This window comes from Mytilus californianus, unplaced genomic scaffold, assembly GCF_021869535.1.
Source record: "Mytilus californianus isolate M0D057914Y unplaced genomic scaffold, xbMytCali1.0.p SCAF_9, whole genome shotgun sequence".
Taxonomy (NCBI): domain Eukaryota; kingdom Metazoa; phylum Mollusca; class Bivalvia; order Mytilida; family Mytilidae; genus Mytilus; species Mytilus californianus.
Genome location: NW_026262745.1, coordinates 27,113,926 through 27,186,014, shown reverse-complemented (window position 1 = coordinate 27,186,014; position 72,089 = coordinate 27,113,926). Strand labels below are relative to the sequence as shown.

At 31.9% G+C, this 72,089-nt stretch overlaps 1 protein-coding gene across 1 annotated transcript; it reads right to left on the bottom strand.

The window, feature by feature from the left end:
* Window positions 1-31,181: 31,181 nt before the first annotated feature.
* LOC127715044 (putative carbonic anhydrase-like protein 1) lies at window positions 31,182-59,750 on the bottom strand. The gene is made up of 11 exons (XM_052221061.1): window positions 59,521-59,750; window positions 49,296-49,337; window positions 45,006-45,145; window positions 44,250-44,441; window positions 42,215-42,310; window positions 41,487-41,553; window positions 39,120-39,146; window positions 38,674-38,822; window positions 36,870-36,980; window positions 33,368-33,407; window positions 31,182-31,767 (listed from the first exon to the last, which is right to left on the bottom strand). Exons 1-11 carry the CDS (start codon window positions 59,564-59,566, stop codon window positions 31,745-31,747), a joined length of 933 nt encoding a protein of 310 aa, XP_052077021.1. The 5' UTR covers window positions 59,567-59,750; the 3' UTR covers window positions 31,182-31,744.
* Between the last annotated feature and the right edge of the window lie 12,339 nt (window positions 59,751-72,089).

Below are 72,089 nucleotides of genomic sequence, written 5' to 3'. Positions count from 1 at the left end.
AGATTTTGCTTTCTCACCTAAGACACTCTAGTAACTGCCATACGTGCGTGAGGTGTAAGGTTTGTACATGATAAACCTGATTCAACACATCAGTTTGACTGAAAACTGTTGGTTTAAATCATAGCAAATTGCAATTGGTGGACTGAAAATCGTTTGAATTGATTTCCCCTTAAAGAAAAACAATATAAAAAAACATGCAAGTATCATTTATATTACAGAAAGATCTTCTCGTCATAGTCATGCTTCAATGGTACGAATTTTGATGTGATTTTTTTATGATAAAAGATAAAATTGATCGTATTAGTAGTTATAAGCCACGATTTAGACAATATCAATTTTATATATTGCTATATAAAAATAAGAAGATGTGGTATGATATCCAATGATACTCTCCACAAGAGACCAAAAGACACAGAAATTAACAACTACATGTATAGGTCACCGTACGGCCTTCAACAATGAGTAAAATCCATACCGCATAGTCAGCTATAAAAGGCCCCAAAATGACAAATGTAAAATAATTCAAACAAGAAAACTAACGGCCTGATTTAATGTACAAAATAATGAAGGAAAAACAAATATGATATACAGCAACAAATGACAATCACTGAATTACAGGTTCCTGACTGTTATGTTTAGGCATGTTTGCCTTTTATGATGCTCAAAATGTTATACTTATTAATTTTAGGGTATGAGTGTTCCTTATGAAGGTGAATAAAAACAGCGCTTCGGATGCAACATATTTATAAAAGTTAGATTTTCTTTACCTTGAACACTTTGTCTTCATTATGACATGCTTCATGAATGCAAAAAATTGAAATTGATAACATACGTCTCAATTCAAGAAAAATAATCTATTCATCAATAGTACATGAAAATAGAGTTAGCTTTTATATCGTATGGGACTCTTCGGTAGGTATTTCTATTAGAGACCTCTTATTGATACTTTTTGTAGGGATAGTGATCCGGCGGCGGTGGCGGCGTTAACTAACTTCTTAAATGCTTGATATTTCAGAAGGTAGAAGACCTGGATGCTTCATACTTTGTATATAGATGCCTTATGATATGAAGTTTTCGTGTCATATGTCCATTGTCCTTGACCTCATTTTCATGGTTCAGTGACTACTTGAAAAAAAGTTAAGATTTTTTTTGTAATGTTAATTTCTGTCTTATTGTGAGTAATAGTATAACTATATTTGGTATGTGCGTACCGTGCAAGGCCATCATGTCTGTCAAACTGTTTTCACTTGACCTCGACCATATTTCATGGATAAGTGAACAAGGTTAAGTTTTCGTGGTACATATCTCAGATACTATAAGCAATATGTCTACTATATTTGGTGTATGTAATGATTGTAACATATACATGTCCAACTGGCAGGTGTCATCTGACCTTGACCTCATGTTCATGGTTCAGTGTTAATAGTTTAGTTTTTGTGTTTTGGTCTGTTTTTCTAATACTGTATGCAATAGGTCAACTACATGTATATTTGGTGTATGGAAATATTTTACGATGTACATGTCAGTCTGGTAGGTTTTATTTGACTTTGACCTTATTTTCACAGTTCATTTCTCAATGTTAAGTTTTTGTGTTTTGATCTGTTTTTTCTAATACTGTATGCAGTAGGTCAACTATATATTTGGTGTATGGAAATATTTTACGATGTACATGCCAGTCTGGCAGGTTTTACTTGACCGTGACCTCATTTTCACGGTTCATTGCTCAATGTTAAGTTTTTGTGTTTTGGTCTGTTTTTCTAATACTGTATGCAGTAGGTCAACTACATGTACATGTATATTTGGTGTATGGAAATATTTTACGATGTACATGTCAGTCTGGCAGGTTTTATTTGACTTGACCTCATTTTCACAGTTCATTTCTCAATGTTAAGTTTTTGTGTTTTGATCTGTTTTTTTCTAATATTGTATGCAAAAGGTCAACTATATTTGGTTTTGCAAATATTTTACGATGTACATGTTAGTCTGGCATGTTTTAATTCACCTTGATCTCATTTTCATGGTTCATTGCTAATGTAAAGCTTTTGTGTTTTTGGTCTGTTTTTCTTAAACTTTAAGCAATAGGGCAACTATCTTTGGTGTATGGAATGATTGTAAGGTGTATATGTCTGTCTGGCAGGTATCATCTGACCTTGACCTCATTTTCATGGTTCATTGGTCAATGTTCAGTTTTCCTGGTTAACTTTAGTTTCTTAGATACTATAAGCAATATATCAACTATATTTGATGCATGGAATGATTTTAAGGTGTACATGTCTGTCTGGCAGGGTTTATCTGACCTTGACTTCTTTTTCATGGTTCATTGGTCAATATAGAATTTCCATGGTTTGGTCTGTTTCTTTTATACTATAAGCAATAGGGCATCTATATTCTGTGTGTGGAATGATTGTATTAAAGGTGTACATGTATTTCCGGTTTGGTTTATCTAACCTTGACCTCATTTTCTTGGATCATGTGATACTTGTAGTAAACCTTTATATGTAGGACTATCAACATAAATCAATGACCAGTATAGTACGCGAGACGTGTGTACTCTTGTGTTGTTAATTCCCTATGCACCGATCTGAAAACTCAAGTTTACTTCGGATGTTTTTATTTTAAATTTGTTACAATGCTTTTCTTTAAACCGTTGTCTTATGTTCTGGAGGGTAAATCGCGTACATTTTTTTCCATATATGGTGGAATAAATAAGATCGTTGTTTTTCAAATCGGAGTAAACGGAGCAGACCTGGTTAAGAGTTTTTGCACAGAGTTGATGACTTTATGGTTTTCCTTTTCTTATGAAAAAAAAAAATGAAATGTATGTTGAACGCCAATCACACAAATAACTTCATTGGTCTTTTTGTATTTGGTTGAAAATTTGTCTTATCGTTTTTTCGGCTATATGACCCTGCTCAGTTCTTGTATCGCAACTGAGGCGTTAGCAGGAATTATGAACGACGTCACAATGTCCGAGGAGAATTTATTAGCGACGTCAAAATGTGTGAGGAGACGTTATCAATATGAAAATAAGGAGATGTGCTATGATTGCCAATGAGACAACCGCTGAGCCTTCAACAATCAGAAAAACCCATACCGTATAGTCGGCTATAAAAGGCCCCGACACGAAAAATATGAAACCATTCAATTGAGAAAATAAACGGCCTAATTTATAACAAAACAATTTACGAAAAACAAATATGACAGACATGAACCAACGACAACAATAGAAATATAGGCTCCTGACTTGGGACATGCACATAAAGAATGTGGCGGGGTTAAACCTGTTTGTGAGCGCTCAACCCTCCCTCTGAACTGCAGGGACAGTGGTGCTACAGCACAACATAAGAACAAACTATAAAAATCAGTTGCAAATGGCGTAACTCATCAGATAGATACAAAGCAGAAAAACATCGAACAAAAACACAGACCGGACGTGGCAGGGTATTTATTCATCCCTCATCCTTAACAACAAAAAAGACACTAAGTACAGATCTGAGAGTATTCGCAGTTATTGACAGCTAGTTCAAAGCCAATAACAACTAATACAAAAAAATCCTGTATCTAAGACTAAAATATCAATCAGTACACATCCAACATCCAATGGATTTAGTATAAAGACGTCATTAACAATCAGTGAAAAACATGACCTTGTGCAATGCCAAAATGAAGGTATAGACTTGCTTTCGTGAAGCGTAAAAATGTCTAAGAGATGGAAAAAGACCAGTCATAGAACGATAGATAGATTATCGGGATTTATACGTACAGATATCGTAAAATATCAGCTGCTCGGCACAATGTGAAGCTCTGTTACTCGTTCGGTTCGCTCACTAGTTTAAAAAGGTTCACTCGATAATCTATACTTATTGGCAAGTTCATCACATAAATTTAATTATATTACGAAATATGTGTAGATCAATTACAAATGTCAGTACAAAAGAAAATGTGTGGGACGCAATTTCATCATCAAACAGATTTTCAAGTATGATAAAAAAAAACACATCTTTATCCAAGAATCGGAAGTGCTGGTAGCAAATAATTTCGATTTTCTCTAGTTTATTTCTACATTTTCGTTAAAAAAAGGATGTTCCCGTTCAGTTGTCCTCACATTCTTTTTTCTTTTGTTTCTTAGCTTTTAGCATACAACAAATGTACTCGAATCAAGGATTTGTACATAATCCTTTACATTTATTAACTTCAATTTAGACATTATTCGTTTGAAATAATGTTTTTGTTATAATTTCTACTTATCTGCACTAATGGTTCTATATAAACTAATCTCGGATGACAAGATTACGTATTTTTCTCTTTTACTTCTTCATCCATGCAACAGACTTATACAAGCTATAAAAATAAATATAATGCACGCTTTAGAACATGATAACTTAAATGCATACAAATATTTAATCTTGTAAGTTGTTTCTGAAAGATGAAAGATAACATCTTAGATTAACATGAAAGCAAAGAATCATTAAATTTTCAGACCTTGCTGCTAAACATAGTTTACGATCTTCATCCCAAGAGGATTGATCGAACAATGGCAAATGTTAAAACAACAACTGCGTATGGTAAGATCTTATGAACTGCACCAGTAGATCTAATTTTAGTCTACTAAGGTTGCTGCTTACAAGGAAGCTATTTAACCATATTTTCCAAATGATGAAGTTGGAGTCATTCTATCGATCATTTTAAGGACGCCATCATGAGTTGGTTTACTGCTATATAATATCAGCGTAACAGATGACCACATTTATGTTCTATTATGTCGTAGCCAGTATACTAGACATATCCTTTTATAAGAGAAAACAACACTGTATAAATTCAGTTCGTCTGGAACACTTTTCTGGATTTAACTTCAATCAGGAACGGTAAAAACCAAACATATAAAAATATAATAAAATTGAAAGCCAAGAAGTTCAACGTCAAACAAATGTAAATGACTAAATAAGCAAAATAAGTTTGCTACATCTTATCTCCAAGTTTTAGGTTTAAATACAGTAACAAATATTCGTCAAGATGGAAAATATGAAAATAACACGTTATAAATTTCTTTCGTCCGCAGCGCTTTTCCGAATTTGCCTTCATCAGTAACTCTCAAGTCGAATATTTAAAAGCCAAGGATGTATGGGAATCGAAACAGTTGAAAAGCTATAATTTTCATTTGTACAGCATACCTTCAACTCTTGTCGCTATTACGTTTGAAATAAAATTACATTCTTAACGTGTATTGTTAATTAGCTATTAAATCAAATGTTAAAAAAATTTTCTATTGTGCATCATTCAGTAAATCATAGATCTGAAAAATGTTAGATATTGTGAAAATGTGAAGCCTGTTGTTCCTAATTGGTTTATATGTAATGAGCTGATGAACAATGAAAAGCTAGACACACTCAGACAATGAAATTGAACCATTAAAAAATAAATAATCTACAAAAAAATGTCCCTCATCATATTTTAATGAAGGGAAACTAAGGAAAAAAAAAACAACGACAACGTGTTTGCCCTTAATCCCGAAATCACTTCACATCATTATCGCCTAAAATTATGTTATTTCTAAATAAGGTGATTGCAATTTACTCCATTTCACCAGTAATGATTTGATTTCAGTTCATTATCGCAGTGCTCATCGAAGCGTTGGGTATTCTGTTCCCGTACTAAAACATCTTACCTACCAAAGATATAGAAGCAATTTTTTTTTAAATCACACAGTTGAAATCGATTGTGCCAAGTCTTTGGAAATTTAATCTGAACAGCGGTAGGAGGAGAAAACGAAGTTTAGAATATCATCTATAAAGTTATGAGATGTTCACAAGGAATCAGGCTGAATTAAATCAGAGTTAACATTCACACGAGATTGACAAATGGTCGGAATGTTCATATAAGCGTAATAACAATAGGTTGGACTGGGATCTATGGGTAAAGGAGAAATATTTTTTTTTGTAATATTGACATTCTAATATTTATGTTACGGTGTTTGCCTTAAAGGTAACCCTGTTGACCAAAATGGTTTTCACTGTATTATTAAATAGTAAATACACTGTCCTGAGGTTATTTTTGTGCTGAAAACAGAAAATCAGTATACACGTTCATGCATACAGCTCTATAAAATTATAATTCGAGAAAGATATCAAATATACCATATTCGCTAACGTTTTCTTACGTTTACGTGACAAAGGCATACAAGTAGGAGGTTAAGCTGGCTATAAAACCACTAGCAGGTTTAACCCATCATTTTCTTTGGAAAATGCCTGTACCAAGTAGGGAATATGACATTTATTTTTCACTCGTTCCGTTGGTTGAGTGAATGTTTGATTTTGTTAGTTTTAATGGACTTTCTTTCCCTTTTTGAATTTAGTTTGGTATTTTTTTATGCCCCACCTACGATAGTAGAGGGGCATTATGTTTTTTCGGTCTGTGCATCCGTTCGTTCGTCCGTCCGTCTGTCCCGCTTCAGGTTAAAGTATTTGGTCAAGGTAGTTTTTGATGAAGTTGAAGTCCAATCAACATGACACTTAGTACACATGTTCCCTATGATATGATCTTTCTGATTTTAATGCCAAATTAGAGTTTTGACCCCGAATTTCACGGTCCACTGAACATAGAAAATGATAGTGCTAGTGGGGCATCCGTGTACTATGGACACATTCTTGTTTTTAATGTTTTCCTGAACAATTAAGAATATGCATAAGGAGAGGAATGTTGTTGTCTACAAAGAAAGAAAAACAAAACAAATTATGAAAGATGATACAATGTTAGGAAACAATTTTATAAATCAGTAATATTCCATCGCGTGACAAAGTCTCATGCAAACAATTTTTTAAGATCATCCTTTCATTTTATAAGACAGAAAATTTATAAATACATTTTTTTACAAATATGAATAAGTCTTTTCCTTTACTTTTTATGACACTAGAATGTGACAGTGTCTCAACAATTTATTTTAATCAGACAAATTACAATTTTAAACAAATGCACATCTATCATTTTGGAAAACTTACAACATGCTTAATTGGAAGCAAGTTTAAAAAATTTCATAATAACTAATATTGATTGTACATGTATCATTCTATTGTATTAAGAGAAGATACCGACTTCGAAGGACACAAATCAGTTTGCCAAAAGAAAAAAGTAGAACAAATAAACTTAACACAAACAACGATTGAGCAACATACCGCCCCCCCCCCCCCCCCCCCCCCCCTTTTCCCAAAAAAAATGAACAGACAAAACAAAAACAAAAACAAAAACAAAAACCGGGGGATGAACTAAACAGAACGCAATCATAGTACAGTTCGAAAATCAAATATAACTACATGTATTACAATGCCAAGCACACAAACGTAGAAAATAAAAATCAAAATTAAAACCAAAACTAAGTAGACAATTTGGAGCAAAACAATACCATTTATTGTCCGCAAATAGTTTGACGAACAAAACAAGAAAATGAACATTTAAAGAATAAATGAATACAATCAATGATACAATTAAGTTATACCATGAATATGTTCCAATTGTTGCAGCCACTATTTCGTACCTTTTTCCTCGCTTGTCACATTGCCGAATGCGACTAATGAACAAATGTGTACTTATATATGGTATGATATGGTGACTTAAAGTTGTTAACTTCTATGTCATTGGGCTCTAGTGGAGAATTGTCTCATTGGCAATCATACCACATCTCCTAATTTTTATATTGCCAGGATCAAACGACTGATGCCACTAAAAGAGCAGGATTTGTGAGCCTTCCGAAGTACCCGAGTTTGGTCCCTTGGTTTGGTTTGATTCGTTTTGCTCAGTTCTTAGTTTCTGTTAGGCGTTATTTATTTATTTTTTTTTTTTTTTCCCTATGGGACTGTCTTTTTTTTACATATAATTTTTGATTAGCCTAATGATATTGTGTGCCTCTTTTGAAAAAAAAAATTCTAAAAACAAAGACATTACAAATTTGTACGACAAAATAAAATAATATGTGTACACCGTAATACCAAGAATTGATGATATGAAATAAACTATTTTTACATAAGATAAGCTAAATAAACGTAGTTATGGATAAATTTATCAAAGCATAGCATTAATATTTTGTAAAGTTTTATTTACAACATCAGCACTAATGAAAATGTTTGTTGAAAAAGTTGGTAAATTTACAATTGATATGCATCCTTTGCTTTTAATATTCATCTACAATGTACACTTCATCGCAAATCTTTTTACACACTTAATACAGGCTATATTGTAAGACAATGATAGCTTATTCCACATCACATAGCATGAGACATATTAATGGCATCAATGTAAACGCTTCAGCAGATGTATCAATAATAAACAATCCAATTACAAAAGCAATGGACTAAAGACACTTAGTTATCATATCAAATAAGTATAATTTGTACAGGTAAAAATCGTTTTGAATTATAACCCCGTATAACTTCATATGCCATATTATATTGCTATACAACGGTTTAAGGAGGAAAGAAATTAAATGTATACCCTATCGTTTTTTTATGTGTTCCCTAACGGGAGTTAAATATATATATATAAATATATATATAAACGCCTAAAAAGTGAATAAAACAACACCAATATTAAAATAAAAAATAAACATTAAATGTAAGTATCTATAAATATTTCGGATAACAGATATCCTTCATCAGTATGATTATGATGTAAAATGAATCATATCAACCTTTTCTGATTTAACTATAACAATCTTTAAATTTATACAATTAAAACCGAACAACGCTTGTACAATTCTAAAATTTCAAAAATGACGTAGGTTAGTTATTAACAACAGAGACTACATACATATGCTTCTATGAAAAATAGTAATGTGCGATATGAACTGGTACATTTCTAAAATTATACAGGAGACGAAAGTTGAGTTATTACAACAAAGACTGCGTAAAAATTCATTCCAAAGAATAGCACTGATCGTTTTGAGCTGGTATAATACTCAAATTTCACATTTGACGAAGGTGAAGTACTTACAACATAGGCTGCGTATTTACACATCCCAGATAAATAGCAGTTTGATAATTTAAAAAAAAAAAATTTTGACAAAGGTTCAGTAATTGACCGTGGCTGCGTATTTATACATCCCAAATGAATAGCACTCTGCGATTTAAACTGGTATAATTCTAGAATTTCAGAGTTGACAAAGGTAAAGGAATAGCAACAGAGACTGCGTAGTAATATGTTATATAACCCAGATGAAAAGCACTGCGCGAATTAGAACTACACCTTTTCATTGATCCCATTTGGTGCCAAAGTTTTTAATTTTCTTATCGAAAATCTTTCCCTAGTAAGTCTATCCTCCCTAGACAAAGCAGTGTTGTGGTCTATGATTGTAATGATCAGTCGATTGAGGTCTGCCTTAGTGTGGCCAGGGGATCTCAAATGTCGACTGAGGTGAAGGTCTGGCTTGCATTTATATATATATGTTGTTTGTGCTATATTAAGACCCCTCTACCAAGAAATTTGTTTTGCATGCACACGTATAAAAATTGCGTTTTTTATTCAACGCAATCATAGGTTTGAACGTTGTTTTCAATTTAGACTTATTTATATTTTTTCGTTTGGGCTTGTATTATATTTGCCTTCGGGTTTATATGATCCGTTCATCCTATTTCGACTCTTCAAAATTCAAGAGTCTATCCTAAATTGAGGTAAATTATATGGCCTTCCAAATACCGTTTCGATTCCTAACATCACTGAAGAGAGATTAATTGTCGAAATCCGGATATGGTGTACAAATTTTTGCACCTCATGTTTACGATATACCATCTTTTCCGCAAGTTTATTGTTTTCTGTTTGGTATTAAATTAATAATAAAGGTCCATTTTGTTACATCTTGTGATCCGTTTATTTGGCAATCACCAATGGCAGTCAGCAGGGTTTAAGAACATCCGTTGTTCGACCTGTTAGTCAAATGCGTTTTGTTTAAATATACCTTTTCACTTTTTTTGGTCTTTTGGATTATGCTGTTTGTGCTGTATTTAGACCCCTCTACCAAGAAATGTGTTTTGCATGCACACGTATAAAAATTGCGGTTTTTATCCAACGCAATCATAGGTTTGAACGTTGTTTTCAATTTAGACTTATTTATATTTTTTCGTTTTGGCTTTGATTATATTTGCCTTCGGGTTTATATGATCCGTTCATCCTATTTCGACTCTTCAAAATTCAAGAATCTATCCTAAATTGAGGTAAAATATATGGCATTCAAAATACCGTTTCCATTCCTAACATCACTGAAGAGACATTAATTGTCGAAATCCGGATATTGTGTACAAATTTTTGCACCTCATGTTTGCGGTATGCCATCTTTTCCGCAAGTTTATTGTTTTCTGTTTGGTATTAAATTAATAATAAAGATCCATTTTGTTACATCTTGTGATCTGTTTAGACGATATCATATACAACACCTAAAACTAACCGAGGCAAATTTGATATATATAATATGCAACTAGCTTCATTACAGTAGATCATTGCCACCATGACAAACAAACATAACATTGGAAGCTTGTAAACTACTAGTAATGCAAACATAATGGGTCATGTTGAAAATCAGAGGCGATAATTCATCGATGTTCAAACTCGTAAGTCCAAATGGCGTGATCGACATATATAGCAAACAATTCTACTCAAACTGGTGTTGGGGTCGGTCGTTCTAACTTTGCAATGCGGTGAGAGTTTATGCTCCATGTTGACGGCTAGGCACGAATATGTAATGTACATTATAAAATATAATAACTTTAGGGTTAAAAGTATGATAATATTCAATCTTACATTCAATAATTTTTATAGCGTTCTTAATCATTTTCTTTATTTTCAAATAACGCAAGAGACTTTAATATGACAGATTAATAGTTTGAATTGGCTCAATACCTTATTTGTCTTTCTTATGATATGAAATTTTATGATTAAAAAACATAAAAGATACCAGGATTAAACGATACAAAGAAGTATTCAGGTTAATCCCTTTTTTTATTGTTTACTTACAATATGTTTAATCCTCTCATCATCAAACATGAACTCTACCTACTAATAATTACCTTATAATCTATACCAAAAGTTAAAATATCATAATCTTAATGGAATACAATTATGTTTTCATCTTCACCAAATTATTTCAAAGGTCATAATCATATTAAAAGATAAGCTTTGGGAAAACCATTAGAATTATTAACGCATACTAATTTCTCGTTGATATCTGTTTTAACGTGCATAATAGGAAGCTCTCAAAGCGAAGTTTTGAAATGTATTTCCTGTACTATCTGGAATAACCCATACAATTCATATATTTTGAGAGATTTTCTGTATCAAGTAAGGTAGTCATAGAATTAAGGTTCTCTTTCAGTAGCATGTGTTATTAAATATAATGAAAAAGCAGCCATAATAATTAAATATTACCTTGTGCAATACCGATGACGTGTTCTTTTGATATTAATACAACTATGCGGCACATGGATTTATTTTAGAATAGTATTGGACAATAGGCTAATTTCTGGTTGGGTTTCCGTACAAAAATTGTTGTATTTTCAATTTGGTACATACGGTACTTTTTTTGGCCATATCTGGTAATTTTAAATAACATGAACAATTTAATTCATGTTCCGTATTAACTTTCAGATTAACAAAACAACACCAAAAGTCTTTCAGCGTGCCAATTTCCAGTTATTTCTTTGATTCATTAACGGGGGATCAAACTTGTCCCTCTAAAACAAGTCTATTAGTATCGTTGCAAGTATGGCAAAGTTGATCTTAGATAAAATTTGATGTTGTTAGGTTCATTTTGGTTATAATAAAATTGAGAATGGAAATCGGGAATGTGTCAAAGAGACAACAACCCGACCATAGAGCAGACAACAGCCGAAGGCCACCAATGGGTCTTCAATGCAGCGAGAAACTCCCGCACCCGGAGGAGTCCTTCAGCTGGACCCTAAAACTATTTATGTGTTTTGATATTATACATCCTAGGCTTTCAAATGTTTGGGTTTGAGCTTTCCTGATGAAGAAAAATCCAGAGAAACGCTTCGGACGCACGAAATTAACCAAGACTTCGGTGCAACAGCCTAAACTATACTTTTATTGTCATCTTGTCCATTACTAATTGTCAAATAACATATGACGATATATCCCATTGCCAATATAAGATCCCTCTAATGGATACTCTATTATTTTTGCCTTTTTTCAAAAGCTTTTATTTAGGATGGAAGCATATCAATCACATATACTGAAAATGTCCGTAATGCATTTGAATTGAAATAATGAAAACATTATGCTTTTAGATATATGCCAAACTAGTTTTGTTTTTCAACAAAACAACATTAAAAAATATCCATATTGAAAAATAACAGGAATTCCTTTCTTTTAAATCTTTGCTTTTTTAGACAATGATGAATTGGGTACATTTATATTTTCAGATTTAAGTCTTCGTAGAAAGTACTTTGTGCTAGATAGAAAGATGCAATGTGTCGTGATCTTGAAAGTTAATGTAAAACAAAGACGTAACATTTATTAACAAAAGAATGTGCAGTTATACATTATTAATAGCAGCTAAACAGTAGGGAAAATATATATTCCTGTTTTATCTTCAAATTTCGTGTGACTGTGTAATTATAATCTCTTATTTACATGATATCTGGATATTGAATTGACATGTTTTCTCATGTTATACATAAAATACGTTTTAACTTTATGAACTTGTACTAGATCGTAACTGTTTTGTACAGCACAATTAATTAATCTGCTTATGCCAAAACTTTAAAGAAAATAATCAGTTGAACCAAATATCGACCAATCAAATTTTTCACAGATAGTATGAATGCAAATTACATTAAAGTACATTAAAGTTTTTTTTATATTTATAAACAAAAAACGTTTTGATATTCAACCCAAAATGTTTATAAGGGAAAATAAACAAACAATGTCCGGAAAGTAAATCTTGTCAAGAGATCCGAATGTCTTATGTGATCTTTTAAGTTTTTTTTTTGTTATTTGGAGGAATTCGGTTTTAAAAGCAAATCATGATAGCTTCTGTTATATTCATTCACAATGTGTGTAGACTCGGGACGATTTAGTGCATACCATATCGTATAGACACCTGTCTATTGTTTAAACTGTACATATATGTTGCCCGCTAAATTTCGTTTTTGGTTATTTTTGTCGTTACGTTTGATTGGTATCTCATTGATGTTTTCCAAACGTCTTCTTTTGTCCATATCAAATATTCAAGGTTTCCAAAAGTATTCCATTTGGTTGTATCTTGTTTTGGATCATTCGTTACATTACCTTGAATCTGTGTGCTTCAATAAGAAGATGTAGCGTTATAGAAATCTGCCCGAACTAGAGATAGAGACTGTTTTGAACTTGGAATGAGTTTTGAGCTTAAGATTCCGTTTTAAAATTAAGAAGATATATACAACGTTATGTTAAAGTACGTGCAGAGTATCTGTGTCATGAATGAATATGTCATGTTTCTTTCCTTCCAATTTAAAACTTTCAAATAAAAATGAAAGATATTATATGGATTTTTTTTTCTAATTTAAGCATTTATTTAGAATATATCTTTTATAACATTTACTTTTCTGAGTATTTCACACACATGTGTTCATGTGTTCTTATCTCATTTCATAAACAGGGAAAAGATTTATACGGACAACTCAAGTCTTAATATTGTTGATGCACTTTTCAATTTTCAATTTCAATGTATTTCAACCATTTGAGAATTGTTTGTTTTCCGTTTGGGTAAGATGTTACTGTCTATAATAGGGTGAGACATAAACAATAAAAACTAAGCTATATAGGAAATTTCGATTGTTGAATTTTTCGTTATAGAAATACATATTCAAAAACGTAATAAATTTCAAAGAACGATTTTTTGACTAAAATAGTTAATTAACCAATTTACAATGATCTCTTAAGACCTGTGTTTAGAGAAAATTAATGCGATCAGTGAGTAATTCGTTTCCGTCAAATGCGAATATTGATAAGCCTTATGAAAAGAATACCTAAAGGTTCTTTCCATTAGTGCAAGCCTTATTCTCAATTGATCTATGTGTTTGTATATGGTTCTTGACATGTCTTAATGTACATGTTCTCAACCAAAAGAATATTTTACCAGTACCATCACTTAAGTAAACAAGATTAATTCTAATTACAAAATATTAGTTTTTCCTGTAAAAGGAAATGTATTAATTTTAACGATGTAATCAAGTTTGGTTCAAATCTTGTTTTTCTTCAATAAAGTAAATCCCGCAAAACAAGATGGATGTGTTTCGTCATGTTTTGAAAAAAAATATGAACAACGTAAAACAATTCTCGAAACCTTTTATACCATTGCATTTCACAATGAAAAAAATGAATTCTTTATTTATTGATGTTTAAGTCAGTTATTTATTATTTAAGAATGCAAGATTTAAAACCACTACTTTAAATATTCTATAAAGATGTTAAAGAACAGTTTAAATGGTTGGTATTTTACTTCTTACTTTGAGAGTTTGAGGGCCTTAGTGGTAATAAATATTAGGCATCGCACTGTTAAGTATAAGATCTTGAAATTTTTCAGCTTTATTACTGTTGAAGTCAAGTCACATTTTCATTTGTTTTCTTTAACTATCAATTGCGATTGTTATAATGGACAGTGTGATTGATGGTTATTATATTTGAAATCAAAACTATGCTAATAAGAAGTACCACTTCATTTCAAACTTATAAATCGCTATCTGTCTGGAAAGTTACGTAACAATTTTGATGTTCTTTAATCAGTATTCACTCGTACTTTTGTTGACTATATAATCTAATTCCTCGATTTACAAATTGCTTTTCTTGCTAATACGGGAGGTCAAGCTTATTATTGGATAGTTTTGCTTAGACGTGCCACCACAGTCATGTTAATATTGATAAATTGTAACCTTATGGCCAATGGTAAATTTGCCGTAACTTGATAACTCTCTGCTGTCAAATTAAGATGTAGTCCAATCTAAAGAAATGATGTTCCTTTTCAGTGCTTGTGATATTTATTGCAATAGCAAATATTAAATGTGTAGATTAATTTCATACTTGAGGCAAACACAGCGCCGTTACATAGCATTAGGGCTAAGGTTACGTTTTCTCATAACTCAGACGTATAAATAATATTTTCGCTTATTGATTTTAGCTTTATCTCTTTCTTTAATTCCTAACTATTTACTTTGCTTATTAGACCTTCGGATCGATTTATATCCGAATAATTCTCTATGCAATTAGATCGTTAATAAATTATTTATCGAAATCAAAATCTTTACTGTATTATTCCCTTAAGTTTCTCTAAGGTTTGTAGAGACGTATGAGAACAAGAACAAGACACTCTTTGGAACTACGATCGGCTAACAGATTATAGTCAATAAACGTGTACAAGATTTTTTGTTTTAGTTTATTTTTGTTAAATGAAATTTGGGTAGATAAAATTGTCTTCTTTCCTTATATTTATTATTTTTCCAAACAAACAGCATCTCTTGGTATTCTATTTTAAAGGGTTTGAAAGATTATCATTGTTACTGTTTGCTTGATTCTTGTTATATTTTTGTTGTCTTTGTTGTTTTATTATGTATTTTTAGATTTGATTATTTTTTTTTGCATTTTAAGATCTGATTACAATGAATATTTTGTTATATTCATTTTGAATACAGGTATCTACCCCCACCCTTTTTCCTAACCTAGGCAATGGAAGTCGTAGCCATTTTTGGAACAAATGTTTTCACCTTTTGCCTTTTAATGATTTCCAGCTTCGTTTTTGATTTGGTCTCGTAACGTTTTAGATTCGAACACCACTAAAGAATCTAATGTAGACAGAACGCATGTCTGACTTTAAAATTAAAAACATGATATCTTTGATGAGGATAACATTAACCCAATAGAATTGAGAAAAATAATTATATGGAAATGTCAAATAAATATCCGATCCAATTTATAAGGTGTAATACCACCATTGATTTCCCCCTATTAGTCTTTGTTAAATTTGCACTTTTCAAAAAATTGTGCAGAATTTATCTTTGTTTCAAATAAAGAAATACTTGGAATGAGTAAAGTTTTATCTTGTCCAGTACAATAAAAAAAAATTCACATAACATTTCATTGCATATAAGAAAATAACCATCACTGGAAGTTAACCAATCAAATTTTTACCTCTTTTTAACCTGTGTACAAGCTTTAGTAACCATGTAACCTCAAGTTTCCAAAATATTCTATAGAAACCCCAAATAAAAAAATAATGGTGCCTTGAAATACCCAAGATATATGTTTATGACCAAGAAATGTTTTACTGCAATGAAATGTAGGATTAATTACCTACAACTGTCATATTCAAGGGAATATTTTTTTTTTCGACCTATTTTCGTATGCAACCTGATGTGACGTACTATGATTTGGTGGTATTACACCTAAAGAAGACTTTTTTGTTGAATAAACTGAATGTGACTTTTTTCCATTGTAATACTGGTTATTTCAAGCATTCCTGTCAAGTTTTGTCATAATCAGTTCAATAGTTTGAGAAAAATCTACTATAATGTAAGACGACATCTACAGCGATTCGAGCACAATTTCTTCGAAAAATCCAAACCAAGCCGCATCATGATAGAATATAGTGTGAACCAATAAATGATCAAATATTTATATCATCTGCCTACAAACAGTTAAATATGATACAAAAGGTGATTTTAGGATGATAAATACCACAAATGGACCTCTTTGTCTTCCTTATAAGGTCTCTTTTGGTCCAATTATACCTCTCATTTCCTCAAAATTTCAACTTTTAAGGCCAATAAATAAACATTTTGGGTTAACTTTCACTCATTTATGATAGAAATGTTATAATAAATGAGTAATTGTAGTATTTAAGCTGAATGAACTATCCATATAAAAGTAACTGTCTCCGAGGAGGTTTCAATAAGACCTTACGCAAAACTTAAATTTACGCCGCGTTCCAAAGAGACATAAATAGCTTCTCTTTTAGTCAATAATTTGTTATTACTGCTTTAAAAATAATTTCATTTACTTATAGCTATATTTTTATTTAAGTATTACTTAGGAAAAATTTTCTATTATAGCAGACTATAAGAAATTATGAGAAAAAGCTCCCCAAAACACTAAGTATGGCTTGTTCTGTCTACTGGTATTCATGGTAGAGTCCTATTTCAAGGAAATTTTCTCATAAAATGTGTTTAAGAGACTCAGTCCACTCAGAATATTTCATTTTTTGTAATATTTCACTTAAATAACAAGAAATTTTAACAAATGAGAGTACTCACAAGGTCAAAGGTGCATGTACAACTTCCCATATTAGGTATAATACCACCATTGATTTTCCCCTATTAGTCTTTGTTAAATTTGCACTTTTCAAAAAATTGTGCAGCAGAATTTATCTTTGTTTCAAATAAAGAAATACTTGGAATGCGTAAAGTTTTATCCTGTCCAGTTCTATAGAAAAAATTTCACGTAACATTTCATTGAATATAAGAAAATAACTATCACTGGAAGTTAACCAATCAAATTTTTACCTCTTTTTAACCTGTGTACAAGCTTTAGTAACCATGTAACCTCAAGTTTCCAAAATATTCTATAGAAACCCCAAATAAAAAATAATGGTGCTTTGAAATACCCACAAGATATATGTTTATGACCAATAAATGTTTTACTGCAATGAAATGTAGGATTAATTACCTACAACTGTCATATTCAAGGGAATAGTGTTTTTCGATCTATTTTCGTATGCAACCTGATGTGACGTACTATGATTTGGTAGTACTACACCTAAAAGTAGCATGCAATGATATATTTCTGAAGTTTTGTTTCCAAAAAACAATAATCGTTTATTCTGCTCAAAAATTATAATAAAATACTTTTCTTTACATTTGTTTTTTTCTTTTTTTTTTCTTTTTGTTTACTTATTTGTATTTTTAACCCGTGTGATCATAGTAGTATTGTGGTTATATTTCGACAAAAACAATACTATTTGCAATTTGTGTTTCGTTATTGGAATAAAAAGGCTTACATTTAAAATATCTATTTGGTAAATTAATTTATATATCTCGATAGTCACCTCACGACATTAAAAGAGGGGATAACCAAACTTTTTACACTCAGTCAACTGTTCATGTGCATACCCGAAGTCAGTAAACTTATCAATGGTATTTATGCCCCGGCTATGAAAGGGGCACAATTTTTATCGATATGTGCGTCCGTCCGGTTGTCCCTTAGGGAATTACTTTTTAGGTGTTTTTACATAAAGTTGTGATCTTTATCAACTTGACATTTAGATATTTGTTCATATTTCGGTTTGAACAGATTCATATTTTTAATTAGAAACCTTAGTGACACAGAAAACGTACAAATAATTGCCTTTACTCTAATGTGTTATTTTGTTGTGCTTGAGATAGGTCACATGTCATTCGTCTTTCTTCAACAATAGGTTCATATATCTTTATTCTTGTATAAACTCTTTAAGTAAAATTTATCCACCGAAGCAAATCAATACTTTTTAATCCCGAATTTTATTTGTTTGTTAATGAAGTAAGAGAGTCTAAGAGTCTCTAATATGAACTAATTTGAGGTCAGTTTATATTGCAGTAGTATTTACTGATGATCGAGGTTGTTTAATATAATCGGCTAGCATTATTTACTGATGATTGAATATGCAAAATACTCTGAATGTAGGTTATTAAGTCTGGAGTGAATGATACTTGAATAAAAATAAAGGAAAACGAAATTTTGGAAGCATCATCGTTTAATTGTTTGGATGCGTCATTGAATGATATATTTTAGAGTATTTACTTTTTAACAGCATTCGAGATAATGAGTTAATTTGGCTCTGACATTTCTGTAGCCGCTTATTTTTTGTTATGAAAACCATGTTTTACAAAAAAAAAATCATTCAACTTTTATATTAAGAAAAGAAGATACGACTTACATATTTAAACACAGTTCGAAACTATATACTTGTTTAGATGCTAGCTACAACTTTAATTAGATAAATCTCCATATAACTGCAAAAAATATTAATCGTTGGTATACAAATTAAGGTAGTTTGATCTCTGGCCAATAAAACGGTTTTTGATTAGGTTAAATATTGCTGCAGTCTTAAATTTGTGCTGATCACATTACGTTTTTACAAATTTTATTGTATATCATGAAGGAAAGTTGACAATCGAGAATTTGACCTTTACGTTATTTACACTAGGTTTATCTTGATATAAATCCAGGTCATCCAATTTTTTCTCTCGGAGAAATGCCTATCCCTAGTCGGGGGAATATGACTAAAGTTTTTTGTTATCGTTCTGTTGGTTGATATAGTCGAGCCTTTGCTTTGTCATGCTTTATGGCCTTCCCTCGTTTTAAATTAACCTTGAAGTTCGATATTTTTGTCAACACATTTTTTTCATACGTGTTTAGTTGGTAGTCAGCCAATATTGCCAAAGACAAAGATATGACCTAACATGCATTCCATGTATAGTGGAATTATGAGCTCTTTAGTGCAGAAGTGTCAGCAGTATCATCTGTATATAAAAACTCTTATGGTAATTTCTCTTTAAAAGTTCGACCCTTAACAAGAAATAACTACTTTAATACAAGTATTTAAAAGCTTTCCTTTAGCGTAAGTTTTTTTCGTTGAATGTTCAATGCCTCAAATTCATTTTCAAAACAAAAATAAAAAATAAGAATATTGTTATCTGACAGGCTTAAGTATTGTAAACATCTGATGATGTATTTTAACATTTTGCATACAAAAACACAGGCTACACCATACATCAGACGGTCAAATGCTTTAATCATGTTATGCTTTTTAATGAATAATAAACCTGTTTATCTTACCCATATACTTCTTTTCACAACACAGTTATTTGAATTACAGGATATGGTAAATATTGTTGTAGATGAAAACAGACCTATAAAACACATTTTTATAGGAAATACATCTATACAAAATAAAATAGTTGAAGTTCGCTTAAAGGAAACAGTAATTGTAGTAAAAAAGACTAAGGCAGATGATGCATGCATAGTTCCTCAATTGCTGAGTTTTGATTTTAGCGACCGACCTAATGTGACTAAACTTATCTATTTTTCAATCAATTGGTTTCAGATAAGATACATAAATTACAAAATTCAATTTTAGTACCAAAATGAAGAGTATGATAACAGTAATTTTTCGTCTCCTCCAATTGCTTTAAAGGTGAATTTCTTCAAATTTTTCAAAATTGTTCTTATTTATATAAATAAATAAATAGGTCGATTAAAATCTGGATACTCTAGTACAGAAACGTTACATGTGATGGAACTTTTATCTCATATAATGTCGAATTTATACATTTGACCTTTATGATAATTTTATTCAAACACAGTTTTGGCAAAATAAAAAGAGCCTAAAACTGTATGGATTTTCCATTTTTGCAATAACATTTAATGACGTTGTATATGGAATAATATTTCACTGTACAATATAACCAATAACACTGTCAACAAATAGGTGATGCAACAAAAACGAAAAGGATCATTTAAATGGATGCATGATTTTTTGTATTTCTTTTCCTCTAACGTAACATACCAAATTAGACTTATCACCGGGTTTGTACTTACATGAGCAAAACAACGGATGCCACATGTGGAACAGGATCAGCCTCTTTTCACCTGTTTTTTATAATACAAAGAGGGAAAAGAAATAGACCAATGAGTATCGATTAAAATAGAATTATGCAAATGGGTCAAGATGCGCAGTTCATTTCCAATAGGCGACAATGGTATCCATTTCTTCCGTTCCTCTGTTCATATCGTAAACTTGGATATGTATGATGGCTCATTTCGAAGTTGAGACAATTCACAAATGTGGTTAATTTTTCGGGGTACAAAGTGAGATTAATTTTTTCACAAATTGTGCAACCCAGAAAGGCCCCACGCTGTGCCGCTTCAGCAAGTGGAAATAACTTATTTTCACACAGTTAAATTCTCCGGAAATTCAGCTCTGTACAAACATTTAAAGGTTTACATCTTTATTGTTCAGTTTCAGCTCTCCAAAAAAGCACAAATGGTTAAGCGCAGTCAATTATTAAAAAATGCATCATGTCCAATTCCATTGCATACATGTGTTTTATTTCTATTTATAGTTAAGTACCTCACTCTGAGGCGCGTTATCGATATTGACCCAAATGAGGAATATTGTTGTATAAGTGAGAATCTTTGGATCAGTATTCTTTATAGCAGTAATGAAATTGTATTTCCTGCAAAATGATAAACACTGATACAAAACGTACTTTAAGGAAGTAAACATCTTATATCTGATTTACCTAATCAATGTAAGATTTTGTTATCCACGGGAATGAGTAATCAACAAACTAAACTTGTCATCATTTGTCATTATCACTGCTAAGAATGCATCAAATTAAACCGATCAACAATTAAATTGTATTCATTAAGTACAAAACTGCAGGATGCGTTATCCTTCCTTTTTGATCGTTTATCGCTTGTCGACATCAAGTTAGCAATCTAATAGTACAAAGTACTAAATGCTTTTTGTCCAGACCAGTAGAAGTTTAACTGATATGTCAATGTAGATGTTACAACGACGATTGTTTGAACGTGTGAAGGTAATTTCTAAATATGCTTCTGAAAGAACGACTGCAACTAAATAACATGACATCAGTTAAAATATTCACGTTAAATCATGTTGTATATAAAACAGTGGAATTTATGGCAAAATACAAAATATTTTCTTCTACATGTTTATGTTTTAAAACACGACTAGTTGGATTGGTCTATTTTACTATCTTATCCAATAATCTAAAAAAAAGACAGAATTAGTAGTATTAAACCTAGGGTTTCAACACCTCATTGGTGTCTTCAACCCGACACCTCAAACCCCCGCAAAAAATACACAATGATTATATTGATACTATTATCTTTTTAACAGTTAATCAATGAAGAAATAAAAACTTCTCTGTTCAGAGCAGTATAATGTCCTTTGAACTACACATGAACAGTATATTGTTCAAAATATTTAATTAAAATATAACTTATTGAATAAATGATAGAATGCCTGGTTAAAGATGATGCATGCATACCAGAAGACGCTTAAAATGTCGACACACCCGGTCATGGTCCTTTCTTCAGGGGTTTTCACGTTAGAAATTATCGCTTAAAAACAATTCGTTCCTGATTTTTAAAAAGGTCCTACATGTACAGTGTATGTGGTAAACGGCAAACGTGGGTGCTCTCCACCCTCAATTAAAGTAAAACTGATATTGATAACATACTGGACTAGATATGAAATGAAAATAAGCTTAATTTTGAAGATATTTCTACATTGTATAGACTTATGTACATATTACAATAAATGGTTTGTATTATATTTAATAGAAAATATACGTTTAAAGTTTGAAATATTATTTACAAAGGATTTACAAGTTTACAGAATCGGTAACGTACTGTTGCATCTTATTGTTCCGTACATTGTAGGTATATGCATTTAATTGTAAATATATTATATTGGAGGCCTTTTTTTAAGAAACAAGAAAGTTTGTTGTTTATGAATCTTCACGATTTAAGAATTCGGGGGACTTAATAATTTTGAATCGGCATTTTGATATTTCTAATTTTCGGGTATTCTAAATTTTACAATTTATTATATATTACGCAGTATAACGTTTATAGATAATTTCAAACTTTTCGAAACTGCAAAAACGGCCTGATTTTCCGATTTTCTCATGAAAGTGTAGTAATCTATATATTGACAAGACTCTTTTATACAGTAAGCAATAAATAACACCGTGAAAAGAACATGTCAATCTGTCGGTTTCGTAAATGTTTTGATTTGACAGTTGAGCTGTTAAGTAATGGTAAATAGGCAGATGACCAGAAGGTTATAATTCATCAATATAAGCAAACTAATAGAAACAGTTTGTATAGAAATATCTAATAACGAAAACGACTTATTTCGTGTTACAAAAATTGTTATTTGCAAATCGAACGGCATGTAACCAAGTCTATGTAAATGCATCGGTCAATGTAAAAGAAATCTTTCTTACGTGAGAAATAGAATATACAGATTTCCTGTATTTCAATTTAGTAAACATTTCCTAAAGATAAAAAAAACCCCAAATATTCAGATATAAAACCTTTTTAACCCTATAAGTGTTATTGTAGGTTCGTCTATGTGTCGTTTACTTTTCCACCGATCGAAATCAAATGAGTAATTGAGGTTGCTTAACACAATAGTTTAACCCTTTCGTGATGTACCTATTCAATATCAGAAACCTAACTCGGCATTAATTATCTGATGTTTTCCTTAAGGTTGTTTTTCTTCTTGTGACAGATCTTTAATAATCGCACTCAAATTAATATATAACTTTTGTAGACATCTGAAAACTAAGACCTTGACATATTACATAGATACTTGGCTTGTGTTTAACGCCAGTATTTTGACTTGTTATTGTCATATTTGGGTGTTGTGTCGTTGGATTTTAACACAAAATGTCATAACTAAGTTAAATCAAAAATCTTATAATAACTGGCCATTGGCAAAACGACAGGTTCAAAAAGTCGACGGTTAACTACTAATTATAACCTTTCGAGCACCTGAATGCATCCTAGATGTTTGGTTGGATTTGAATTGCTCAATATTTATGAATAAAAAGGGATGTGGCATAAACGCCAATATTATAGCAACGTTTTTTTTTCTGTGTTTTGTCGGTGAAATGTTGTTTGTCTTTTCTTCTATTTTCTTTTGGGATATAGTTCCTTTATGATCCGTCCTCTTCGACTTAAGTATATAATACACCTTTGGAATCTTTAATATTTTATTATATTCTCAAGTCTTTATTTTGTCAGAAACAAAAGAGATTAATCTAAGAAATTATTTCCGGTCTCATGTTTTTCCGATTCCATAACTAAGTATTTTATCCCTTAAAACTATATAAAATATGTTTTATATGTACCCATGTCTGGTAATATCACAAAGTTGTCATTTGTTTGTTTTTTTAATGTGCATATATATCTGATGCACATGATTTGTTCCGATTCATGCATTTTTTGGGGTCTGTATTTGTGATGGCGAACTATTAGTCTCTAATGGATCGCTTACTAATGATTTTACGACCAAACATATTATGACTTTTAACATACCGAGGAGAAACATTTTATCGAAATAAGCATTATTTGTTGGCACAATTTAATATTTTTATTTCGAATTGATCGATACTTTTGATGCTTGTACGTTTTTTCGAAGCATTTGGAGTTTCTAGAAAATAATACCGCCATATGAATTTGAGCTTCATTATAAGAAGATGCATTTGTACAGAAAATGCCTTTAAAGTATACGATGATGTGTTCTCATAATTGTATGAGAATGATATCAATTTTAAAGTAATTATCGATACTTCTATTTATTAGCTCGTCGTCCTGTATTTATTGCATCTGATTTTTTACAAGTATTATTTTATAACTTTGATATTTTTTTTTATAAATATGATATTAATTATTGTTGTTTTGTTTTTTAAGAACATTTCTGTTAACAAATTAACATGATTGTATAACAATGTGAAAGAACGTTCAAATAATTTTAAAACAAAAACCTTGAAGTTAATGATTTGATATTATTAAGTTCTTTTAAACACGTGTCAAGGTAAGACTAGTGCAACATTAAAAGGTTCAATAAGTCTTAAACACTTTCGACCATACATGTACTACTAAACTGCAAATAACTAAACATCCGACTGTGACGTCGATAGATTGACCACGTGTCCAGGTTATCTTTCATAATCTTATAGGGGAGATCATCAAACATTCAAAAATAAACTTGACAGTTGTGAATTGCCCCTTCTTGGTTTGATTATTAGTTTTTCAAGGTATGTTGTTTATCATTTATTTTGTTTGGCATGATTTATATTCCTTTGAGTATATTCGTTTCATTTTGTTTCCTTTTTATTATTGTTTTCTCTTGGTGCTTGCTTTGTAGTGAACACAAAATGAAATATTAGATAAACACTTGGTATTCAATATAGATGATGGTTAGGATAAAGGATATTTCTGAAGAGATACGGTATAAACAAAATGGTCGTGTTTATGTTCACATTAACATATCTTTCATTTGTATACACAACCCGAATCATTTTACGAAGAATTGTCTAAAGTAATTTTTGTAAATTGGAGGACGTTTGAACAGTTTTCAAATACGAACCATTTTGACCCCTGAAACAAGATTGTCATCACAATTACATTTGTTTTTTCCTACGGTTTTTAGTGAAGCATTTTCTTACTATTCTTTTTATTTGATTATATTCTTATTTGATCTCCCCTAATCTGGACGTATTTGATGCAATATTACATTGTTTAGTTTCGAATGCCAACAGAGATCCTATACAACATCTTAAGCTGATTATCTTTATTTCGAAATAATTAGTATAATATGTCATTTGATGTTATATTTTGTTTCCATTTCATGTGTTACGTTCCATAAGATCCAATCTTGTTTGACTGGATTATAAGTTCTTAGATTTTACTTCTCCAGTCATGCAACAACCTCAAACAAACCATCAATGTAAACATAATACGCACGAAAGACAATAGTCAAACAAATGTACCAATATTTCAGGTTATCTTGGAAGAAGAAAACAAAATCCTATTTCACGCAAAAGACATATAATGGAAATAATAGGAATATATTGTTTAACTATAATTCCATCATTTCGGATTTTGAGGAAATATTGCAAAATAACGACACACTGTTGATGTATCCTCATATCTTTGCTACATCATTTAATACTGCTCAAGAATCTGGTACTGAATATCATGCCTCAAGAACGTCAACGTCTGGCTTTTTGATAAACACTGAAGGTTAAAACCAGATACAATTAGATTTTAATACCCCAAGTATACTTTTGCAGGTTTATTGTGTTAAATGTTTGATTTTGTAATTTTTACTCCATGTATATACAAAAAGACAAGCACACTGCCGACATTGATATTATGGTGTGTCTGAAACTGAGAACTATTTTTAACAATGTAATCTATCCTTCAAGTTCGACAAAACTACATTATTGTTCTCAAGGGATATGAAACCCTAACACTGACAAATAAATTGGTAGCTGACACTTCTACACTTAAGCATTGTCTTGGATTTTTACAACTAAATTAACTGGAAAGACTGAGAAAAAAGTCACTGTATCGCTTCCAACGTGGAAGACCTGTTTTCTGTCTCCTTTAAATCAATTAGCGTAGTTTAGATTTGCTACGCCATGTAGAATAACTATACGCTGCCAATCGTGCATTACGAATATAGTCTAAGAGTCTTGGGGAATAAGTAATAGTTGTCATGTTTAAGATATTGCAGTAATTTATATATATAGTATAAGCCATTGAACCATTAGCAGTTGAGAACAATCTGAGAATAAGATTGGCATATTTTAGAAATCTCATGCTGTTGAGATTTATTGCTTTAACACGTTTTAATGAATACAACGTTTGGAAAGCCATATGTTTGTTATGCTTCAAAAATCCATAATCACTTTATATGATTAAATATAATGTTTAAATGAAAGAAATGTAATTTACTCTTATTCATCGTTAATGATTGAATTTATTTTTTTCTTTCAAGAATAGATTTAAATCATTAAAAAAACCTTCTTTCTGATTTATTTTGATTTCCCGTATTCAAGGTGAAATTGTTCCCATTTTACTCCTATTGACAGACTTGTTTAGTACTAAAAAAAGCAAAAATTTTTCATTGAAAAAAAAAGAAAAAAGTTTCTTGCCAAGCATTTCATTTTCAGAAAAATAATCCCTCAAAGATACCATGATTAAAATTGTGTACGCCAGATACATTTGGATCGGCAATCAATACAAAGTAAAATAACAAAAATACCGAACGCCAAGGAAAGTTCAAAACGGAAAGTCCCTCATCAACTGCCAAAATCAAAAGCTCAAACACAACAAACGAATGAAAAACATATTCCTGACTTAGTACATGCATTTCCTTATGTAGAAAATGGTGTATTAAACCTTTTTTTTCATAGCTAGCTAAACCTCTAACTCGCTCCGTTTTTAGATATCACGAGATTCTCTGAGGATCTTGATTTTATACCTTCTTTCTGAAGTTAAGAGATTTGAACATCTGCAAAATATTATGTCTTCCAATTTAAGTCAGCCTAACATTGCTGGATTTAGTTCAAGAATATTAAAATTGAATTATATTCCATTTAAAAGGATGTATCTTTCAATCGCCAGTACATGTGTTCAAATATGCGAGATTGTTGTTCTTTATTTCACTTAGAATTAATCCCTTGTAAAGGTTGCTGCATATACAAGAGGATGCTGTCTAACCCCACTCCAACCCTTGGAATAAACAGAATTCTCCTACATGGAGTACTTACATAACCAAAGCGTTTCTAAAAAAAATTAATATTGTTTGTGCGTGATAAATTTGTTGAAATACTACAACTGTGTAAATCGCACTTGTACCTACACGAAGCTATTATTACCCCCCAAAAAACACAGTTCTATCTTTTCACAAAATCTGTTTTTAAAGGGAAAGTACAATTTGTCAAATACATGCGTTCAACCCTTATTCATGCTGTGAATAAAATTGAATAAATCATAATCACGTGGTTGAACTTCTGTGTTGCTTTCAAGACGAAATTCTACACATTCATATGAGGTACAGCCTTTTCAAAACGATATGAAATTACTTGGCCAAAATAACGAAAATTTAACATAAAACACATTAGTCCTTTCGTCAATGTGTCTGCCAGTAATACAAATGTTTGATCTAAACATATCTCAAAAACTTCGTGATCTAAGATAAATTGTTTAGTGGCAGACTTATAACGAAAACCCGAATGTTTTTTTTTAAACAGTGTTGATAGATACCAAAGATATTTCATTGCAAGGACTCGTAGTGATATATTTCCATTTGAAAATGGAAAAACAATTAGCGGTACGTGTCAGTTTTATTTTACAATAATACTTTGTATAATATTTTCACTGGTACCTTATTTAAGCTTTAGCTATCAACGTTCAAATTTGAAATTCATTATTTAAAAGTAAAAACCATTAAAAGTTAGAAAAAAACAAATGAAGCATTTTTTACCTTCATCAGCAAAATTGATGAACAATTGGTAACTCCATCGAGAATGCCGCTGAACATTAAAAAAATCACAATTTAAAAAATCCTCAATTATTATCAAAATGAATACACAGTGTAATGCATACTATCAATGTATTCTACTGGTATAACCATTGTACAAAAATTAATGGCTCTTCTTAGAAGACTTTAAGAGTAATGAATTGATTAAGGGGTAAATATTCTATACTAAACGTTGAGTTAAAAATTTTTATTTTATATTAATAGCCTTCGGAAAACACTCCGAATATTCAAAAGTATAAACATGGTTACCGCAGTGACTGATTGCGTATGACTTGCAAGGATCGTTTCTGAGAAATATAGTATTGCTGAGTCTTTAGTTTGCTATGTTGTGTTTTGTGTAGTGTTGTTTGTCTTTTTGTCTTTTTCTTGTATTGCCACGGCGTTGTCAGTTTATTTTCGACTCATGAATTTGAATTTCCCTATGGTATCTTTTGTCACTCTTTTGTAATTGCCCCTTATGGAAATTATATACTATTCCGCGTTATTTTGAAACTATTTAGAATTGTTAAATAAGTATATTGTTTGTTTTATTCATTACCTTCATTATTAGTTGGTTATAATAAATCATTGATGTTGATAACAATCACAATAAATAAAAAAAATATATGTAAAACTTCAAACATTTGCAGGCATGTTATTCAAATGTTTTATTACACCATAATTTCAGGTATTTTTGTTATCTCACTTAAACTTATAACAGAAACAGTGTTTGCAAGAGACGGAGATTTTTGTATGACATGCTTGATTTTTATTTTAAGAAAAATACAAAAAAATCAGCATTGAATATAACATCTGGTATATAATAGTTGTCTAACAATTGAGGAATGACAAAAATTAAGTATAACAACAGATCCCATTAAACTACTCAGGAACATCATGCAACTGAAGTATCCCTTAAGTTTCGTTGTCAATACGAAACTGTCAAACAATTGTGCTCTTTCCGGTTTTGTTTGATTTGATGTGAAAACCAGATAAAGATATTCTTGATAAATCTTTAAGTGAGAATTGATAAAATAAAACGTAGACAATATTCCATGGAGTTCTACGAATCAAAATACAAAGAATGACGAAGAAAATGCTCCAGATGTATCTCTCTGTAAAAGGAAACAACATTAATTCAACAATCTGGACTAATTATGCATCGGACGTCCGATTTCCCCTTCAGTGTTAATACACATAGGTTTGTTGAGAATGATAAAGGACTGACATGAAAAAGGATGTGTCACAATTTTATTAACTTATACAGTTAACTTGAAACTCAACTTTAAACTAAAATAATTATTGGTTGTATCGTATTTATAATTGTATTTCAGCGTTATAACATAAACGGTACAATTTTATTGCACCAGATGCGCATTTCAAAAATTAACGTCTTTTTCAGTGATGATTGGAAACCGTCTAGAGAGCAGACACAATAGAAAAGGACCAAAATTAAGACCAAACCAGGACAATAAGTCAGCCCTTTTAATGAGGGAGATACATTCCTTAATTTAAAATGATTTATTTTATTTATTAAGACAATGTCCTCAATTTCATGCCAGTACCGAAGTTTTCGGCTGGTTAGACCCTAGGGACTATCAGTGCACCTACAAAGGTATCGACCGTTATGTTTATATTATAGACTTGGTCATGTTGACCTTAAACGCGTATTCGTTCCCTATCGCAGTGAAATAAAAAGGAAGACGTTTGCATGGATTGTAGACAATGTGACACTATAAACTAGATCTAAAATGAATATCAGTCCTAATTAATCTATTTTGACGTTATTATTGCGCCAATACCCCGATACTATTTGCTTTTTAACGTTCTAAATCTACACTCAATTGTTACAGAAAAGAGGGACGAAAGATACCAGAGGGACAGTCAAACTCATAGATCGAAAACAAACTGACAACGCCATGGCCAAAAATAAAAAGACAAACAGACAAATAATAGTACAGATGACACAACATAGAAAACTAAAGACTAAGCAACACGAACCCCACCAAAAACTGGGGGTGATCTCAGGTGCTCCGGAAGGGTAAGCAGATCCTGCTCCACATGTGGCACCCGTCGTATTGCTTATGTTATTACAAATCCGGTAAATAGTCTAATTCGGTAAGTCACATTCGTGAAAAGGGAAGGGTATTGTAGTAACGACATAAGGAACATATCCGATATCATCTGTGAAACGGTTATTCCATAACGGTCAACCAACTCGTGATGGCGTCCGTAAAATTTACGAAGGGATGATTTCAACTTCACCATTTGGAACTCTTGGTTTAATAGCTTCCTTGTGAGCAGCAATCCTCTATCAAGGAAATCATGATAGGAAAGACAAGCCCGGGAATATCGTATCAATTGGGAGATATATACTCCGTATGCAGGCGCTGCTGGAATGTTGCTACATAGAAATGGAAAGTTCACAATTGGGAAGCTGAAATCATCTCTTTTGTCGTAAAGTTTTGTTTTCAACCGACCCTCATTGTCAATTTCTAGATGTAATTCAAGATATGAGGCAGACTTAACTGTATCTGTAGTATCCTTTATCTCTAGTTCGATGGGATAGATTCGTTCAACATAGTCACCAAATGTTGTATTATTTAGTGAGAGAACATCATCTATATAGCGGAACGTTGAGTTAAAGGATATTGCTAAATTCTTATCTTTCTTAACCTGGTATGATATAGTGAGTTTACTTCTGGTCATTCAATGTCTACAAAAAAAGTCAAACCAACACTAAATATATGATGAATATGATCAAAACGTGATGTGTATTCTTAGAGTGATCCGAACATAGATTGTAGATATTTAATTAATGCACGCTACAAAATAAAAACCCGAATTTTTAAATTCTTGGTTACATATACTTAACTGATTTTTTATTTACAATGAGTATCGTTTACTAACAATGAAATAACTAACAATTACTTTACTGTTTTCAACCAGCATTATGAACGATTGGTGAAGTGAACATATTAATGGTATATTTTATCTTGTAAGGTATAAAAACTCTGTAAAAATAATGCAATGAGCACAAGATATATAGTATATAACATTTAATTGTCTAAAATTGAAATATTGACTTTTTATAAAGCAAACAGTAAACATCGGACCTTGGAACGTTAATGATATACAAATACATGCACAAATTGACTAGTATATTTTGAAAAGAAGATTTGTTATTTCCCATAAAAGTAATGCCTCGATGAAATCAAAATAATCACCACACTAACGTGTCTGATTCCGCACACAAAGAAATTTTGTAAAAATAAAACCCATATTTAGATCCAGATGATACATGCGTACATACCACTTGTTCATCATCATCAATGTATAAAAATGTACTACACCTACGGATGTTCTTACTCTTTCTTAAAATTTTACTTTTCCTCACATTGTTTTGTCTTATTCACTGAATTTGTAGATACATCCTTTCAATGTTGTCATTATCATCACATTCAATCGCACTTGGAAGACTACTATCACTTCTTATTTTAATGTCTTAGAAATTCGTGTACCATATCATAGCTGGTATTTGCTCCGGTGTGATTCTGACTACTTAATAAAAGCACCTATTGTTGTAAAGCTAATTTCCTATTGCCAGTGTCAGCTGTCAAGGAATGAATTAACTGAAAAAACAAAGATGTAATACTACATATTTATCACCCGGACATTTCCGTTATGAATACATTCTGGAAAAATGAAGTACATGTTAACGTTGTTAACCATATTCTTAACGGAACTTACACACACTCATGGGGCTAAATTAATCTTCGCTAGATTTGCCTGATCTGTTTAGGTTTTTTTTAATCTTGTGCCCTCGAAAGGTTTTTTTTTTTACTTCGAGGACTTCTGGTAAAGGTTATACCCGAAACACATGTTGGGCCCATAGAATCAAATCATTCGTTTTTACTAATATTTAGCCGTAACCGCTGATAATGCACTGTCTTCACCTAGTAACTATTCCTTTCGTATATATCTCCCAGTTGATACTGTAGTCTACAGCTTGCATTTCCTTGAAAAGTTGCTTACAAGGAAGCTTTTAATCCAAGATTCCAAGTGGTGAAGTTGAAAAAGAGGGTCGAAAGATACCAGAGGGACAGTCAAACTCATAGATCGAAAACAAACTGACAACGCCATGGCCAATAATAAAAAAACAGACAAATAATAGTACAGATGACACAACATAGAAAACTAAAGACTAAGCAACACGAACCCCACAAAAAACTGGGGGTGATCTCAGGTGCTCCGGAAGGGTAAGCAGATCCTGCTCCACATGTGAAATCATCCCTTTGAAAATTTTACGGACGCCATCACGAGTTTGTTGACCGTTATGGAAAACTGTTTCACAGGTGACAATGGATATGTTCTAATTGTCTTAACCACAATCCCGTTTTCTTTTGCTTGAGTGTTTTCTTCCGAATTAGACGTATGAGAGAGTTTGGACTTACATGAACAACACAACGGATGCCACATGTGGAGCAGGACTTGCTTAACGTTCCGGAGCATCTGTGATCATCCCTGTTTTTTGTTGGGTTGGAGTTCCTCAGTCTTTATTTCTTTTATGTTGTGTTTTGTATACTTTTGTTTGTCTTTTGGTCGTTCTTCGTTATTTTGCCATGGCATTGTCAGATATTTTTCGACCTATGAGTTTGATTATCCCTATGGTATTTTTCGTTTAACAGGAATTCAAATTTATGTACATTTTTATTCATAACATTTCATAATTGTATATGTTACATTTAAATGTAAGGTTACAACTTCCTCAAGCAAAATTGACGTTAATTGATTTTGCATGCCAGATTAAGGTTTATTTTGGTTATGGGGCTCTCCGACGTGTTATACGTTTGACTTTTCCAATTGTTGTACTCATGAGAGTGATATGTTTTGCTTTTCTCTAAAAGATAAAGGTTTGACCAATCATTGAAAATTTTAACCACAGACTGAACCTTGATGTTGACGCAGCTGACGACAGAAAGCAGAATCTTTCGCGACAAAATGGCGCAGGCTCGAAAATAATTAGGTGAGTGCGAAATGTCTGCCCCACCAACTTAACGTGCCGTTATTACACAGAAAGGCAAATACTAACATCTTCTTCCATACTCACTCTGGTAATTTGTTATCTTTCTGAGTTCGAGTAGAATGTTTTCACGAAACGTTTAATAAATAATGATAAACCAAAATGTTTGAATCAAATGTATATGACTAAAATCTTTGCTTGATACTCACCTTTGTAGTTGACTTTTCTCTCCATTGAGCACAATCGAGACTGCAAACATAAATAAATAAATTCTACAATTCTTACTTTTAATTTTTTGAAGAGTAAAATGAGATAAAATCCAATTTACGTAGAATGCATAATAATCATAACTTGCAGAATTTATGCAAAGACTATAAGGGGTGAAATTCCTTTATAAAAGATAGAAATACCCAACAAATATTTTTAAAGAAATTCAGTGGATACGTTCATGTATAGCATGGCACGCATCAGTTGGAAAGCGATTGAAAACTTTCGAACAGCAATATTTGAACATTTTGCGAAGAGCATGTTATATTAAGTTATAAGATCATCATAGGAATAAGGATTTGATTGCAATATTTGAAAAAAAAACAATAGTGATCATCTTTCAGCAAAGATTCTGTAACGCCGCAAGGAATGGAAAAAACAAGTTTGACTGTGAGCTGTTGGTAAACAGAAAGTTATTGGATGATGAATCTGAAAATTCAAAACATTCAAGTTTCATGATGACTAGAAATTTGGTGCAAAAATTCAGAAAGCTCTGATCTGCTGTTCTCGAGAAAAGTTCGACGAAAAACTTCCATGTGAAAGACGGACTCACGGAAGACTTAGAGTAGTAATGAATTGTATCACATCGTGTTATGTCGGGACCTTTTATAGCTGACAATACGGTATGGCGTTGTGGTGGCCTATAGTTGCTTACATCTACGACTTTTGAATGAAAAACGTTGAACGAATTCCTGTCCTTATTTGACTGTACCTGTAAACATTTTGTTACTAAAAGCACATCGTATCCTAAGTTTAACGGTGATGTAAAAAGAGCTGGTAAATTCAGATAGCTCCATGTTGAGTGCTCTAAATCATATTTAACCCTGTAACAATCTGTATTTGCCTAAAGGACAAGAAAGCACCTGGAGAAAGAACATTTTTGAAGGTCGTTCAGTGACCTATACTTGTTTACATCCTTAACCTTTGACTTTGTGTCTGTAATTGTTTCATTGGCTTTTCATATATCATTTTTTTTAATATATCTTCATTTATGATTGACTAGAATTTATTTTTAGTTACTCAATGTATTATCATATCAAACAGAATTTAAAAAATACCAAACGGACAATCAAAACTTATAAGTCGAAGAAAAACAGAAAATCCAAAGTCAAAGACAAAAAGACCAATACCATTTAAATAAAGGCAACAGTAGTATACCGCTGTTCAAAAGTCATAAATCGACTGAGAGAAAACAAATCCGGGTTACAAACAAAAACCGAGGGAAACACATCAACTATAAGAAGATAACAATGGAACAACAGAAACGCTGAAGTGCAACAAAAAAGAAACGCCAACAAACATAGAAACGAACTATTTGATAACAACTGCCATTTTCCTGACTTGGTACCGGACATTTTAAGAAAAAATGGTGGGTTGAACCTGGATTTATGGCTAGCCAAACCTCCCGCTTATATGGCAATGTTAACAAATACCGCTAAAATGACAACACTATGTGACAGGAATACAGCACAAACAAACGCAAGAACACTCAGCACAGAAAAACGCACGAATAAATAATATAATAGTCGTTACAACATGTAAACCGCAGAATAACAACGAACATCTTCCATTAACGACAGCACAGGACAAAACAAACAGTGACGTATTTTTGTGACGAATATATAACCTTGAAATTCATACAATTATTTTCTCAATACCAGTCCAAACAATTATCAAAACAATACACAGAAAAACAAAGACTGAGAAACATCCGTCGTATTTTTCGGGGCAAGTAAAATTTGATGATACGATGCATTTAGTGATTCCATAATGGTGACAAGAGGATAGATAATAATAGTAATGTTATATGTATGTTGGCGTTTGCTTTTGTTGTAGTTCAGTGTTTCTGTTGTTCCGTTGTTTTCCTCTTATAGTTGGTGTGTTTCCCTCGGTTTTACTTTGTTACCCGGATTTGTTTTTGCTTAATCAAATTATGACTATTGAACAGCGGTATACTTCTGTTGCCTTTATTTTTATGAACTCCTTCGAAGTTCACGTTCAAAATTAATGAATTTATACTTTTCACCCGATCATTTCAACAACTAGTATTCTGGTTGTTTGCAAGCCACTGCAATATAGGCTAAGCTATGACCTTAAATGTGGGTTTAATTTTACTCGAAAAATGGGAACTGAACATTTTAATCCTGTCAACTCATTACTGTACGTTCAACGTGTATTTTTAATCCTGGATCACAGGCACTGTTTTTGCATCCATAAATTACTAATTGCCATTTGGTAATGTCTTAAAGGAAAATAAACAAGGTTTATCTGTTTCCCAAGAGAGATTAAAATTTTAAGATACTGAGACAATCCATGTTAAACTCTTTCCTATTCATAGTATCATGCCTCGTTAAAGAGCTACATACATTTGGTTCCCACTTAGATATCTTAATCCCTTACCAAGGATTAAATTTTAGAAAATCATAAATTTTGTTATTTACTCCTTTAGAATGAATAACAAAGAGTTGATTTTCAATCAAATATTAGTTTGTTGTAAATCAGAATAAAAAAGACATGTACTGAACATAAGTGCGTATTTTTTTTTCTCACAAAAGTGCAATGTAATATAACTATCAAGCGGTCAATTTTTAAACATTCCAAATGAAATCTGTATACGCATTTATCATAAAGAACGCCTTTGATACTGAAAATACAAATAACACTTTCGAAATATGGTGCGTCCGAAGGGATAGACACATTTACACTTGTATGCAAATTCGTCCGCCATTACTCAAAGTCGAACAAGTTCCAGTAAAAGTTTGCGTTCCAATCTAAGACATCTGACGTCATAATTAAAGGGGTTGATGCCAGAAGAATATTCTGAGACAGATTAAGGGTCATTCTGAGCAATTCAGCTAACTACCCAAATGTATGAATATGTCTATTTCATCAATTTACCTTCATCACGTCCACTAAAATTCAGAATTGGAAAGTCAAGGACAATTTTAATAGTGATTAGATTGAACTGATAAATATTAGACATGAGGCTACAGAAATCTAGTTATTTGTGATTAATTTTAGGATTTGCTTTAATTTGTGTACATTTTTATCAGTTGTATGTTTCTCTTCTTGTGGTAATTGTCTAATAAGTGTTTTTCACAAAGTTCTGTGTATTTATTCATCAATTGATTAGAAAACGTTCAGATTCTTTTTGATTGCATGATAGTTAGGTGAAATCGTTTTCCAGCACACGAACTTTTGTTTGACTTGCTCAAAATGGGACGATTGATAACTACATTACATCGCATTAAAGATCAGATTTTTGATGATAGATATGTATCATGTATGTTTAACGGGAAAACAGTAATATAAAAATACATAGCAATTTGAGGATTTAATAATACTGGTAACGGCCATAACAAAAAAGCAATAAAAAAAATCACTAGAAAAGAAACCATGTAACTTAACTAATTAATGAACATAATAAGTTTTCTTTAATCTTACCTTTGATTTAAAATTTATATTCGTTCGAACAGCTCTCTGATTAATGGACTGAACTGGTCGTGTGTTTTTATAATTCCAATCACCTTTACCGTGTGTTCGTAATAAGTCAAGCTGAAAGATAAACCCGTCTACTGACTCAATATCATTAAATGATTAGCATTCTATGTTTTCGTTATTTACGTCTCGACATTTCACCCTTTAATAATCAATTTGAAGATGCAATATCAGTTTTTAATTATTGAAGTCAGCGAGTTTTTTTTTATAATATGACAGAAAGTCTTACTCATTGCTAGAAGAGTAATACGTTGAATTAGATAGTAATGATTTTTAATATTGGTATATTTGTAACTGTATACTAGTATATATATATATTTGTATACATTGCAATAAAAAAAGTCCTTAATGTAGGAGGTACTATGACAAGATTCTTTATTTGTTCCTTGAAAATACAAAATTTAGTAAAATTCTTCATCCTTTGCAAAATAATGCCATTTTTGTAAATGATTGCTTCATTTTAATTCACTGTAACGTCATAGAAACTTCATAATTGGTATATTACTTGGTACAATTTAATTAAAGCAACAACAGTGTGTCTTTTATACGATTTATCAGAAACGCATACTATAATAACATTTTAAATGGCAACCCTGATGTGTAATGATAATATTGGTTATAATAAACAAGTACATAATCATAAAATGCCACAAACTATCTTTTCAAATAAAAAAGTAATAATAGTCGGTCCTTTTAATGTAGGCAAAATGTCTGCCAAAAACTGCTTGTGTCAATTTTTAATACCTAATGTCTTTCAAATTAAGAATTATAAAATGCATTGCAAAAAACTTTCAAAGTTTCGTTTTTCTTTTAAACATGTTAAACGAATTAAATGTATCTAGGTAGGATTTGAAGCGAAACAAAAGTCCAGACAGTTCATAGAACATCTATACCGCATCAACTTTTCCTGTCATTAAATGTTGGAAATTAATATAATTAATTTTCTTCTGTTACTAAATGATGATATAAAACAAGGAGCTTTGGTGTGATTGCAAACGAGACAACTAACCAGAAAAGACAAAAGGGCGTAAAATCCTTTCTGTATAGAAAGTATTAAACGCACCGGTATGACAACATGTTAAAAGATTCAAATTAAAAATCCAATGGCCTGAAACTGAAGCTTAAAACAACAAATGAAAGCAAAGAGGTAAAAAGGAACAAATGACAACCGCTGAATACACTATCCTGATTTTTGACAGGCACATACATAATATTGAGGGTTAAAGATGTATGTGAATGGTCAATCCTCCATGTCATTACTTACTAAGAGTTCTAAATGGTGAAGTTGAAATCATCCTTTCGTAAATTTTACGGACGCCATCACGAGTTGGTTGACCGTTATGGAATATCCGTTTCACAGATGATAGCGGATATGTTCCTAATGTCGTAACTACAATCCCGTTCCCTTTTCACGAATGTGACCTACCGAATTAGACTATTTACCGGGTTTGTACTAACATGAGCAACAGGACGGGTGCCACATGTGGAGCAGGATCTGCTTACCCTTCCGGAGCACCTGAGATCACCCCCAGTTTTTGGTGGGGTTCGTGTTGTTTAGTCTTTAGTTTTCTATGTTGTGTTTTGTGTACTATTGTTTGTCTTTTTCTTTTTTAGCCATGGCGTTGTCAGTTTATTTTCGATTTATAAGTTTGAATGTCCCTCTGGTATCTTTCGCCCCTCTTTTACTAAACATTATTCTTTATCATATTGCATATAATGAAACAACATACGTTTATACAAATACTATTACCTGGTCTTCTGAGACATATACTGGTTTATTGTATATAATCCATGTGACAGTCTCCTGACAGCCAGGCTGTGTAAATGAACCCTCGTATGTAATATATTGATCTGTATTTGGTAGGAGGTGAGATAAATCCCATGAATTAATAAATTTCTCTAGAAAAGAATATATATTCTACACAGTTAGGGACATAACTAATTTATTTGATAAATTAAAAGCTGATGGATTTTTATTTTAATGTCGTTGGAAAATTAGAATGAATGTTAAAAAAGAAGGTAGACTTACGCATGTAGCACACACACAAAAACTGAAGAAGATTTGAGACATGCTTGATTTTCAAGATATTTGTTTAAGCCCTTTATACTAAGAATATTCGTGATAGAAAGTATGTTTATCTGAATTATCATTTTTAATTTAACAATATATATATTTCAACATGAAATATTACTCACCGTAAACTGTGTTCATATCTTTGTAATCTGAAATATTTAGGTAAATAGATTAAAAAACGATAAAAGAAAAATGAAAGAAAAAACATTTTTTGTATGTTTAATAGATATAAGAAGATGTGGTATGAGTGCCAATGAGACAACTCTCCATCCAAGTCAAAATTTATAAAAGTAAACCATTATAGGTCACAGTACGGTCTTCAACACGGAGCCTTGGCTCACACCGAACAGTAAGCTATAAAGGGCCCCCAAAAAATACTGGTGTAAACCCATTCAAACGGGAAAACCAACGGTCTAATCTATATAAAAAACGAGAAACGAGAAACACTTATGAACCACATCAACAAACGACAACTACTGAACATCAGATTCCTGACTTAGGACAGGTTCAAACAAATGCAGCGGGTTTAAACGTTTTAATGGTACCAAACCTTCACCCTTTTCTGAAACAATAGTGTAACATCACAACATAGAAAGACACACTATAAAATATCAACTGAAATAGCTTAACTCAATCAAAGGACATATTAACACCATTGAACATACTTTGAAAAATAAATTTGACCTATGACACAATGTAAATACAAAATAAATAAACTAAGGGAAGAATAATAAAAGTAACATGTTATATCGGTAAGAAATGTTAAACAATTAAAGAAAAACAATATGCTCGAACAAAAATATCAGCCATATGCAATAACTTTAAACATACTTTAAACCTGCCTGTGACATAGATGTGAAGCCGTATTACAAATTAAAATCATCACTTGATGTCGCTTCGTGTATCCTGAAATGTTGCAGATAATACTCTTGTATAGTGTGTGGGTGCAATATAAAGACGTTTGGAGACAAAACATGACATTTTTAGCATGTTACATTTTGCATCTCCTGTTCATTTACATCATACGGTTTTACCTGAGAAATTGCATTGTATATCATATACAGGTATTTAGCATTACAGAGCTACTAGTTAGTCATACATGATTCAGAATGTTATCCATTATATCTAGAAAATGAAATAAGGTATTTCTTAGGTACCATATATAATCTCCAATCCTTTTACATCAAACGGCAAATATATATCTGCTGCATACATTTTAGTCTCTGTAGTAGCATAACAAGGAATACACGAGTTGTTAAAATGAGTCTAGTATAGATTGATCTTACAATTTATCAATCAGTATCCTACGAGATGTTCTACCTTAGTTCTTTTATTTTTTTAAGTGAATTTTTGAAAGCAGAAAAAATAAAAATAGCATTTTTAAATTTAGTGTGTTCAATTTACCTTCATCAGGAACGTTTAAACCCCCAAAACCCTGAAGCCAAGAATGAATAAATACTCAAATACTGAGGAGATATATAACCACAGAAAATTATAGAAATTTTGCGACCATGTGATTTCTTGTGTAATTTTTTAAAGCAAAGTTTAACGTTTTAGATACATCGATTGATAATATGCTTACAAGTATCACACATTTTGGGATAAGAAACAAAAATAACCAAAAAATTAAAAACCCGAACTCCAAACAAAATTCAAAAAGGAAAGTCCTTTATCAAATGGCAAAATCAAAAGCTCAAACACATCAAACGAATTGAAAACAGCTGTCATATTCCTGACTTGGTACAGGCATTTCCTTATGCAGAAACCTCTCACTTGTATATAGGTATAGGAAGATTTGGTATGAGTGCCAATGAGACAACTCTCCATCCAAGACAGAATTCCATTATATTGACTACAATGTGTGAGGAAAACAGACAGACATAATAGGTAAAAATGTAAAAAATTGGGGTACAGCAGTCAACATTGTAATATAATCTTAATCACTATAAAAACAAATAAATATTTCAACAAAGAAATACAAATTGACATATAGACACTCTTTAGATAAAGTACATAAGTGAAAATGAAAGACAAGAATACAAAATTGACCATAGCACAATAACACAACGGAGGAATATATAAGTACCGAGCCACGCCAAAAGTATATTACCAATTATAGACTTAACAATAAAGGTTAAAAATGTACTAGGACAAATAAAGTTACCACTATAACACGTAATTAAGATGATAAACAACGTCAGTACCTATAATCTATACTTCAAGACCATCATGAATTTATTTGTAAAGTTGATACGGAATATTTATCAACAAGGTCTTGGTATCTTCCAATGAACTTTTTATAGAAAAAGGACGAAACGTTCTTTGACATAACCTTGGCTCATCGACTTTCTGCTCAGACACTGGTGACGTTGTATAAAGTCTGAGTAGCAGCTGCAAGCTCTTGAATACCAAATTAGTTGGGAAATGTATATCCCATATGCAGGTGAAGTTGATTTATTGCTGCTAAGGTGGGGTAATTCATATTTTACCTGTTTTTCTCATGCCAGGGAGATGCACTACAATTTCTTCGATTGCATAGTTAGGTTTGCTTCCAATCTATATAAAAAAAACAATGGTGCTTGAACATATATTTAACGCTATGACTCTGTTGTAAATAGGTTACATATATGGCAAAGAAAGAGACAACCATTTGTGTATTCCTTTTTGTTGATACAAATACTACTTATATGTAATTTGTATATGCTCTGAAAGATCATTCAGTTTTCGGTTTTTTTTCTTCATTTTTTTATGTTTGTATTTCTTTTGTTTGGTTATTGTTTTGTTTTTTTTTGTTTTCTTTTTTTTGTTTGTTTGTTTTTTTGTCTAATCCAAAAAACGTGGTATGAAATAAGTTTGTGTGATAAATTGCCAACAAAACAACTATCCATAAAGACCAAAGGACATACTAGTAGATGTGAACAGTTACTATGACAGGCCTAATACTGCAGTCAACAATGAGTAAACCCCATGCCGTATGGAAATATATACAAGGTCGCGGGGTAACAATGTGGTAAAAACTTAAAAGAGAACAACCTGATACTACAACAATATGTGTTTTGAGAATTAACATAAAAACATGTAGGTATAAGACATATTCAAAATGCATGTAAATGATGATAATTCGTGATTTTGGTATTGTAGCTTTGTACATCTACCAGTGAATTTAATTCTAGGTTTTCAACATGTCTATTTTCAAAAATTGTCATGTGAAACTTACCTCTAGAAAAACAGCTATAATTACGATCCCCTTAGCACCAATCTCTGCTTCTGGCTTACTTTTATATACTTCGTCGTTGTATCCTATCATGTGTACCTATATATGATTGAAAAGTAGGTTAAAAAAAACACATTTCATTTTGTGTTGCCTTCAAGAATGCCAAAAGCTACACATAATTCGTCTACGTTTTTAACATGTTTACGGTAAATAAAGCTTTGAAATCATACTTTAGTTATACAAGAAAAAAAAACAGGAAATAAAAGGTAAAGATTATTTTCAATGATTGAAAAATAGGTTAAAAATACACACATTTCGTTTTTGTGTTGCCTTCAAGAATGTCAAAAGCTAGACATAATTCGTCTGAGTATCTGACATGTTTGGTGTATATAGGGCTTTGAAATCATACTTTAGTCATAGAAGAAAAAAACAGGAAACAAAAGGTAAAGATTAATTTCATCAGTCAGTAATACGACAGTCTTACTTTGCATTTACAAAAACTAAGTTGTGTATTGAATTTAAATTCTATAAAACATGCATTGTTCTAAAAATTGATAAGGATTTAATATTAATACACTCCTTTTTCCTCGTAGACGTTTATCATATTATCTGCTCTTCCGTATTTGCAAGAAAACCAGTGAAAAATTGAGATATTTTAGGTGATAATAAATCATTTACAAACAATCTACCATGTTTGGTACCCGTGAGCTATTGCAGATATGAACTTGTAATCAGCGTACAGTTTGAATTTAATACAAAAACTATTTCCAGTGATATTAATTGACTTGAAAATTGAAATCATGTCTGAGAATAATATATGACTTTCATTAGTAGTAACTTACTCATCCAAGTGATTAAAATGTATTGATTATTTCAGCAAAAGACAGCATAAAGTCTTATTATTACAAGGAGCTCTTTAAATATGCACCTATATTATATGCTATTTTTTTCTATCGTATACGTAATTGCTATGGTTTAGAACATTGAACAAGAAATCATGACACCCTCTCTCTCTCTCTCTCTCTCTCTCTCTCTCTCTCTCTCTCTCTCTCTCTTTCAGTTTCGATTTTTTAATTTGAAGTCGGTTTTTATATATTTATTATTGCATACTGTCAATAGGACTATTTTGAAATATTTTTATCTAAACGGTTAAATATTTTCAGGCAAAGGCATGGCAGTTGTAGAAATGTCGTATTACAAGTTTTCAAATTAAAATGATATTCATTTCTAATAAAAATCATGTACAAAATGCAGTAGTTGACCAATACATTTAAAGCACTGTCACCAGATTATCACCAAAAAACGGATACGCGAATAAATCGTATACATGTACAAATCAAAGTATAAATCGTCGCCAAGAGTTGACTGGGGTATTAAATATGGTCATTACTGGACTTCTCTTGTCCAGCAGAAAAAAAAACTCTTGTTTAAGTAAGGCGTCTGTTTGGCTATGTTGGATGTATTAATACGAGGTCGTTCATGTTTGGTCGAAATAAGCAATGAGTCTCATTCTGTTTGCATGTTACAGAACCCATGCAACACCTTTCTGATGGGTTACTGTCCAACCTATACATAAAACTATATCAATCCAAATAGGGACTTCCAGAACATATATTTTGTATAAATGCATGAAATGTTTGCCACTTGACGTTAAGCAAGCATTCAATCAATCAACATGATTCGCCCTTAACACAGATCTTTCTCCTTTTTATTCGTGATAAAATTGGTATTGCTTAACTAGTGGAGCACAAACTGCTTGCCCTTCCGTAGCATCTGCATTTACCCCAGTGGCTGTGGGGTCCGTCTGCTCAATCTTTAGCTTTCTGTTGTTTGACTGTCTGTTATTGTTTTTTTTCTTTTTGCCATGGTTTTCTTTTTGTTTGCCTATTGGAGTGGCGTTATGGCGAATAAAGGAAATAGCACATGATACGAAAAATATGTTTTCTAATACGGTATGCGTAGTACGAGCTCGAATGTTAGAAAGTTAGTATCTCACTGGATGCAAAGTTAATATCTAATTTTCTTTATGCATTATTACCTCAGCGGGAAATGTCCTGTTTCCAATCTTATGCTCCGAGCCAGCATAACCTTTGATCCCATAGTGAAATTTTACATCTGTGATTTTATACGAATATGAGAGAGGACCTCCTGTTATATTAAACAAGTGTTGTGTGTTTTCGTCTAAACTAAATGTAATATCTAATCCATTCGTTTCTAATCTTCCATTAACCTGAAATTGTATATTTTTTAAATATATTATAACTAAAACACATATGAGTAAAAGGACATTTTGAGAACACGTCAAATCGACACCGACTCAACATCACAGAATTGCAAGAAACTGTCAACTTGTTAGTATCAACAACAAACAGATTTCAGAGGCATCTGTTTATGTGACATCAATTTGTAATCAGTTTTCTTTAGGTTCAGCCAAATTTCTAAACCAAATCTTTGTATTTGTGAAATAATTTAGTAAATATTTTAGGTAAATTGTGGTAACGAAATCCCTGACTTAATAATTTACCAATGATACAGATATTACGTTTATTAAAATCTATAACGTCATTACAGACACGGGCAAAACAAATGAGTTGGAATATATAAACACCGTAAGACTGGGGCAAAGAACATCACCGTCCAAAAAAGAAAAATTAATAATAGGGAACCAGAATGTTCCTTGTCAGGGTTAACCTAGAAAAGTGCACTTACTGCAGCAGAACTATGGCCTAGACTTTGATTGCAAGAAGAGCAGTTATCAATAACAATTTATATATATATATATAAATATACTTACATTAGCAGTATTGATATGCAGATTAGTTAAGTTTGGATCAAACAATAATAAACTTGGATCTATTTCTATTGGAGATTGGTGTTTACCACTTTTGCATAGATCCCATTCCTTGCCGTGTAATTTGCCCCAATATTCTGGTGCTAAAAGGAATATATATATATATGACATCACAAATAAGATATTTCCGTAGCTATGACGAGATTATTTTTTGTAATCTTACTTTTACTGATTATGAACCTTGTTCGAATGTAAGAGAAATATATATACTGTATCCCTGTTTTCTGTATATATTTGATCTCACTATTCGATTGCACCATAACTACAATAATCGAGGACAACTATGTTTTTTCAATTTGATCAATAGCGACAGACCGAGCGTACAAATTCATACATGGAAAGCAAACGGCTGCTGTCTAAGGACATAGTATGTACCTGCTCAGTTACTCAACTGTTTGCCATATTTTTGATGACAGATTCAGTGTTAATGAGAATAACGTTAGTAACCTATCTATTTCAAAATTAATTACTGGCGAGACCATGGCTGACAATACGGTATGGGTTTTTTCTCATTGTTGAAGGCCTTACGGGGGCATATAGTTGCTTTGGTCTTCGTCGTTTGAACTCTGAGGGATAGTTTATCTCAATCGTTTGCAATCATACCACATCTCCTTATCTTTAAATTGTAGGCGTTGAAAATATTATCTTCAGTCTTAAACAATTGCTTGGTAACGGTCATTTCAAAATATTAATTGATATATAAGTTTTAAACAATCAAATTGCTCAGTGATATTTGAAGTGCATATCATCAGCAACATTTATAAATACCGTTAATTTATATGCCATTATAGACAGTTAGCTAGCCACATTATACTAACTAAACCTGTCCATCTCTGTTCATATTTATTCCAAAGAAATGCTTAGAAACATTAACGAATATTTCTCTTTATCGTGTTCAAAGCAACATCAGTAAACACTACAAAGTACAACAATACATTTGATCAACAAATGTAACAATCATGTTACATAGCCTGACAATCTCTCGTGAATAGAACGTTTGTGACTTCATTTTTCATCTTATGTCAATAAATTGCTACAGAGTTAAGAGTTCTTTGCAGTGACTTCCTGTCACATCGTGACATGACAAACTTGGTTGTTCATTTTTCCTGTCCAGAAGAACGAACACTTTACACATCGATCATTAGGAAGCACATTTATTCTCTAAATTGCTCGCTTAATTGTAAAAATGTGTCACTGCTGACATTTTCGTTCGAAATCTAACTTAATAACGATTCAAGCTGTTATTAAGTAAACCAAGTAGAAAGAAATTGTAAAATTTGAATTTTAGATTAAAATACTTAACACATGTATCCTATTGGCTAAAAGATAAGACAAAAGTACAGGTTAAAGGCATATTTCAATAAATTCCAATTTATTCCCGTCGAATGCTTTCGATTAAAAACAGACGATCAGATGCACGAACCGACATATAGTCGTATTTATAAGGTGTATATCATCCAAATGCATCCTTATGTTGTTTTTTCTTATTCTGTGGTAGATATGTAAACAAAATACTTAACAGTGTACGAATACACTATATAATATTTTAATAAAATAGTTTGTATAAGAAATACCATGGCAAAAATAACGTTTTGATAAAGGTATTACTTTTACAATGCAAACTACATCGCTTCCAGCATCAGTTTAAATCTTAATACATAAATAAATCAGTAAAAGATCAAACAAAGCATAATTAATATATTTATTTATATCATATGTTTCTTCAAGCTTGTTGGAAGACTTAGCTTACAAGGATCTGACAACACTCCTTTCTATTTTCTGTTCTTGTAATATCAGTAAATGAAATTTCAGCCCTACAAATTTTTGAAGTATTGTTGGATTACGACAAAACCAGAGTATCCCGAAAGGTCTATAAATTAGAAAGGACAAAGAGCGTTGTTAATTCCTTGTTAAAGAAGCATGGACAAATGATTGATATTTTAATCAGATAGGCATGATTCAAACGTCCTGATTAAGTAAATCCAGCATCGACAATAACACGGCCAGTTATTTTTTACTTTGATTTACAATATTATCCAAATTGTAGTACTTCTAGATTGATCATATGCTACAGTACAGCATTATATGGTATATACAAGCACTTTATTCCACATCACATAGCAGAAGACATATTAATGATATCAATATTTACGCGTCAGCAAATGTATCAAAGTCATAAAACCAATTATAAAAATACCAGACAACATTCAGTCTAGTGTTCCGCCCGAAGTCGTTTGCCATTGTTGGAAAAGACAAAACCTCATTTATTACAAATATAGTAACTCTTTCATATTAGTTAGACATAAAAGCTTATAAAGGAAAAAAAAAAAACAGACGTTACTAGTTGTATACATTTTTTTTCTTGTAAAAATAGCATATTGAAGTTATTTCACAGACACAGACACACACACGTAAAGACAAACAAATAAAATCAAACCAGTTTAACCTGCTACGTGTTCATACAATATATATGCCAGTTTAAAGTTTAGAATCTCCTCAGTAATAAACATAATGTTTTAGTTATTCGAAAACAGTTGGTGTTGATGGCAGTTGGAAGTCTTTTGTTTGTTTTATTTTCACGAATAATTTAGACACGGGTGAGAGAAGGAAAGAAGGGGTGGGAAAAATGGTACTAGTAATTGGAAGATAGTGAAACCATGAGAAACAAAACATGTAAATAGAGAGAGAGAGAGAGAGAGAGAGAGAGAGAGAGAGAGAGAGAGAGAGAGAGAGAGAACAAAGGAACAATCAAAATTCAAAAGTCTTATAAAAAAAGACAACACATTGGCCAATAAAAAAACGACGAAAGACAAAAAAATAATAAAATATTAGGCAGAAAACCAAAAATTGAGCGACACAAATTCCCTCAAAAACTGGTGGTGATCTCAGGTGCTTCGGAAGGGTAAGCAGCTCCAACTCCACAAGTAGCAACTGTCGTTTTGCCCATGGATATCATCCAGCGATAATTTATATTTGGTAATGTCACAAACTAAAAAGAGGATGGGATTGTGGTGACGGGGATTGGAACATATCCGTAGTTCAGTTGGAAATTTAAGTTCATTGGAAAGGGTTGCAGTCGACATAGTCACACACCTTTGATTGCATTATGATGGCTGTTTAATCTCCAGTGGCAAATTTAAATGCATATCCAGAACGAGAACATGTTAATGCGATATGAATATGAACCCTGCTTTGTACTAGACCGACACGCTGAGTCGGATTTTTAACGTGCTAGTTCACAAGGTAACAGTCCGCAGGAAGACATATCACCTTATCCAGACAAATTATTCTTACTCCGAGCCGACCAGTCTTTGCTCTTACTTCTTAATGCCGGAGCCGAGAAGCAGCAAATACCAATTTTAAAGTCTTTGGTTTGACCAGGCCGGGGTTCGAACCCGTGACCTCCCGAACTCGAGGCGAACACGTTACCACGAGACTACCGAGGCGGTCACCAAACTTTGAATTATTTCATTAGTGACAAGTCAAAAAAATGAATTATTCAGTGAAATGACAAAATGTTTAAAGCAGAAAGTGAAGTTGAAGGATGGTGCTGTGTTTTTTTTCCCCCTGGTCATTACACAAATGGTCGACATGTGCCAAGGGATCTAGGACAAAGACTAATAAACACATCACATCCAAAAGGTGATCGTGCTACATATTTAGCTTTTTGTTTTGCGCTAACAACTTATGTCAATATTGGGAAGTCTTCAAGTGGTTTTAGATTTTATATACAGAAATATCCTAATTGATGGCAAAGTGGTTGTGATCAGATTGTACAACTATACACAACCACATACTTTGATTTTGATTTGTTTTATATTTTCACGAATAAAATACAATATTTGAAATTAGCATAATGCTTTCTTGAGACATATTGAAACAGATCGTGCATTGTACGAATGACGACCTGGCGCAAACAATTGGTTTTGATCATTGTCGAAGGCCGTACGGTGACCTATTGTTGATAACTTCTAAGTCATTTGGTCTCAGATGGAGAGTTGTCTCATTTGCAAAATACAACATCATCTTATTTTTAAATTAAATTACATATAACTGATCGTAAATCTAACTGGCAATAGTGAAATTATGGAAAAAAGTAAAATAACAAAAATACCGAACTCCAAGGGAAATTCAAAACGGAAAGTCCTTTATAAAATGGCAAAATCAAAAGCTCAAAGTGCTAGAGCTGCAAGAGCTGGTTATTGACTATTTATTGCATAAAGACAAACTTACCGAGATGTGAATCGTATCCCCAGACCTTTCCTAATTCATTGGCTGAAACAGAGAAAAAAATATCAAGTACATGTACATTTATTTCGTTTTATTGTTTTTAGAAACGAATTCAACTTTCACATTTCAGTACTATTCTAAGGATGTAAAATATTTGAAGTTTTTGACCATGCCATGAACCGAATGGATATAAGAAACTGGTCCCCGAATAACGATTAGTTTTAATATATGTAGTAGACGAATCAAGATACGCGTAAAAGGGTAGAAAGAGAAAACAAACCAGTCGATGATATCAGACAACACTATAATAGCCAACAGAGAAAACTTTCTATATTTTTTTCACTAAGGACACCTCAGAAATGTTCATTGAATTTCAACTAAATTTAATTAAATTTTCGCTGAACAATTTATCGTAATTTATCTACAAACTGATTAGATTTAATTGAACGCAAATTATTTTCAAAATTATCAGTTTTTTTTTTTGGTTTTAATGAAATGAAAATAAAATCTAGCTGATGTAACACGAAATGGCTGTTTCATTATATACCTTATAATTTATATCTATCATTTCTGTTGCTTCTGAGGACAAAATAAGACAATACTTTTCAGTGGATCAGCAAACCATTTTTACCCTTGATTCATTTAAAACAGACTATATTTCTTGTAGTTCATAATAATTTCTAGGTTCTCAACTTTATACAAAATACTGGTATCTGTTTATTCCATTAAGTGCCTAATTGGGAAATGATTTTTCACTTAAACTAGAATGACAAATAAAAATTAAGAGTGTAGAAAAGCAGACATTTTAATATCATTGCAAATTGTTGTGATTGAGGACATTCAAGTAAATATTTTATCGACCATACAAATAGCTTCTTTGGTAGTTAGTCGTTGATTCTCCGTACTAGAAGTGTGTTAGTATTTTGTACTCTTTAAGGAAACCACATCTGGATGATACCACTGGTAGAGTAAAACTCTTCGCGATAATTTGAATGCCTTTTTGAAACAAGTAAGAAGCGTTTGGAAAAGGAGAGCAAGTGAAACTGATAGACGATTCCGATTTTTTTTATCTTATGCAGTCTAGTCATCCAATATATAGGAGGAAATCTACATATATCAACCCATTTTTTTATATTTACTCCAAAGGAGAAAGTACTTTCGTGGTGTGCTAAATTTTAACGTCATAAAATTACTTCGCGATGTATATAAGATGGTCTGGATGGGGTTTACAGAATAGAGAATAATGCGCAAAACGTGCAGAATAAAGGGCAAAAAGTATAAAGAATAGAGAAAAACAGGCCAACAAAAATAGAGAATAGAGAATAATGGGTTGTTAAAATATAAAGAATGGAGAATAATGGGCAAAAAATATAAAGAATGGAGAATAATGGGCAAAAAATATAAAGAATAGAGAAAAATGGCTTAAAAAATTAAAGAATACATGATTGAAGGACCCCCCCCATCTATACCCTCATATAATAGACTCAAACCCATACTCTTTTTGATACGATTCCCATTGTTATGACTTCCATGTTTGTCTTTTTTTCTCCTTTCACATAGGATCTTTAAACTAACACCAGTGTAACCATGTCATATTTACTGCATGTGGATGTTAAATGATTACATATTCTTTTCCATATTTGTTGCATGATTGTGTAATAATAATCTTATTGTCAACAAGACAGATTGAAGTGTAAACGTATTATTCTTTGATATTTTTAGCTTTAAAAGTCACCACCACCTTCAAGCGAATAGCCACATGTAATATTTCTATACGCAGTGGGAGTTTGGTATCATATTAAGTATAACAACATGGTTAGTTGTAGGTTGTCAGGCCTATTAATATCGTCTTTTTTATTAATTTGTCATCTTTATTTTCATGACTTTCATTTAAGAATTATAGATTTTTGAAAATGACAGCAGACGAAATATGATAAAGCACTCCATATCTGCAACCTACGTTATTCTGTTTTAATTATGATGTAGGACTTCAATCTTTTATAGTATAATAAAATGCAAAGACTGAAAGGGAAGCTCAAATGGAAATCCTTGTTTTATTGTATACTCATAATATTTGCAATCCTCTTACCTCTTTATATGAAATCTAGATCTTGGTTATTAATTTCTAAGCTATTTAGAAAGTAAAAGCAACGAAATCTTAATGATGTATGGCATGTATGGTTTTAAAGTATTAAAATAATCCAACTCCAAAGCCAGGAAAGGATATTAAACATATGTAATAATAGCAAGTCACATTAATAATTTAACTTAATTGTATCTCTTGCTTACAAAGACTGGAACAACTGTACGTAAACTCAAAGACCATCTCAAAAGAAAATGTTATGTAATAAAAATTAACTCTTTGTTATGCATTTCCCCGCATACTCTAAAGAGCTGATTTATATATCCTTTCCAAGAAAATATAATATTGTCAAAAAATTTGATTTAGTCCTGAAAGCTTTCGTCGCTTTGATTATTGTTTTTACAAATCTAACTAACATAGAATTAAAAGAGATTTTTTTGGCATACATTGATGAAGGTTCTATTTATTTTTAATGCAATGATGTAAAAGCACGTTTGATGTCTGGCATTCAAAGTCTACAACAATAATCATTGATCAATTGATTGTTGTTTGTTTAACGTTCAGAGGTAAATATTTCATGCATATTCAAGACCAAAACCAGAGACCAAATTGACAATTCACGAAATAGGTTATTTTCCCAAAAAATGGTCGACCGGGATAACGGGCATACTTTCGATTACTAATGGAAACTGAGGGTGTCTGGGATAAGGGGACTCATTTTGCTTTGCGACAGGCCACAAATTTATTGAAATCCCATAGAAATAATTAAAGTTTATGTTCACACGGGGGGCAAGTCTTATGCAGTCGTTGGTATTTTTTTTTTTGTTGGAGGGGGGGGGGGGCAATGTCGGGATTAGTAGATAGTTAATTCACCATTACACGAATTATACATTTCAGGATTTAACTTCGAATGACCTCGATACTGGATTTTCGAGATCATAGTGACCTTTTCAATATAAAGATTAAAAACGTCGTATCACGTGCAATTTATCTAGGCATCTGTCTGGTCCTTTTCAAAGATGAATAGAGTAAATACAGTGACAAATTTAACAGAATTTATATCAAAATAGTCGACTTCTTTTCTATTTTGATACCCTCATCCTTGTGCAAACACATGTTCAGGTACTTGCTCGCTATGTCTATGTCTGTACCATGGATGTCTTGAATTTCAATGAACGTTTATGTATTATGCATCAATAGCGCGCAGAAAAAAAACCATGTCAAAGGCGTCAAATTATAAATTCCGAGATTTCAGTAAAACAGTTTTTTTTTAAATTCTTTTTCATAGATGCAACAATCTGGTTTGGTACCTACATAAATCTAATTACTAGCGTGAATCATATCTTAATTTTACGGTGATGTTAATATAGCTCCTAAACTAAGATACGATCAATAAAAACCTATCGTCCTTTTAATGAACTTATTTATAAAGGTAATCAATTTAACATTGCATTGAAATATGTGAATATTGTTTTTAACCTTGCATGTCTCTTTTCTCGAAGTCATTTGTTGTAATGTTTATGTTTTGCAAACATTTGTCCGTTTTCATTAAGTAATAAACGCTTTGGGTCCTACATCCCGACGATCTTTTGGCTTTGCACAAGATCATGAAAAAGATAATGGAGATGTGTTATGAATGCTTGTGAGACAAATATCCGCCAAAGACCACAGTATAACTAAGGTCACCTCATAGTTTTCAATAATGAGCAAAATTCATAACGTAAAGTGAGCTAAATGTTTTCCGAAATCGCCTAAAACTTTTTCGGAATATGAAGATTGTTGCGTTAATACATCCGCATGGGCAAACATATAGTCACTATATACCGGTAATTGAAAAATTGAAAAGAATTGAAATTAAATGATATTTATTTTTATGACATCTGTCAAAATATTTTAACGCAGTAGTATTAAAAAGGTGTTATTTACAAGATACTTACTCGTAAAGAAACGAAACTAGAATCGTCATAGATAACTCAAGCAACTATAGCGCTTGAGTAAATATTCTAGCTTCTGTATGACGAATCTCGTGAATGGTGCTTGTAAAATGCGATCTCGTCCGTAGAAACGGAATATCCGGAAATCTCGTATAACGTACCGAGTAATCTACTAACATTTGAAAGACAGTTATGTGTGCCTTTAAATTTTTGAACAAATGTACATGGGGTTGGCAACAAAAACATTAAAAAGTTGCATTTCTTGAAATGGCGGACAAAGTCAAACACAATATGTATATTGGAGACCTGAACGATGATGATATGCTCATACGAAAGTGGAATCTCTTTTACATTATTTAACATTTTGTTATGCCGGGGCCTTTTATAGCTTACTACTTGTATGGGTTTTGGTCATTGTTGAAGGCCGTACTGTGACTACTATTGTTTTCATCTTCGCCCTTGGGTCTGTGGTGGATAGTTGTCTCACTGGCAATTGTACCACCTTTTTTTTTATCAAGATAAAGTATTCAATGAAAAGAATATTTTTAAAAAGCAAACTTGTTTATCTATGCAAGTTTACAAAAATCTTTTTTTATCTGTTCAATCAAATACTAGTGCAGCAAGTAACATTAAATCAATCATTTGTAATTTCAACGTACTTTCAAAATGATCTATTAAAACTTTGTAATAAAATAGTTACATTCCAAATCGAAAATTTTACAACGGGAATTTTCAATTTGAAAGAAAAAATGTTGATACAATGTTGTTGCATAATACATTGAGAATAGTATTCCTCAACGGAAGAATAATCAGAGAAAAATCATTGACAATTTCATCTCAAAGGGAATATTTACTGAAGAGCAAAATTGATTATAAAGGGAAAGATCACGAGTTATGTGGTATTTAGTAAAGATATTTATTTTTTTCATTTAATGGCAAGGGCAAAATAAAACATAGTTTTTGTGAGAATAAGAATTAAATTGATCACGTTGAGTTCATAGGAAACTGAAAGAAATGTTCGTTTGTACAAATGAGAGATCTTGAGTGTGACGTGAATATTCAACGTGTTAATTAGTGTTTGAGTGTTGAACATTCATTTATTAATTATTAATTATTACTTTTGTTCTTTTGTCAATATCATTACCATAGAAAACGTTGTATGCATCAGTTTAAATCCAATTATTCTACATGTACATTGTAAAGCATTGTTTAAATTTTATTATTGATCAGCAGTTGAGCAAGTTGGTATTCAATAAATTTAATAATAATTTTGATATATTTTTAAAGAGGCAAGTGTGCCAACCACACATTAACCTGATTCAGCGCGAAATCATTCTATAATTAGAATCTTGTTATTAATGTTATAAATGTTAGACTATCGGGTTTGAAGAACTTGCCAATTTGATGCCTTTATTCATTTCTTTTTTCCTCTGTCCTTTGTAAGTTATAATTTCTTAGATGCGAATTTACCTTGTTAGCAGGTTTGTACCAGTCTCCTTTCTGGACTGATACCCTGTTACTTATTCGCTACTTATTGGTTCCTTATTAAGTAGGTAGTCAACCAAATTCGCATTGCAAGACATAGTGTTTCTATACATACGAATGTTCAAATAAGTGCACTGAAACACTGCAGGATGTGTCCTCTTTGATTAATATGGCAAGTTTATATCAATATGCAGTAAAATAAAAGTATAGTTGACCAGCTTTCGTTTCTCAGTTTTCATTTAGAATTTAACGTTTCTTCATGTACTAGAACACGAAACAGTAGATATATGCATATGGATATGAAATATGAATATTCAAGCAGAATTGTAAATTTTATGATTTTTACATCGCGATGACCTTGAGGTCATTCCGATGTATTGCTATCGCCTAGATTTCCATTATGTAAATTAGTTTTGGGTTTGTAACCGATCTATAAACATGATAATTATGCGCACATAAACGAGTGCAAAATAACATTCCTTATCGTTTGATATAAATACATCTCTTCAATGAATACTGATACAAATATTTTTGTTTACAACATAAATTAATAATATGAAAATGTTTTGTAGTTAGATATATATATATAAGTAAAAAATCATTGATAATATCAATGCACACGTACCGAAAAATTGTGTTAAAGCATGCGGAAGAATATCTCAAAGAACGTTTTGCGACAATACCGGCAAGGACCGGTAACTCTGTAATTGTTTTTGCGGGAAAATATGAATGCCTACTCGTGTCCAATCTTAGAAAAATCGAATTTTTACAGAAAAGTGTCCACCATGCACTTGCATTGCACTATTATTAGAATAGTAGAATAGAATGATATACAAATGGATGCAAATCATATATATATGTAACTGTTATTTTAATAAAATATATAACAACAAATCAGTGTATACTGATTTGTATCACTACAATATAATAGTTATTACGGTGAAGTTGAATCTCCTGTCATTTATTCATCATCCATGCACGAACTTGTCTCCAGAAAAAAATATATCTCTGTACATTAACCTCAGTTTCAGGCAAAGAGATATGTTGTTTTTTTCTGAGACAAGTGCTTTTGACCATCCTCAAGAACTTGTGGTCATCCGATGTTCAGTACTTCAGTACTTTGATTTAGATTTATTACTAGGAAGTTTCAATATCAAAACTCATAATAACATTGTTGGTTTTCTTTTTAAATCTAGAATTAATGAGGAATCTTAATGACTTAAATAATCGCCCAAGCTTTGTTTTTTTTTAATTTTTGATATCTCTTCTGATATGAAATCAATAAAATTGTATCATTTGATAGTCATAGTTCATTTATAAAATTTCGTCATGGGAGTGTTTTATTATAATCAGGATTATCATGGATATATTTGACATCAAAATACTGTCATTTATTCAAACAATGACCAGTGTCAAAGCAATGTGTCTATTTAGAAATTCATCCTGTTTTCTTGACCATTCTTGTAAGTTTTATTGTACAATTTAAACGTCAACTTTAATGACTCGTGTTTGGGTCAATCAGAATGTCCAAATATGTGACGTTCCCGTGATGCAACATATTTTCTGATTTGTTTCATTAGCTTTTTCTTTAAAAAAAAAGAAGGTAATTTACATGTATATTCTAATTCTTTAAATATCTCTCGAAAGACTTTAAAGTCATTGTTTGGACGAAAGAAAACAAAGACAAATTGTAAAAGTACCACATTGCATGTGTATCCCTTGTTTGCCTTTAATGAATTTTTAATGGAAAACCAAAGAGGTATAATGACAAAGACATTGATTTTCAATTAAAACATTTGATTTTTTATTGCTTTGAAATTCTGCACATTAATGGACTATAAGTAGCCAAAACGGATATGAAATTTGTATAAAAAAACTGTCCTTACTTAAGTATTTCTTTTAAGGAAATATTTTGACGCCAGTCTATTCATTTGCGTGAAATAAAAACTGAAGTAAACTAATGAACATTTGTAACTGTAACGATAGGTTAGTATAACATTTGCAGTGTAGGTGGAGTTAGTGAAATTGAGATAGCAACCTTTATATTCAGTAGATGTATAATCATAATTAAATCATTATGATTTCAAACATAATATGATATCATTGGCATGATATATGGAGTAGCGGTTTGAAAATATTCACACAACAAACAAACTCGTGATTGCCGTAAACAAGAAACAAATATAAATAAAGTCCTTTCATTGACATACATCCTTCATTGCTTACATGTATGTAATTTCCGTTACTTTGTCTTGTATGGAGAATTGCATATCTGACTTTTCCCAGACAGCTTTTTCATTTTGTGCGTGTAGCTTCAACATTTAATCAACGCATATACAGCCTTACGATATGAAAATTTCGATTTTTATTATTCATAACTCGCAATTATTCTCTAAAAAATGTCACTTCGTTGATATGCCCTGACTACGATAGTTAAGGAAAACATAATGTCTATTCATTCATCCTTCCATCCGTTCGTCCGTCGGTCCATCCAATTTTTATTTTATTTTATTTGGTTTAAGGTAGTTATCCATGAAGTTGTTGTCAAATCAATTTGAAATTTAACAGACATGTTTATTATGATGTGAACCTTTAATGACATATGCAAAATTACGGTTTTGACCCAGACGCGGTTAAATGAACATGGAAATATAATAATATGAACGGAGCATAGTATTCATTTGTATTTGTTTGTTAAACTGTAATTTAGTTTATAAGATATCACATGTTTACGTTACAGTCCTTTGCTTCAACACTCTGATAGATTCGGAGCGATTAAGACTTTCATATGTTGTACAGATCCTTGTCTATAAATAATTAATAAGCACCCTATGTAAATATCTTTTGGTTTTTTGTCAATAGGTTGCTGTCTCTTGATGAATACCTCACTTCTCCTTAATTCATATTGTGAAAGAAGGATTTCTTGAGGATTTCATAGTAGCTATATATATTCTTTAAACATTTTATTAGAAGCAGGCATATCAAAAAGTCATATTTCCCCGTTTTATAATAAGAACAAAGGTATTTCATTAAAAGCGTGATATTCCCAGATAGACCAATGACATGCAAGGATTGCTTGGTAAATATTAAATCAAAGTGAAACTGTAGACGTCAGGTAGTGCAAACTAAATCATCACAAAGCAAAATAGAATACCTCAATAAAACTCCGGAGATAGTATCATGAAAGATTAGAGAAGAGAATCTTTGCATAATGAAACCCAATAAAACCCACCTTACAGATACACAAATCATTTCACTTTAAATTTTCTATAACAATGTTAATAATATTGTAATATGACTGACTTCTTAAATCAGAGGTACCGGTTTACTGCCGAACTGATTATCATTGTAAACACAAAACAGGAAAACTGTAATAAACGTTAGTTTCAAACTTTACTTTGCAATACTAGTAATTGTTTTTTTTCTATTTTTCTGAACACTTTACTGAAACAATTTAAAAAAATACGAAGAGATGGTTTTCACACAAGACTGAATCTTATTTAAAAAAGCAGGGAAGGCCCTGAATTAACACATCAGCAGTTAAAACACAAAAACCTATATATAATCTTGGTTTGATATTTACGTTGCAGCATCCTCGTCTGGTGCAGATATGTTTAAATATGTTCAAACATTACAAAGATGAAGAAAACATGATACTCCATGATGTCCTTTCAAGTATTGCATCAATAATGAATGATTCTTAAAAAACTAACAAAAATAACCAAGAACGTTTTTTTAATTTGACGACAGACCAAACCAACCATCTACGTCCGACTCCTAAAAATAGACATAAAGACAAAGACATGCAACAACGAACAACACATGGTCAAGATAGTCTTAGTCTGAATTAGTACTCGGTACAAAATAGGGTAGAGTTTAACAACAAGTACGTGCTAAATAAAATCGTCCCGTTTGCCTTTCAAGACCATAAAGTGTATTAGTAAAACAGAAAATAAAAAGCCTGCGCAGCCCAGCTACCAACAGGATGACCACTGATTTGAACAAAAAAGTTGAAGACTGGATATAATTTTGAAAAAAAGGAATATTGTGCAATAGCACAACTTTCCACAGCTGAGATTTGAATACTGCAGATAAAGTAAAAAATCAGATACATTAAATGTAAGAACAGAGTTGTTTAAATAAAAGTCAAACAAAAAGTGGAATCCAAAAACCAAATCCGAAATTGAAAACTCATCTTTTTTTCAATTTGGGCGAATAAATTAAGAGTCGTAGATTATTGGACTTATCATACAGAACATACAATCATGTGTAGAAATGTATTTTCTAGTCCCGTCTTTTGTGGATAATCAACTTTAGACTTTTTATTGAAATACACAGTGAACATACACATTAGTACATATATGCATGTACTGATGTAGGCTCGTTCAAGACTTACTTCCTCAATCAATCTTGTTTATCATTTAAATGGTTATGTTATTACACTTTTATGTATCAAGGGAGAGGGCATTTATGAAAAAGAAATATATTTCAATTCTCATAACATAGTAAGCTATTCATAGTACTGATTAGGATAAAAGAGTACTTTCTTGACGTATGAAGCAATAAATAAACAATTTCCCAAATTTGAAATTAAACAAAAGAATAACACGATTTAACTATAACCAAACATTTCTAATTCAATAGTTTTTCAGACAAAAACGATAGTGTTGGAAAGGAAATGTATCAAAATTTCCAATCAGAGTTAAAAGATGAGAAAATTACTTACCAAAAGATTTTGGAAGTATCAAGGCAAATAAAACCATCCAAGACATGATGGTATGTTATAGCGCTGTTTAAGTCCGTTCATTTGGGATGTTTGATACTTCTGAGCTTTTAAGTACGCTTTCTTAGTATCAATCTTGGACTTCCTCATGCGTCAAAAATCATATTTGATAGATGAATTGTTGATGTTTTATTGAATCACTGTATATCATCAATATCCATAAGTGAATTTTGTCTCGTCTTTTCCCGTTCAACATTTTAAGTATGGGGCGGAGTCACATGAAGATGCGCTGTTCAGCATTAGACAAATAGAAAAGCTAGTTTCATGTCGACAAATAACCGTTCAAGATTTTAAATGAAATGATGAGATCTTAGTTAGATATCGATGTTACAGTATCCAAGTCGCATGTAGATGCAATTAAACCTGTATAGTTCAAACAGTGGTGCTCTATAAATGAAAAAGGCCCATCAACACAGAGAAACAATTAAATATTGATTGAAAGACAGGAGTAATTCTGTGACAGTTGTAATCTATAACGGTTTAATTGGAACAAGTTCTTACATCGTATAACGATAATATGCTTTGTTTCTTATCTGTTATAATGCTCTAATACACGCAATTGATCCACGTCCATTAAGTGCTTCCCAGTATGGAACTATATCGCGTCAGATAATTTCCTAAATTGGCACTTTGACATGATTTAGTATATGCAGGTTTATTGTTATTGTTTACTTTACAACAGCAATCAATAAAAACAATAATAAATTGTAAAAACTAAGTTTAACATAGTGCAACATCGTTTGAAAGGAAAAATGGATTTTTAAATGTTGATTGAGGTCTTTTCACTTCGTCATCAGTAAAACATCACTCTCAGTGATCGTAAATTGGAGCAAGCGTTAACTTAGTTAAATGTTTTTCTTTTTATAGTTCATATATAAAAATAAGGATAAGTGGTTTTTGAAACCCTAAAAATTCTGTCTATAAGAATTTCGAACGCACCAAAAATGATCGAAAGATCAGTGATGAGAATGCAGAAACCATTATATTCACGAAAAATGAAAGAACGACAGGAGCGTGTTGCATTAGCACAGAGTTCATTCGACTTACTAATAATCGTGACAATAAACTAACTATTGAGAGGATTTATTTTGTTGGTGTATTTTTTAAGCCAAATGATATAGTGCATACCCTAACAACTCCCTTGTAAACATTTATTATACTTTTATTATACTTACACATAAAAGCCAGAAAAGAGATACAATGGTTCAACATCTTAATACGGCAGGCATGGTATTCCATGTTTAGTAAGTTACTAGACAAATGAACATCCAGCCTTATAAAACGTACTTTAGATCGAACACATAGTTAACTTCGATTCTTATACATCCCTGGCTTTCAAATATTTGCCTCTGCGCGTTCCTGGTAAAGGTAAATCCAGAAAAGCGCTTCGGACGCATGAAATGTATACAGTGTTGTTTTTATTTTTCGCTAACTATATCTAAACTACTGTAACATATACTACACTTATCCGAGTAATATAACCTATGAATTTGAAATGATATGCGCGTACACTAGAAAGAGTACTCAATGTGAAAAGATATTCTTTATATTGTTTTGACTTTTTAGAACATTTTTGTATGCAATATACAGAGCTCGGTATGCTCTTCGTTCGATTTCTGGTATGTATACCATTATACACATGAGTATCGACAAAGGAAAAAAATGTACAAGTCTATATTTTTATCATTCATTCTGTTTAATATTGTCCCTTGGTAAGTTTTTCATTTTTAGCTGCATTAATTTTAAGCTGTGTCAATTGTCGTTATTAATTATATGGTAAGATGAAAGTAATGATTTTCTTTAATTATAGTTGTTGTTCTAAGAAATTGATAGATCATTTACATGTACAATATACATAATGCAGGTTAGAAAATCATGTCATATGTCTGTTCAACATACCAGGAGTCTTTGCATTGGTTGCTAATGTCTCGCGTGTTATCTTCTTTTTCGGGAATTGGTATTAATGTCATATATTCCGATAAATGCGCTTGTCCGGTAATTTCGTTCGTTCAATTAACATAGCGTAAAACACTTACTATCAGGACAAATGCAATAACCGCCCAGCATCGTGTATAATGCCTAGTGTTGGTGTACACATACTGTTGTGTTGCTGTGTCCTGAATGTATCTTATTCACATATCAACTCCTCTAAAAATTAATTCAGAAAGTCATGATACTTATAATCATGACAGTTTTGTTAATTGAGAAAACGCCTTTTACTTTATTTTTATACCGTTACATTGACATATGTTCTAAGACTTTTCTGGATTACAGATATCTGATTTCTCTCAGCCATGATACAATGTAGCTGTAGTTAAATAATGTCAGTTATTTTCCGCTCTTGCGATTGTTAATTCCACTGACGATGAGTTTATAAGGTAATAAGAGCTCAGAACCAGAGGAAATTTGAACATTAAGGCGAATTTTACAGGAATCTAATTGAGTTTTCTTCGAATGTGATGAAGTTCAGAGACCGTATGCAATTTCATTATGGCTCTAATCGTTTATTTGAAGTAATTGCTCCAGTTTACGGCAACGTTTTATAGTTTGTTTATTAGATATCGTAAGCCATGGAAATTACGGCGGCCAATTTGCAAAAAATGTCAAAGTGTCGCACCTGATGATTTGTTTTATGACCTGTAATGGACAGTTGTGCAATACTGTCATTTCTTTCTATGTTTTTCTGCTCGGAGACAATTAAAATCTTACTTTATGTTGTGGGCGCATGTACATTTCAAAAGAGTCATACTTCAAGGTGAAACAGAGAAACATAATGTCATTATACATTGTACACTTTCGTGAGAAAATCTCTTTAAATGAATATCATTTAAACATTGGTGATTTTGACTTGGTAAATGTACAGTACATACACTTTGCAAACGGTTAATTTGAACAATATTTATTCAGATAAATCATCACATAACGATATGATACAATTGAAATAAATATTTAGGATTTTTTGGAAACGGTTCTGGTATGTACATGGATATGCAGGAGCATCAAATCCCTCATTTTTGCGAAAGTTTCATTTCTAATACCAATCATCGACAAAACCCCCAAACACAAACACCAGTAACATTGAAAAATATAAAGATGTAAATCTTGAATATTCTATTCTATCAAAGCCTTGCAACCAATCATGAAATTCCTTCAGAACAATTATTTTAGCTGCAGAGAGTTGGGTATATTTCCGAATCAGACCGACTATGACATCATATTTATGAAGTCAATACAGACTCCTTTCATCAAAGAGGTACTGCGAGAGGTCTTTTACGTATAAAGAGAATATATGACGGTCAGACATCTTCTCAACACAGGACATAGGACTGACTGTACCCATAATTAATGCATTTCATACAGGCTAATGAACCATGGTGAAAGTAACATATTCTGGTTGTCAACTGCAAGTATGTGCGCCAAGCACGAAAACTATTATTAAATGGCATACAAAATGAGATGTCGCAATAACGTTATTGGGGTGTTTCTATTTCTTACTTTTTTATTATCCCCTTCAAGCTGAATATTCAGCCACATGGAAACACACCTCTCTTGACTCTTGAAGTTATACAATGAGTATACTAGTATAGTGCAGCCTTGGATGCTTCCTGTGTAGGTATATATGTCATGGTTAAAAGCATACTCTGCTCCTTGTGGGTTCTTATGTAGAAGGAAGATGTGTTTACCTGGGAAGTGGTAAAACAAATATGATTGATGTTGTATAGCACTGACAGTCCGTGATTCCTTCTCCTTGCAGATTGTGGTTTTCCCGTTAAATCTGTAATTTTCTCAATAACTCAACCTCTACTATTTTCAGTGTAGCTATTACAGACAAATTACATATATCTTCACCTAATAATGAAGTCAATCGCCCAAATCGTCTATTGACTTAGCTGTAATTAAAAAGTGAAAAATGGATAGAATTTGTTTTTGATATAGCACATTCATGTTGTTTTGGTTTGAATTTTGCACATGTATTACTTTCCCTTTTGATGTACTTGTTTTCAGCTTCATTTCTGGTACCACTGTAGACGAACATAATCATATGGATGAGCAGAAGGAATTATAAACATGTGTGTGTGTGTGTGTTTGTGTATTTGTATGAACAAGTTGTAATACTATTATTACTAAATGATAATGAATATATGGCAGTTTACTATTGCATATTTGTTTTGTACTTTTTGTATATATTTATTTCACTTGAAAACAAGTAAAAGCGAACAGTATCCCAAACAATGCCAACTCGTATATTCTATCGAGATACAACAGTTATGTCGTTTTCTAACTTGAAGTTTCTACACAGTGAAATCTTAATTAAAGTCTTATAAAAGGATGCTCCTTAAAACTGATGTCAGAAATTCAATTAAACTCTTCGTTGAATGCTTTGAATATAAAACCTTTCTCTTCGACCTTAATAGTCTCTTAAATTTAGAGTGTCTTAATTTTGATTGAAATATTGAAATGTCATCTGGTGTGTATGTTATGTCTTGTCTAATTTAAGTCTTTTGCTCTATATTGGGAATTCAAATAAGACCTAGCACTCGTGAGATATTTGAACTTTTCTTGTGTTTTGATTTTTTTTTATATAAAAAAGCTTTTTCACGACTGTCTATAAACGTAAGTCTAAGTCTGACTGTCATCAAATGATGCCATGCTTGAATGATCAAACAATGTTCATGACTAGATCCTTAGACTGGTTCAATCTTTTCGAAGAATATGAAACTGGTATCAAATAAATAATCGGGGAATCTTTTATGTATTATTATACCTTACATATATTATAAACAATTCTATTGGGTACATTGTAACACGTTATCACGTGACATGGAATAAATTAGTTAATTTTCATTTAATTGCAAAAAGGACGAATAACCCTAAAAATTTACACCAGAGGTGAATAACCCTATTATTCAACAGTAAAAGAGATTAAATGAACATACAATTAGTAAATATAAGTAAACGTCATAATTACAAACAAAATGTCAGTATGAGAGCAAAAGGAATAAGGTAAATACATGATAGATAACTGACTGTTTATACAAGCAATATAAGTATTGATGAGTATTGATGCCGTGACATATCATGTATTGGCACACCTAATATCACTGTCTCAGAGATCGACTATATTCTGCTACACACTGGACAACATGTGCGTGACACAGCTTGAGAAACTGAACAGATTCATCCATATTTGAAAAATGTGTCAGTGGTTTTCAACCGAATAATATTTGAAACAGTATTTTGTCGTCATACATGCTTAATTCACAGTAAAGCTGTAGTGGATAATTTTCACTTATAATGTCCCACCAGACTTCGCGCTGCGTATTGGTACTGGGACAATTGCAAAATGCGTGTACATATTAAACATCTTTAAAATTCCTTGTACATATATCACATGTATTATTTGTTGTATTTGGTATTTCACTTACTAATTTAGTGATAAAAAAGGAATTTTAAATCTCCTTTAAAGAACTCGAGTATTTCCAAAATTCCACAATAGTCACTGATTTCTGTATTTTCCTGAAACGTGTGAAACTGTCTTCAGAATTAACCCGGTTTTACCAATTGTTTAACTGTATCCTATCAAAGGCACTATAAACGATAGACTTCCAAATTTTGTTTGGAAGGGAATGTTCCATCTTCAATATAATCAAGAATGTAACTAACAAGTCCATACAGTTTTGGAACTTCAATGATATCAGGAATAAATCCATAGTATTTTCTTTGAGTGTCTATAAAGAATGTAAACAATCTGGTGAAAAATATCCTTTTAGAAAGAAATGAAATGTCTCAGGTACACAGTTTTTGTAGGAATATCAGTTTCTTTTGTCAATATATCCTCTAATTGGATGAATACCAAGAATACTCTCGCACATATCAGATCGAGTCGAAGTTTTCAAGTCGAGAATATGTTTCACTATAAAATGTTGAAACCGGTTCAAAGTAGTGTTGCTTTCATGTTATTCCACATCTCACACCCGTACAAAACACTAGGCAGTATCACAGTTTTATATAGTTTTAGTAATACACAAGGATTCGTTGCGTTTCTCTTGATACCATTTAACGCAAAGTACGCATTTCTGCCTTTTCTGCATGAATTTCCAGTCCTTTGGTTTGCTTTAAATCGAAATTTTAGTTCAATACCTCAGTACAGAATATTATTTGCTATCGGAATACGTTCATTACCAATAAACCATGGAAAAACGCCATTTCTTTGAATATTGGTTACACACATTTAGCATACGTTGCATGAATACTGGTGATGTGGCAATACATGATATATCATCAGCAAGAGCTAGTGCACAACAGTTGATATTGAAAATACCTGTATTTGGATTAAATTTTTCCAGATCACAAATTAAATCATTTATAATTACTAAAAACAATGTACCTGAGAGCACACCACCTTGTCGTACACCTTCTAATACAGGAAAGAAATCTGATTGACATTGATTAACAACTGCACTTTTCGTATTACAATGACAGTCATTAATTATCAACCATAGCTTACCATTTACACCTAGATTAAACAGCTAGTTCATTAAACCTAGCCTCCATACCGTATCGAATGCTTTCCTGCTATCCAGGAATGCTACATTTTTTTTCTCAAAAAAAACAATTCAATATTATGAAAATATTGTTTCATGTAAATTAAAGGATGCAGTAAAGCATCCGAGATATTTCTGAAAACCATTTTGCTGAGGGTTCGGAAAAACACTTTCATCAAAGGCATATAACAACAAATCTTGATTTAATCACATGCTCAAACACTTTGAGTACACATGGAAGTAAGACGTTTGATCGATAACTGTCCGATGAATTCGTAGGCTTATTGTTGCCTTTAAATAATGGAACAAGAAGACCATGTTTCCAGCCACTAGGGATACGACCTTTGCTCACAACTAAATTGAATAACGATGTTAAAAATCAAACGACAGTATTCCCACCGTACAACAGATGCTTATATTGAATTTTATCATGGCCACTAGCTTTTCTACGCTTTGAGAGTTTAATTATACCATCACCTCACTTTCTTTGATAATATCACCAGGCAAATACACGTTTTTTTTTCATAACAAGATTTTAAAATTATATTGTAATCAAGTTTTATCTGTTGTTTCGTATCATTATGTTAAACTTCATCACTGTCAGGCTGGTCAAGTTTCGAAAAGTAGTCCATAAACGCGTTAGCGATGCTTTCGGGAGTGTTGCATATATTGTCATCCTTGATTATTTCAGGATAAATTTTGGACGAGACAGTTTATTACGTTTAATGAGTTTCCGAAAAAGACGAATATCGCATTCAACTGCCTTATTAATGTCATCATTAGTTTGTTGTATAAATTGTTCATATGCAGCCTGTTGTATATTTCTGAATTCGTGTTTTGCTCTCTTGTAATCCTTATATGACTCGTGATTCATGCCTCTAGGACGACCATCAATAACCCAGGCTTTTTTTTAATGTCCTCTCCTTCTCATGAGCAATCTTTACGCCAGAGGTCCAATACGGTTTAGTAAATGAATTAAATCCACACTTAGTGACTGTTTTATCTGCTGCAAAATGTAAAATAATCACCATATCGTTGTACATAGTATCAATGTCTATATTTTCAGAGTTCATTTTCTCTATCAAAAGTTGTAAAGGTTCGTTTAAAAATTTTTTATACAGTTCGATTTGATCTTCAGTTATTTTGTGCCATGCTGGTAGCTTACTAAATGAAATCGATACTTGATGAGGATTATGCTGCAATACTATTTCGGCTAAAACTGGTAAATGATCGGATGTACTACTAACCGAACCCTTACTAAGGATTTCATAAAACTTTAGTTGCCTATATATACTATCATTCATAAGAATATAATCAATCATTGATGTCTCATTAATAAAGGTATAATCTGGTCCTTTATGTTTAATTTTTCCACCTGAAAACAGCAATTGACATCTTTTAACAAATTTCAAATTTCATTCTTTGTACCTGTTTGAACATAATTTATCCTTCTCAAAACAACTGGCATTTAATTCCTCTGCGATTATAACATTGCCATAATTACTGCAATGAGTGTATAATGTATAGTATATCTAATATAGTAAGTTCATTTCTATAATTATCTACAGATTCATCAGACGGTGAGTATGCACCAAGAATAAATAATGACCCTTTAGATAGGCTTCTAATCTCATCACCAACAACTCTTTCTGAGTTCGTATCATGAATTTCATTAATAGAAAATTGAAGTGTGTTCTTATACAGGATTGCTTTACCACCTTTACCGTGATATGCGTTATAATAGTTAGGCAAAGAATCAGCTTTACATATACATTTATAACCTTGCTCAAAACTTGACAAATTATTTAAGAACTGTTTTTAAGCTTATCCTCAGAGATAATACAAACATCACAGTCAGTATTTCTTAATACTTTACTTAAACATACAGTAGAAGACAAAATGCCTCTTACATTCCAGGCTAAAAGTTTTATGCTAGACAGTATAAGCAACAAAGTAACCAAGATCACAAGAGTAAATAATTAATTATTATATATTACACTGCACTTTAATTGATTATTATGAGTCTGGTTCATATTGAGTATCATCCGTACAGCGTTGATTCCATTCACGTTTGCTTAACCATTTTCTACAATAAACACGATTCGGCCAAAATTTTTCTGTTTCGACAATGTCTGCGCAGTTATCTCGAAGTTAAGGTTTGCAGATAAATTGCGGTCATTGTTCCTCGTGCTTAACCAACGTAAGTATGTTGCATGTACATTTTTATTTTCTAAATAACTTAAAATGCCATGCAGCTCGCGTAGATTTTTAGACAATTCCAAACAAGTAATACCTAGCCGTTCTTTTCTTTGTAACACCCGTAAAAAAGTTTGCATTTGTCATTTCAGCATTGCCTGTCAATCCTTTAAGTCAAACGGGTATTTTATACGTAATGTGACTGTCTTCCGTATTTTGTTTCGAAATTTATATGTTTTCTTCGTTTTGCGTTTCACGCGTCTTGTAGGGCAACACTGTTGCGTTATCATTATTATCATTACCGTTAGATGATTTTGTCTCTACGTTTTGTTTATCAGTTACGGGTGGTTGCCTGTTTGGTATTTCTATAGGTGATAACTGACCACTTCTCGTATTAGAGGTCACTTGTAAAGTGTGCGGACTTTCTGGGTTTCCCGGTGGGGTTTCGAGTTCCATTTCAGATCGCTAGTACTCTTTCGTATATTAACACACAATTTACTATGTCGCTCAAGTTCGGAGTCATCTATTTATATTAGCTGTATATGAATTATAGTCAAATTCCGGTATAGCTTTTGATTGTTGGTAGATTTACTTGTGGTTTGCGACATTCTGTGTAAATTTTCGTTCGCAATTGATAAATCAATCATTCGTGCTCTAAAGTTCTGTTTTTAATTTGTCGTTTTCAGTTTTTAGGTTTTTGATAGTTCTTTTATTTTCGGTTTCGTTTTTTTTTTCTCTAATTGTACTACTCTTGCGAGGAGTGTTTGTACAGTTACCTTCATTTCGATGATATTACATACTTGGGTCACAGTTTTACTTTGATCACTGATTGATTTATAATCATCTTTCCTAAAGACATCATCAATGCATGAATCATCAACGTTAATGAACATATAAATTATGTAGCAGTCCCCTGCCTATTTTTGTGTACATGAACTTTTGTTAGTGCTATTTCGGGTAAAAAGTTTTCCTATCGGACGCCCCTGGATGGATTTCGCTCTGCTCGCTACGATACTACGATACCAAGTTATCGTGTTTTCAGAATATTGGGTCAAATCAATAAGCTTTAAGACATAGAAGTCTATTGGAAGATCAGAGAGTTCATGGTCCAACAAGGATATAAATTCTTGATTCGGTACAAAAGCGACTAATTGAGAGTTCTGAGTCTCTGAGTTTTCGTCAATTACGTCGTTGTTGTTTACATATGAACGACCTGGTGTGTTTATGTCGGTCAATGTTTGGACAATTTGACTGTTTTTTGGGTAAATATGTAACAGTGGTTTGATTCCGCCAGTGTACTTTATCCGAAGGATGAAAATTCCTAGTAATTTATATCTACCAACACAAATGCACTAGTTTTTTTAATCCGGGTCTAGTGTAAAATATCCAATACTCGTCATAAGATTCTGAAGAGGTTTTTTTCGAAAGGGAAATATATAAAAAATTGGGCTTGGTATTTTATTTTTTTTTTAAGTAACTAAAACTTGCATAGGCGATTTATGTATACAATGGATCCAAAAAACTAGTGTTTTTTATCCAATGAATGTTTGATTCCGCAGGTGTATTTTATTCGAAGGACAAAACTTCCTAGTCTTTTATATCCAACAACAAAAATTTTATTTATGTAAACAATATACCAGTCTACCATAAACATAAATAGCGGTTTTCACACTATTTACATACAATAGTCTCTAGTAAATAATAGTTGGCCGGAATAAACACACGGTGGAATGAAAGAACGCTTACAATTACTCCCTGAAAGTATCATCATGTACTTCTTGTATACCATCGGTCTCATTTCCAATGTTTGAAGTTTGATTTAAATCAGATAATTCACTGTTGAAATCACTCGTCGATTCAACACGACCATAAACATCGGCAGCCATTTTCCCATGGAAACATTGTTGTAAAAGTTTTAAGAAATAAATCGAAAGCTGATATGTCACTGAAAGAACGCTCATATCAAAGAGGCTAAAAAATACACACTTCATTAAGAAGAATACAAGGAATTACCCATTAATGATAGGAAAATTAGCAATAGGAAAGGAAAAGCTTGTCACGAGTTTTGGTATGACGATTAGTGAAAAACTGATTTTAAGATCTAAGACAAAAGGACAATGAACACGTTCGGTGTTGCATGTAATATAGTGAAATGACGTTGGAGGCACCTCGGTCGAATCCAATCCATGTGTAGTACATTAATTGTGTTTTATCCACAGAGTTAATATAATAAAGAAATTATACAAAAACCTGATCGTGGACCTTTCTTTGGCCGAAATGATCCCTAAAATTCTTATCATTTAGCTTTAACAGACAGGTAGGGGAAGTTACTTAGTCGTCACCTTTTAATTGTTTAAGTCAATGTATTATAAATCTCTTCAACTAAATGGTGGACAAAATGATCAGTAAATGATGAAACCTCATTCAATAAACAGTATTACAAAGATACATAATACATGTATGAAAATGGGAAACACACCAGTTTATAGTTTATGTGAGTGTTGATTGTTTTAGTTTCAGAATGCATTACATACAGACAGTATGGTAATCATTACATACAACAAAGAGGACAAACTTGTTAATACGGCGCGTCGATTCACTAAGTGTTTTCTGAATGCGTTTTTTTCTCTAGTCTGACATTTGTATTTCCTATTAAAATACAAAATAAAATTCTTCGGAATCAAATAAAGTGATGCTTTTCTCGGTCTGTTTTTTTCTTTTCTTTTACTAAATCCATTATTAAACTCATCATATATACCAGGCTTAAAATGATGTTCGCCAGACGCGTTTCGTCTACAAAAGACTCATCAGTGACGACCGAATCAAAAAAGTTAAAATGGCCGAATAAAGTACGAAGTTGAAGAGCATTAAGGACTCAAATTCCGAAAGAATGTTCCAAATATAGCTAAGGTAATATATTCCTAAGGTGGAAAATCCGTAGTTTTTGAAAAATAATCTAAAACTATGACTAAATCAATGATAATTCATGTTAACACAGAAGTGCTGACTACTGGTGATACCCTAGGGGAGGAAACCTCCAGCAGCAGTGGCATCGACTCAGTGTTTATATGTGCATTGTTTGATACTAATGGTAGGAGACCAAGATTTATTTGTTAGTTTTAGTTTTCTTTGAACTGGCTTTCAGTAACTTCGAGTGCTCTATTGGATCAGTACTTTGTATGATTGTCTTTATGGTAGTTGTGGTATGTTCTTCGGGCAAATCAAAAGAATCAAGGCATTGCATGCTGATTTTTACAGTTTGTTCTTATGTTGTGCTGTAACACTACTGTGTCAGATTAGGGGAAGGGTTTGGCACTCACAGAATATTTAAACCCAGCTTCTTCTTCTACAATATTCTGTATGTGTCTGTCCCATGTCAGGAGAATTTTATTACGCGGTTGTCATTGGTTGTTGTCTATCATACTTCAGTTATTTTCGTTTATTGGTTTTTAATAAATCAGGCCTTTGTTTTTCTTTCGTTTGAATTGACTTCACATTTTGACATGTTTAGGCCTTTTAAAACGAATTATGCGTTTTGCTTGTTGTTGACGGCCGTATGGTGACATATAGTTGTTTAAATCCACGTCTTTTGAACTCTATCTGATAGTTTTCTTATTGGCAATCATACCTAAACTCTTTATTTCATACCGGCTAGATAATTGAGACCAAAAATATAAAATGAAAATCAATTAATTACTGTAGCCCCTTTTGTTTATTTGGACTCTTTATGAATGCATTTTATATGGGGACGAAGTCCCCAATTACAGTAAA

Excerpts from the sequence above, each read along its gene's own strand:
- LOC127715044 (XM_052221061.1), bottom strand. The coding sequence starts at position 59,566 with ATGTCTTGGATGGTTTTATTTGCCTTGATACTTCCAAAATCTTTTG. Across the intron at positions 41,554-42,214 it reads TTATAGCTGTTTTTCTAGAG|ATTGGAAGCAAACCTAACTA; the intron begins GTAAGTTTCACA and ends TTTTTTATATAG. Across the intron at positions 31,768-33,367 it reads GAGAAAAGTCAACTACAAAG|TTAATTCATTCCTTGACAGC; the intron begins GTGAGTATCAAG and ends TTGTTTTTTCAG.